The 72,089-nt window shown below is 39.6% G+C and overlaps 1 protein-coding gene across 6 annotated transcripts; it reads right to left on the bottom strand.

Annotated features, from left to right (window-relative positions):
- Positions 1 to 16,153: 16,153 nt before the first annotated feature.
- Positions 16,154 to 55,472, bottom strand: ZMAT3 (zinc finger matrin-type 3). Of its 6 annotated transcripts, none has more exons than XM_004003136.5 (6): positions 55,259 to 55,472; positions 50,540 to 50,866; positions 29,855 to 29,974; positions 26,323 to 26,489; positions 26,101 to 26,201; positions 16,154 to 23,595 (listed from the first exon to the last, which is right to left on the bottom strand). In XM_004003136.5, exons 2-6 carry the CDS (start codon positions 50,807 to 50,809, stop codon positions 23,384 to 23,386), a joined length of 870 nt encoding a protein of 289 aa, XP_004003185.1. In that variant the 5' UTR covers positions 50,810 to 50,866; positions 55,259 to 55,472; the 3' UTR covers positions 16,154 to 23,383. The 6 variants fall into 6 exon arrangements, with proteins under 6 accessions (XP_004003185.1, XP_011954141.1, XP_042090158.1 ...); XM_012098751.4 differs by having other exon boundaries at positions 16,154 to 23,592; XM_042234224.2 differs by lacking the exon at positions 55,259 to 55,472 and adding an exon at positions 54,994 to 55,256.
- Between the last annotated feature and the right edge of the window lie 16,617 nt (positions 55,473 to 72,089).

Raw genomic sequence — 72,089 nt, 5'->3', positions numbered from 1 at the left:
TGAAGCAATGCTATATTATACAACAATTAAAAGTGGTGCTTTTCAGGGGCTTATAGCCTAAAGAGGATCCTGATAATAAAATGTGAAAGTGAAATCACTCAGTTGTCTCTTTGCGACCCCATGGACTGTAGCCTACCAGGCTCCTCCGTCCATGGGATTTTCCAGGCAAGAGTACTGGAGTGGGGTGCCATTGCCTTCTCCAGGGGATCATCCCAACCCAGGGATCGAACCTGGGTCTCCCTCATTGTAGCCAGATGCTTTTACCATCTGAGCCACCAGGGAAGCCCATAATAAAATATAAATAGAAAGAGTAGCTATAGTTCACATTAGTTTTGTGGAGATGTATTTTTAAAGTTCTGGACTTCTGCTCCTAGGAAGAGGGAGATATACTTTTCTCTATTCCTCTTGCTAAGTAATACGTTATATGTAAAACATATGAATAATCAGAAAGGTGAAGAAAAGAAGGCAGAATGGCTAGGGGCCTCCAGATCCAAGGAATGATATGGTCAAGAGTACCCTGGGCTTTCTGTTTGCCTCATATATCCCAGACTTACAGCTAAGGAAGCCAGCTATTCAGTAAACAAGTGAAGATTTTTTAAAAGCTCTAACAAAAGTCTGCTGTGTCTAGCCAAAAGACTACAAAAGGGGGAGCCAAGCATGATAGTCAACTTTTAGGCAAAAACAGCTAGACCCTCGCCAAACACCACAGAAAAACCTGTGGTTCCCAACCCACCCATGCTAGCAAAGGCTGAGTGGAAGCTAGACTTCCACCCTCACCAGCTGTCCCAACACCCCTGCCAGGGCTGTATCTGAGAAGGCTGAGTAGAGAGCCTGGTCTTGAATTCCCATCAGCCAGTAATGTGGACCTCACTCCAGCAGTGTCAGCGGAGATCACATAGGAGCCTAGACTTCCAACTCCACCTAGTGCACCCTGACATTCCCCTGGTGAGAATCAGAGGAAGCCTGCTGATGAATCAGGATTCCCCCACTGCCCAGCAGTGATGGGGCCAGTCTCCCCTCAGGGTGTCAGTTAAGCTAACTGGAGAGCAGTAGCAAGGCACTCCAAACCCTCCTGGCCAGGTGTCCCTGGAGGCCCCATCGGACTCAGAATTCCCATCCCTGAAAAGCAGTACTAAAGAGCCCCCTCCTGAATGTCAGTTGATGCCAAGTGAGAAACCTGAACTTCCAGTGTCAGCAGTCACAAGGCTCTGCCCCTCCTCCTCCTTCAGGAAGTCAGTTAATACAGAAGGTTTCATTAAGATCCACGGTCTCATATCAGAATACAATCTAAATAATCAGATTTTGATAGAATATCATCTGTCATACTAAAACAGAAAAATCTCAAGTGAAATAAAGACAATTAATAGATGCCATCATTGAGATGACAGAATTATCTGACAAATATTTTAAATTATCTATCACACAATAGCTCAATGGGCAATAATTTGTTGTTGCTGTTCAGCTGCTTAGTCATGTCCGACTCTTTGCAAACCCATGGACTGCAGCACACCAGGTTTCTCTGTCCTTCAGCATCTCCCAGAGTTTCCTCAAATTCATGTCCTTTGAGTCAGTGATGCCATCCAACCATCTCATCCTCTGTGGTCCCCTTCTTTTCCTGTCTTCAATCTTTCCCAGCACCAGGGTCTTTTCCAGTGAGTCAACTGTTTGCATCAGGTGGCCAAAGTATTAGAGATTCAGCTTCAGCATCAGTCCTTCCAATGAATATTTAGGACTGATTTCCTTTAGGATTGACTGGTTTGATCTTCTTGAACTCCGAGGGACTCTCAAGAGTCTTCTCCAACACTACAGTTCAAAAGCATCAATTCCTTTGGCATTCAGACTTCTTTATGGTCCAACTCTCACATTCACACATTACTACTAGAAAAACTATAGCTTTAACTATACAGATCTTTGTCAGCCAAGTAATGTCTCTGCTTTTTAATATGCTGTCTAGGTTTGTCATAACTTTCTTCCAAGGAGCAAGCATCTTTTAATTTCATGGCTGCAGGCACCATCTGCAGTGACTTTGGAGCCCAAGAAAATAAATTTTGTCACTGTTTCCACTGTTTCCCCATCTATTTGCCATGAATTGATGGGACCAGATGCCATGATCTTAGCTTTTTGAATGTTAACTTTTAAGCCAGCTTTTTCACTCTCTTCTTTCACTTTCATCAAGAGGCTCTTTAGTTCCTCTTCACTTTCTGCCACAAGGATGGTATCATCTGCATATCTGAGGTTATTGATATTTCTCCCTGCAATCTTGATTCCAGCTTGTGATTCATCCAGCCTGGCATTTCACATGATGTACTCTGCACAGAAGTTAAATAAGCCGGGTGACAATATACAGCCTTGACATACTCCTTTCCCAATTTGGAACCAGTTCACTGTTCCATGTTCTGGTTCTAACTGTTACTTCACGACCTGCATACAGATTTCTCAGGAGGCAGGTAAGGTGGTCTGGTATTCCAATCTCTTGAAGAATTTTCCACAGTTTGTTGTGATCCACACAGTCAAATACTTTAGCATAGTCAATGAAGGAGAAGTAGATGCTTATCTGGAATTCTCTTGCTTTTTCTATGAACCAACGGATGTTGGCAATAATTAACAGAATTGAAACAAATGAAAAAAATTGAGAGCCTCAACAAAGAATTAGAAGATATAAAGAGGAGTGAAATAAAAATCTTAGAAATGAAAAATACAATAAGCAAAATAAAAAACTCAATGAATGGGCTCAAGAGCAGAATGAAAGGAACAGGGAAAAGAATCAGTGAATAGAAGATAGAACAATAGAAACTATGAAACCTGAACAACCAGAAAGAAATAAATATTTTTTAAGAAATGAACATGGCCTCAGGGATATTGTGGGATGATAACAGTAGAAAACAATAGATTGAACATTTATGTCATCAGAATTCTAAAACAAGAGGAGAGACAGGGAGGGACTGAAACATGACTCAAAGAATTAATGGTGAAAACTTTTCAAATTTGGCAGAAAACATAAACCCACAGATTCAGTTTGGGAGAAAATTCCAAATAAGATTATCCAAAGAAATCCATGTCAAAACATATTAAACTTCTGAAAATGAAAGCACTAAGAGAGAAATGACATCATATCTACAGGAACAAGCTATTCAAAGGAAAGTGTATTGCTCATTAGAAACCATAGATGCCAGAAGGAAGTGGCACTTAATTTTTCAAGTGCTGAAAGAAACAACTGTCAACTCAGAATCCTACATCAAGCAAAAATAACCTTTAGGAAGGAAGAGAAAACCAATGTATTCCCAGATGAAAAAAAAAACTCTGAGAATCTGTCACCAACATACCTACTCTAAAAGAATAGCTAAAGAAACTTCTCTAAACAAAAAGGAAGTGATAAAAGTAAGAACCTTGGAAACACAAGAACCAAAATATGCATAAATATAATAGACTTTCCTTCTGCTCTTCAGTATTCTAAATTATGCTAGTGAGCTGAAGCAAAAACAGACTGTCTGACATGATTCTAAATGTATGTGAAGGAGATAGTTAAGACAGAGTTCGTGCTAAGTTGCCTCAGCTGTATCCAACTCTTGGCCTCCCCATGGACTGTGGCCCGCCAGGCTCGTCTGTCCATGGGATTCTCCAGCATGAACACTGGAGTGGGCTGCCACGCTCTCCTCCAGGTGATCTTCCTGACCTAGGGATTGAACTCAAGTCTCCTGTGTCTCCTGCACTGCAGGAGGATCCTTTACTGCTGAGCGACTGGGGAAGCCCCTGGAGCAGTAAAAACATTACTAAACTGTGGTTAGATATGCATAACATTTAGAATGTTAAACAAAGATACCGCCCAAACTATAATTATATCAAAATGAAGTCTAAATAATGTTCAAGTAACTCACAGGAGGGCAGGAAAAAGAAAGCAGAAACAAAAAGCAGAGAGAAAAGAAAATAAAAGATAAAATGGCAGATTTAAATCCTAACATTTCAATAATTAAACGGAAATGGTTTAAATACAATGATTAAAAGGCACAGGTTGGCAGAGTGGATTAAAAATCATGACCAATGGTGATTGCAGCCATGAAATTAAAAGACGCTTACTCCTTGGAAGAAAAGTTATGACCAACCTAGATAGCATATTCAAAAGCAGAGACATTATTTTGCCAACTAAGGTCCGTCTAGTCAAGGCTATGGTTGTTCCTGTGGTCATGCATGGATGTGAGAGTTGGACTGTGAAGAAGGCTGAGCGCCAAAGAATTGATGCTTTTGAACTGTGGTGTTGGAGAAGACTCTTGAGAGTCCCTTGGACTGCAAGGAGATCCAACCAATCCATTCTGAAGGAGATCAACCCTGGGATTTCTTTGGAAGGAATGATGCTAAAGCTGAAACTCCAGTACTTTGGCTACCTCATGAGAAGAGTTGACTCACTGGACAAGACTCTGATGCTGGGAGGGATTGGGGGCAGGAGGAGAAGGGGATGACAGAGGAGGAGATGGCTGGATGGCATCACTGACTCGATGGACGTGAGTCTGAGTGAACTCCGGGAGTTGGTGATGGACAGGGAGGCCTGGCGTGCCGCAATTCATGGGGTTGCAGAGAGTCGGACCTGACTGAGCGACTGAACTGAACTGAACTGAACTAATGTGCTGTCTACGAGAAACTCATATAGCAAAATGTAAACATGTTGAAAGTAAAAGGTCAGATAAAAACATGCTATGAAAACATTAAAAAACAATAGTGCCTATATGAGTATCAGATAAAGAAGTGTTTAGAGCAAAGAAAATAACTAGACAGAAAGACACATTATATAATAATAAAAGGGTCAATCCACCAAGCAGTTATAGCAGTCCTAAATATAGAAACTCAAAATATGTAGAGCAAAAACTGATGAAACTGAAAGGAGAAATAGACAAATTCACAATTACAGTTGGAGACTTCCACACGCTTTTCTCAACAATTACTAGAAGAGCTAGATAGAAAATCAGCAAGGATACAGAACTCAAACACTTCAATTGAACTTCCCTGGTAGTGCAGTCATTGAGAGTTTGCCTGCCACAGCGGGGGACACTGGTTTAATCCCTGGTCTAGGAAGATTCCACAAGCCACTGGGCAACTAAGCCTGTGTGCCTCAACTATTAAGACCTTGCTCCACAACAAGAGAAGCCAAAGCAATGAGAAGCCCACATACTGCAATGAAGAGTAACCACAGCTTGCTACAACTAAGGAAAATCCCGCACACAGCAACAAGGGCTCAGCACAGCCAACAATCAAACAAACAAACAAAAAATCCGCCTAACAAAAAATAAAACTTATTGATCAACATGATCTACTCATTCATAGAACTTTCCATGCAACAGTAGAATACATTTTTTTTCAAGTTCCCCAAAATATATTCCAAAATAGACCATTTTCTGGACTATAAAACAAACCTCACCAAGTTTAAAAGAATTTAAATCACGCAGCATTCTTTGACCACAGTGGAATCAACTAGAAATCAAAAAATAGAAGTATAGGAAAATTTCCAAATACATGTAAGCTAAGCAACACATTCCTCTTAAATAATCCATGAGTCAGAAAGGAAGTCTTAGGTGAAATATTTTTAAATATATTAAACTGAACAAAAGTGGGAACACAACATCTTAGCACTAGATGAGAGTGCTGAGAGTGAAATTTATAGCACTAAATGCATACGTTAGATACAAGAAAAAATCTCAAATTGATAATCCAAGCTCCGGCCTCAGCCATCTAGGAAAAGAAAAACAAAACCAAAGTTTACTTTGGGTTCAGGAAGGAAATAATAAAGAGAAGAGAAGAAATCAATGAAGCTGGAAACAAAAAATCGATAGGGAAAAATCAAACACAGAACTAGTTTTCTGAAAAGATCAATAAGATCATTGAGCCTCTAGCAAGACTGTCAAAGATTAAAAAGAGAGAAGACACAATTACAGGTAAAATAGACCTAGAACTACAGATTCTGCAGCCAACAAAAGGATAATAAAGGGACGCTATCTATTAGGAATGATGCTGGGAAAGATTGAAGGTGAAAGGAGAAGAGGGAGACAGAGAATGAGATGGTTGGATGGCATCACCGATTCAATGGAACTTAACTTGGACAAACTCCAGGAGAGAGTGAGGGACAGGGAGGCCTGATGTGCTTGCAGTCCATGGTGTCACAGAGTCGGACAGGACTTAGCGACTGAACAACATGTATTAGGAATAGTACATAAGAAACCTTGATAATTTAGACAAACTCATCCAAGGTATCGAGATTTTGCCAGGTTACTCATCTTAATAATCCCAGCAATAATAATAATCCCAGTTAACTAAAGCTTTAAAATGATATCTTCTGTTCATTTTCTTAGGCTTTAAAACAAAAACCTTCCCTCTAAAACACTGTGGGCATCACAAACATCCCCGTCAGCTTCATCTTAGGTACATGTTTAAAAATGCAGATTTCTGGACTCAAGCCCAGGTTAACCTACTCCAGACCCCTGAAGGGAGTCCACTGGACACTACTCATCTCACAAAGCTTTAAGGCTAAAAGAGCCTGTTTTCAGAATGTTACTTTTTATTCTTCATTCTTGTTCTAACTTTCACTGCCATCCTATGAGTGAAAGACAATTGCCACAACTAAAGGGCTTTTAGCCTTAGTCCATAAGGCAAAGAGGATGATGCAAACATGATTTTCACAAAACTAAATATGGGAAAACCCAGCCTCAGTGGAAAAAATGCAAATTCCCTTTCTGACATTTTTTTCCCATTATCTTCCCCATATGTGCATCCACACGTTTGGCTGTTTTGTTTGTTTACTTCGATTTAGGCTCCTGACTAAATTTGTTAATGTAGTAAGGTAAGTGCTACATTCCTGAATGAGGCACACTCCATCACTTCATTCAGCTATATTCCTTCTCATGTTGTGACGAATTGGTTGTGTATGTCCCCACGGGGTGGTTTATGAGATAAAAGACTCCCATAGACATCAAGCATATAATATTTCTTTAATGTCAGGACGTGAAAACTTTGAAGATAGCTATATAAAGCAGACAGTAGCACAAATAGAAGCAAAACTTCCCAGGTCCCCCCACATTCTGCAGGGAGATGCACAGCTGTGGACAAACCCTTTAGGGGATGAGAATTTGCTGAGCTGGAGACATCCTTTCCATTCTCATGGAAACTGGTGCCCCTCTGTTCTGGAAACCACCCAGACTATGCCAAACTACAAAGTCTCCCAAATCCTTCCTAGGTGTTTATAGCAATGCTGTGGAAAACAAAGATCCTTTTTCCAGAAGCATAATCCCCATGTTCTGGACAATCTGAGGTCCATTCCTATTTCATTTTCAAAATATCTCAGTGTCTCAAGTACTGTGTTTTTTGGAAGTGCCACAGGGAAAACCAACCATTTGGCAAAAGTAGAAGCTTAGTTGCCAAGTCTAGACAATGTGCTAACAGGCAGGCATAGTGTTATTGATATTCTAGGAGCTTTTGAAAAACAAGACCAAGACCAATTTGCTCTTCCTTCTTTTTTTCACTTTCTAGTCAAAATCAAACAGGGTCACCACCTCTGATAATCACACTGGCTGTCTTTGTGTCCTGCCCCATTGAGAAGATTAAGGTCAACTAACACCACCCATCTCAGCTTTCTTTTCCATAAGTATGCTTTTCCTACATTACCTTCCCTTAAGAAACAATAGAGCTTCCCCGGTGGCGCTAGTGCTAACAGACCTGAGTTCGATCCCTGCGTTGGGATCCCCGGGAGAAGGGCATGGCAATCCACTCTAGTATTCTTGCCTGGAGAATCCCATGGACAAAGGAGCTTGGTGGGCTACAGTCCATTAGGTTGCAAAGAGTCAGACACAATTGAGGCAACTTAGCAAGGCAAACAGCAATAAGACATAATGGTCAAGAGCATGAACTCCGAAATTAGACTCCCTGGCAACCTGACTACATACCAGCTGAGTGATCTTGGGCAATTACTTAACCTTTCTGTGCCTCAATTTTCTAATCTGTAAAATGGGGGTCATAATAATACATACTTCACCGGATATAAGGATCCCTGTAAGGAAGAAAGGCTTGTGCTTGTTAAATATTTTGGAAACACTTAGAACATGCCTGGCACATGTTTGCTCGCATGACTCCTATCTCCAAGAATGAAGAGCACCTGCCTCTGCTCCCCCAATGCCCTTTCCATCATCTCCAACAAGAGTGGGCTCCATCAGTATCTTCTTCCTCTGTCTGCAATTTCTCCCCCTCTCCTAGCTCTCTCTCCTCAGGCTTTAAAGATGCTCGAGTATGGAGGAGTTAAGGAAGGGTCCACAGAGGCATCTAAACTGAAGCTGGCCTTCTTGCAGGCCAAGTAGGAATTTGCTGATGGAAGGAGGGCAGGGAAGCGGCATAGGGCTGCAGGAGTGAGGTTTCAAGCAAAGGAAACAGCACTACAGAGGGCTTTACTGCTGCGTGGCGTATCTGAGGACTTGCTCAGGATGGTCATGATGTAGAATACCTGCAAAGTGTTAGTCACTCAGTTGAGCCTGCCCCTTATGCAACCTCACGGATTGCGGCCCGCCAGGTGCCTCTGTCCATGGGATTTCCCAGGCAAGAATATTGGAGCAGGTTGCCATTTCCTTCTCCAAGGGATCTTCCCAACCCAGGGATCAAACCCAGGTTTCCTGCATTGCAGGAAGATTCTTTACCATATGAGCCACCAGGGAAGCCCAGAATACATGGAATGAGTCCCTAAAGATGAGTCTCTAAGGCAGCATCACAGTTGCAAAGGCCTGAAGAACCAGGAAGGGAAGCTGAATGAATCAAGAGGGCTGGCTGGTTAAAAAATCAGGGATGGAGGAGGTCTTAGCCTTGGTGCCCACCTAAAAGGCAGAGCCTGTGACAGGGGTTTAAGCACAAGCAGTTTATTTTAAGATGTTTCCAAGGAATGAGAGTGAGGAACTGGAAAAAAGTAAAAACGAGAGTGGGGAAAGCCAATCCAAGGTACAGAAGGATCTGGATCCTGTGGTGGAAAACTGCAGTTCTATTCCACTGGGGCCTCTCCAGGAGCTAGAGAGAATTACTATATAGAATTCAACTTGGGGACTTCCCTGGTGGTCCAGTGGCTAAGACTCTGCATGCCCAGCGCAGGAGGCCTGGGGTTTGATCCCTGCTCAGGGAACTAGATCCCACATGCCACAAGTAAAGATCCAATGTGCCACAACTAAAGCCAAATAAATGAATAAATATTAGAATTCAACTTGGAATTATCCCCTCCGAGACATAGAAACAGGGGGTATTTATCAACTGGCTCTTGATCCTCACTATTAATGGACTGCCGCATAGAGTATTAACACCTTGACACTCACAGGTTTGCACCTGTAACAGAAAGGTTAGAGAATTCCTTCCTGCACCAGCAGAGGAGCTGGGAGCCAGAAAGCAGGCTTATGGAACCAGAACCCCAGAGTCGTCCCATACCGTGGGGTTGGGGCTGGGGATAGGTGGTTGTTGCAAAGTGGAGAGCTCAAGCTCCATCCAGTGGCTCAGCTGGTAAAGCATCCGCCTGCAATGTGGGAGACCTGGGTTCAACCCCTGGGTTGGGAAGATCCCCTGGAGACAGGAAAGGCTACCCCCTCCAGTATTCTGGCATGGAGAATTCCATGGACTGTATAGTCCATGGGGTTGCAAACAGTCAGACACGATTGAGTGACTTTCACATCACATGCTCTACCCGAAAAGGATAGCCACAATTCACAAAACATCATCTGATTTCTACAGAAATGCTGACCAAGATAGCCAGAAATCCAGCTTTCCTGTGGCTCAGACAGTAAAGAATCCATCTGCAATGCAGGAGAGGCGGGTTCAATCCCTGGATCAGGAAGATCCTCTGGAGAAGAAAATGGCAACCCACTCCAGTACTCTTGCCTGGAGAATTAGATGGAGAGAAGAGCCTGGTGGGCTACAGTCCACGGGGTCGCAAAAAGAGTTGGACATGACTAAGAGACTAACCAACAACAAAATGTCCAGAAATCCAAAATTTTATGTTAAATCTCTTGATCTTGGTCTCTTGAGAACTAATTCTAATTTTTCTAAAATACTGTGGGGCCAGACAAAACGTATCTGCAAGACAAATTCCATCATAGGCTGCTGGTTTGTGAAATCTGCTTTAAGGCTTTGATTTAATTCTATGATAGTAGAACTTAAATTTTAGGCATTGGGGAACCAGTGGAAGTTTTAAAGGAAAAGAATATCATGGCCAGGTTTTACTTAGGCCCCATCCTCAGATGTTTCACTTTTACTCTTCAGCACACCAATCCATGATTCCAAAAGTGGCAACCATTTGTGATAGGGCAATTATAAAGTAACATATAAATCTCTCTTGAAATCTAGCACAGGCCACAGTTTTCCGTAACTAGCAGTGACTTTGCAGAATCCTTAAGCCCAAAGATGAATTCCCGTTTTCCTCACCAGCTACCAAGTGATAAATGATGATCATGTGCGAAGAAACACGAAGCTGCTCCTTCTCTTTCCTCGGTCCACTAAGATGGACTTGGCAGAGGAACATGTGGATGAGATATGGAACGGCATCAGGCAACAGCCATTCTGAGAGCTCCCACCTTCAGCACACAATGAGCATTTCGTAAGGCCCCTGACGATGAACCCACTGGCTAGATACTGTCCTTCTAGCAATCAAAGAGAATTCCTATAAAACAAAATTCATCCTCCTTCTGCACAAGTGGAGGAAGGGAACAGAGAAGTAGGGCATCACAATCAGCAAATGAAAATCCCCCAAGCTATTGACTGCGACCCACTGCACTAGACAAAAGGAAAAGGGAGACCTCATGAGAAAGTAGAGGCACATTTCTCACCCCCAGGAAAGGCTTTGCCTCATAGTTTTATCATCCTAAACAAGACACATATAACTAAAGGATCACTGCTTGCCTTTTAAAATACAGTTCTGCTACAGCAGTGAACTCTTCAACCTCTTCAACCTCGGTACTTCGTTTTCATTCCCTAAAATATATTTTTAAGCTGGAGTGAATGAATTCATATCTAGTGAAACACCTGAGAGAATTTAGCAAATCTGGAACAGAGACAAGAATACGTAAATAAGAAGCACTATAATACCGAAAGTAAAGGACTTAAAAAATGTCTCCAGCAACACATAAAAGCTACATATTTAGAGACACAGAGAAATCGGTTTGGAAGAATACACAGTATGTTAGCAGTACCAGTTACCTCTGGGAAGGAAAAAGTGGGGTGCGGAAATAGGGATTTTAAAGAGCATTTTCCCTTCCAACAGGGCTGGAATATTTGACAGTGAAAATGTGTGTTATGTCTACTTGTGTGATAAGTCAGGTGAAAAACCACCTAACCATCCGTCGACAGAAGGATGAATTCAGACAGTGGGACACTGTATACTATTTAACATGAATAAATTATAGCTACAAGTATTATCATTGATTGATGCTTTTGAACGGTGGTGGAGAAGACTCTTGAGAGTCCCTTGGACTGCAAGGAGATCCAACCAGTCCATTCTGAAGATCAACCCTGGGATTTCTTTGGAAGGAATGATGCTAAAGCTGAAGCTCCAGTACTTTGGCCACCTCATGCGAAGAGTTGACTCATTGGAAAAGAGGGAGGGATTGGGGGCAGGAGGAGAAGGGGACGACTGAGGATGAGATGGCTGGATGGCATCACGGACTCGATGGACGTGAGTCTGAGTGAACTCCAAGAGATGGTGATGGACAGGGAGGCCTGGTGTGCTGCGATTCATGGGGTTGCAAAGAGTTGGACACGACTGAGTGACTGAACTGAAGTGAACTGTATTATCATTCCCTGGTACCTCAGCTGGTAAAGAATCCACAATGTGGGAGACCTGGGTTTGATCCCTGGGTTGAGAAGATCCCCTAGAGAATGGAACAGCTACCCACTCCAATATTCTGGCCTGGAGAATTGCATGGACTCTATAGTCCATGGGGTCACAAAGAATCGGACATGACTGAGGGACTTTCTCATGTATCATCATAGATAAACCTCAAAAATAGTGATGAGAAAAAAAGAAAATGACAGAGATATCTTTCTATTATGATGCCATTTATATTGATTTTGAAATCATAAACAATGCTATATATTATTTATGAATACATATGGTATTAATATAATTACGTACATGAAATAGTAAATTCAAGATGTGGATTTGTCTGGGGAGGCATGAAACTAAAATTGGGAAAAGGTACAGTGGGTTTCAGCTGAATCTTTACTTTAAAATATCAGAATAAAATGTAGCAAAATGCTAGGATTTGATAGTGCTGGTGAACTGGTTGATGAGTATATGTATGTCTGTTTGGTAATCTGCTATACTTTGTATATGTGAAATAATTTTTAAAATTTTTAATTTTTGTACAGTCATGTTCATAGCAGCATTATTCACAATAGCCAAGAGTTAGAAACAGCCCAATGTCCATCAATAGATAAATGACAAGCAAAATGTAGTATACACATACAATGAAATACTATTCAGCCTATAAAGGAAAGAAATTCTGACATACACTACAACATAGATAAACATTGAGGACATTATGCTAAATGAAATAAGACAGTCATTAGGAAACAAATACTCTATGACTTTGCCTACATGTGGAACCTAGTCAAATTCACAAAGTAGAATGGTGGTTGTCATGCTCAGAGGGAAGAGCATATTTTTAATGAGCTAAGGAATTTCAGTTTGGGAAGATGAAAACTGTTCTGGAGTTGGGGTGATGATAATTGCACAAGAATATGAATGTACTTAATGATGCCACTGAATTGTAGACTTTAAAATGGTTAAAATGATATACTTTGTTATGCATATTTTACTACAATTTTAAAGTTCTTTTAATTTAAACAAATCACAATTATATATATATATATATATCTTCATCAACAAGTGAAAAGTCAAAGTGTTAGTTGCTCAGTCATGTCCAACTCTTTGCAACCCCATGGACTATAGCCTCCAAGCTCCACTGTCAATGGGATTCTCTAGGCAAGAATACTTGAGTGGGTTGCCATTCCCTTCTCCAGGTCTTCTGCACCGTAGAAGTATTCTTTACCGTCTGAGCTACCAGGAATGTCCATCAATGGAAGACCAAACAAAAAACAAGAAACTCTGGAAATTATACAAGGGAATAGTACATAGTCAAAAAGAATGAGATCCACACGTGCTGGTCTAGAATGACTGCCAAGGCAAACGGGCCACTGGAAAAAGTGTATGGAATGCCACCATTCATACTACATAGCATATCTCTAGGAAAAAATATCTAAGAAATTGGTTAACTGTGATCACCTCTGGGGAAGAAACAGGGGAGCATGAGTTTAGGGGTGAGATAAGGACTTACCTATTCAAAAACTCAACTGGTTTTCCTTTTTTTAAAACCGGTTTTTCAATGATCAATTCTCTAAATTATCCATATGACCAAGAGGGATGAAACTAAATAACTGGAATTCACACCTAATACCCCAACTCTGAGTAGCTAAATTTTAGAGAGGTTAGGTAGTATGCCCAAGAGCACACACGTGACAGAACTGGCTAGTTATCTTAGCATGCACTTATTCTAAGGATGCAAAATATTTGATAAAAGACTTTAAAGTATGTCTCTGTACTGCTAGTTTATTGAGGCAGAAAACAATATGTTCTCCAAAGCAAATTACATTTGCTTAGTACCATGTAGTTTAGTTTGTATACTGTCAGCATGATTTACGCATCTGGTAACATTTGCCCCTGTACCTAATTTTTTAAATGTTTCAACAATCGTCTTTAATGAGAGGTTTTTCTAGTCCTTTCCTTCTAGACTTTTGTTGACTATCATTTTAACAGTTTCCATGTTTGTTTTTCACAAACCCAAAAATGTGTGAATGATGGATTCTTTAAAGCAAAATAGACGTTTTTAAAAACATCATAAATTCATACACATATATGCATACAGGGGCTTCCCTGGTGGTTCAGATGGTAAAGAATCTGCCTGCAATGCAGGGGACCCAGCTTCAGTCCCTGGGTTGGGAAGATTCCCTGGAGGAGATATGGCAAATCACTCCAGCATTCTTGCCTAGAGAATCCCATGGACAGAGGAGCCTGGCAGGCTCCATGGGGTCACAAAGAGTCAGACACAACTAAGTTACTAACACTTTCACTTTTCACATATGCAAATACATACAAACATATATATCCTGAATGCAGATCTGCCACCTTCCTCACTCTGCACTTTGGCAGCTAAAGCTGTAAAAGAACACACTCAGTATCTCCCAAAGACATACCTGCCTTTACTTTATGTACAGATAAAAACTCCTTCCCACCACTAGGTGGTTTTTAAGCAAAAGATCCTTCTTCAAAGATAGTGTACCAACCACATTCAAACGGCTCACTGTAAGATTTAGAGAGTCCACAGGGTGGCACTAGATACCTTTGGTCAAAGTCCATACCCTAGTAAGCTATTTCTAGAAAACAGGGATAGAAAAGAGCCTCCGGCATCAGCAAAGATTAAAAACTGAAGCTAATATGAAAGACATCTTGTTCCTGTCTGGAGGGATGGCTGCCAGCCAAAACACATTTGAAACTCTAATTATGTACTTAAAGACTTATCCAAAATGCCAAGCAGAAGTTATAGACTGCCCGTGGAGGAGCATATTTCTTCCAGTGGCAAATTTCCATCTGTTCCTTTGGACATACTTCATTACAAGTATTTGATCACCTTAAAACATATTTCCATCTACTCCTCCTTAATACACAACTCTCTCTTTCTCTCACACACACACACACAATAGAGTGTATTTTTAGGTAAATTTTTTCCTTGTAGAGGGGAAGAACTCATAATCATATCTCTATTAAATAGTATTTATATTTCAAAATAGTTACTTGCCTTTATCTTTTTTGCAGTTCCCAATTTTCAACAGCTTATGAATATCTCACAAGAGGAACAAAACTCAGTGGGTTCATCCTCACCTCAGATGATAAAAATCTTAAAACTTATCATAAAAGATCTATTTCTGATCTTAACACTTATATCGATTCATAATAGACTGGGAACGTTTAGTGTCAGTCTTTTCCATACAGGCAATTTGAAAAGGTAACACCCAGTGCTTGACCTTGAATAGATTTTCAGCAAACAAATAAGCCTTAGACATGCCTGAAGAAAGAAAATCTAACAAGCTCAAGTGGTTTAAAACTATTTTTATGTTCATTATCATGACTTTAAGCTAAAAATCTCTTGGAGATGATTTCATAAAATGTGCTGATGCCTTGAGTATTTTATAACACAGATAGATTCAATGATATCTGTTCTCTTCATTCAGAAACATTTTTTTGTGCAGACACAAGAATTTTTCCCACGACAGCAAGTGTATGTGTCTTGCATCCCGATTAAACAAAGCCCAGCAGCATCTCCCAGGGCTCTAACCTTTTTAAAATGAGTATTTAAACTGAAAAGCACATTGCATCCTGTCAACCAGAGTGCTTCAAAGACCATACCCCTATAATACATTGTTTATATAAGCTGATTATATTTGCAAAAGTATTTTATATATGAACACCCAAAAGATTATTGGGCATATTTGCCTCTTACTATGTGTTTACTTCCAGAAGCAACGGTTACAGTCCTGCTAAGCAACTTTTCTCAGAATTTGAAGGAAAGATTAAACTTAAATCTAAAAATTAAATCTATCAATAAAATTGAGAACTTGCTCCAATTGAGCGAGGTGAACTCCAGCAACGGGAGAATGGGGTAGCGTAGGCAGCAGGGTTAACTCTACTGCACACCCAAGTAGGTGACAATATACTCTGAGTTCAAGGAAAGAGCTGTGGACTGTGGCTAGGTCATGTCTGCTGACTCTTTGCGACCCCATAGACTGTCGCCCGCCAGACTCCTCTGTCCATGGGATTTCCCAGGCAAGAATACTGGAGTGGATTGACACTTCCTTCTCCAGGGAATCTTCCCAACCCAGGGATCAAAGAGCATCTCCTGCCAAGTCTCTTGCACTGGAGGCATACCCTTTACCACAGAGCCTCTGCGGAAGCCCCATGAGTTCTAGAAGCAGGTGGCAAATTACATGCAGATGGATAAAAGGTGAATCCTCAGCCATCAACCATCTGCATCAAAAATAACACCTCAGCACCTCAGTGCTGACAATGCACCTTCTGTCTTTGATCCTCCTCACAACCAAACGATTTGCAGACAAGACTCAGAAACTCTTTTATTAAATTGAACACAAAATGACTGCTATAATAACGTCAAGCCTTTATCAGAAATCAGTACATAAATGAGGATACACAGCCAAAATGAGCCATCAACAGAAGCAGTATAAATTTTAAATAACTTTCAGGATTCTCTATTCAATATGCTTAAGAAAATAAAACCAAAAGAGCAATTTCAGTTTCACAGTTCACAGTTGATTGGCTTCAATCCCAAGACATTTTTGTCATTTATGTAGCCTCAGAACACAGATTTCCAAAGTGATGACTGGCACAAAGCCCCAACAGCATACACAGATGTTAAATCCCTGTATGACATTTAGGGGAAACTGTAGGAAACAAACGCAATTTCATACAGTTCTGGCAGGCATTTTTTAGCTATATCCTTTATCAGAAACATCGTTCTAGGGAAACAGTAAAAGCAATTTTTAAAGTTTGCCATGCCATTAAATGAAGGGTTGTAAAGTTTCCCTTGGCTCCATGATTTTATTCTCTAATTTAAAACAATGAGCTAAAATGCAACATTAACAGTGAAAGCAAAATCAGTTTTGCTTCTGGATCTAGAGCATACATCCAAGAGAGGCAACTTATTGTCTTAGCAGACACACGGAATGCTTTAGAGTAGAGTCTGCCACACACTAGTAAGGCATTTCAAAGCAGACACCCCATACCCAGACTAAATTATTACAGTCAGCTGAGGATATCACAAGGTGGACACCAAGTAACACAGAATCAACATGAAATTCTTACAAAATGACACACATTTACAAAACCACAGGAAGATGCTCAAGTACCAAAAGAAGGTAAAACAATAACCAGCCACTCTAAAAGTTTTGTTCCTGTAAATGCCAGATTTTCAGAATAGAACAAACCGCTTTATATGTGCTTTGCACTAGGATAATATTGTTCACCCGGACATGTGGGGTTTCTTTTCCTTAAAAAAATATATCATGTAGAGAATATACATATAATCAGTGATATAGAACATTTATTTTCACTAGTGAGGGGGTCACTTAAGCACTTACACAGAAAGAGTTATGAGTGAATCATGAAGGTTATGTAAATATGAAAGGAAATCTGATAAAACCTGTGTTATTAGTATTTAACAGCAAAGTGAGATTTTTAGCAGTTGCATTGACTTAATGAGAAACTATGACCATGGAAAAATCTTTCAAGTTCAAAGAATTGTAAAATGTCCAAAAAACTGAAAGTCTAATTAGTAAAAATACATAGTTTCATTTTAAGTGCCCTAAAGGGAGTGTTTATTTTGAAAGCCATGAATTTTATCAAAGAGCACAAGAATATGAATCCAGGATATCAAAATTTCAGTTCTGACTTACCCACTGAATCTTCATAATCTGCAACAAGTCACTTAAATTCTTCTGATTTTGTCCACAAAATAATTGGCATAAAAATAAAGGCATATGTCAATAACTTTTTCCTAAACAGTACTAGAGTAAAGCTAAAGATGGTTACTAAGGCTTACAATTTCAACAACTCATTGTACAGTACAATCATTTTTAATCCTGCTAATTATGGCTAAGAGAAAGCATGGGCAGTTACAATTCTCAGGGAATTCAAAGGCTTTAGATAAACTAATGGTTTCAACTTTCTAAACGACTCCATCTGTTCTTCTAGAGTTGTTTTAAGCAGCTAATCGTCTGTGGGATTGACCCTTTATGCCTCTCGATTCTCTGGTAGAACAGGTGAAAGCAGTAAAGGGAGAAATGATACCATGGAGAAAAAAGCAGCAGTAGATTGAAATGAGGTATAAGCTGATTTGATAAACCCCAATCAGTAATTTACAGTTTTCTAAAGAAGCTGCATAGTTGAGCAAACATACGTCAAAAGAGAGGGATAAAGAAAAAATTCTTATCATGAAGCTTTAAAATGTATGACAATTAAGCATTAAAATGACCAACACCAAAAAACTTCAGTTTAAAAAGGAGTTGTCTTCCCTCACTCTAAGCATATACAAAAACAGAAACAAGAAGGCTAAAGTCCACAGGAGAAAAAGACATATGTTAACTGGCTCAGGTTATCAACTTCATACACTGCTTGTTAAAAGTTGTTAATATGTAAACAGATATTAAACTATAATTAATTATGCCTATGCTGAATTGTTCAGGGAAGTATCTGAAATTTACACTAGAATGTATATATTTTTTTAATTCCATTGTTCAACGGATAAACAGAGGGACAGACAAATATATGGTAATATAAAGACAAATATATGGTAATATAAGTACTGGAAAATGTTAATAGTAGAATCTAGTGCTAATATACTGTAAAATTCATCAACTTTAAGGTACATTTAAAATTTCTAATAAACTGTCAAGAAAAATGTTAGCATTTCTGCAGTAAAATTAATTTAGCAGTGCATTTAGAGACTCAAAGAGTACAGGCAATTTAGAATTTTTAATTCATTATAGTAAGGAAAATTTTACTTGAAAACATCTTGAACCTGATTTGTAAAGGTACCTGTTTTAAATGTAGAGATGAATCATAACAGCACAATGAATAAGCATTATGCATGACAGTCTTCACACACTTCATGTGCAAATACATAATTCTATCCTCTCTACAGTATTAGATAAGACAGTATTTGAAAATGACACTGGAATAAAGTTTTTCCAAACATCAATATCAAGCTCTTCCCAATCCACCACACTATCGATCACTAAATATAAACGCAATGCAGATCAAAGTGGAAAAAAAAATCAATGACCATTGCCAGCCTTGTACAACTGGATTCATTTTCAGGATGTATGGTTCCTGATCAATTATCATATAGTTTTACTCAATATCAAATTGCGATTGCATGAATTAAAAAAAAAAGATGTAGAACATAGAATTCACACAAAGCTTTGTTACTCCAAGCTCCTATTTTATGCATTGTGACTAATGGCAATAATTATATCATCTCTTCTTTCTGTGAAATGCTAAAACTTGCTAAAGGCACTCATAATCTGGGCTTAACAAAGACAGGGTCACATGGGACCATAAGCCAGTATTTTTTTGGTAGCTACCCAGAAGAGGAGTTGATAAATGATCCTCCCATTCATAGTGGGAAGACAAAGTCAAACAGCTATCAGTAGAAATGTCATATGAGAAGCTATTTACACAGCTATTTGTCCCTTCAGTAAGACTGATAGTGATAGCTCACAATGACAGGGGTCCACCACCAAAAAAATTAAAGCAACAAGACATTCTTTATGATGCATGAAACTTCTAAATGGTGATCTGGCTGGTTGAAAAAAGAAAAGCCAGCAAGATAGAATCTTTTTAAAGTATCTGTTCAAAAGCTTGCATTAAACTTTTACCTATACTGACAAAACATTTCTCTACTTCTAAAGCAGCTCTGTTGTCTTTCATATATGCCCCACCAAGTTTTTAAAAGGTCCTTCCAGCCTGTGTTCTGACACTGAGGAAACAAAACAGGTTAGGTTCCAAATCCATCACTCCTAGGCCTCTCTGTAGAGGGTATTATGCAGAACAGTTACATGTCTCCCCTGACACAAGCGAGACTCGTTTTACACGGGTCACTGAACAGTCCTCCAACTGTCGTCGTTCATAGTCTCCGCTGATTCAGGAGTGAGGGAATCATTAAAACCACCATTAATCCCTCGAGTCTATCTACAAATGAAGATTTAATCAGATATATAATATATATGTATATACACATACATGTGTATATATATATATCTTTAATCCTAGTTCAAAGTGTAGATACAAGCAAGCACACCAGTATTGGAGAACAGCTCTATAAAATAAGGTGGAAGATCTCATGCTTTCCTTTCAGCTGTTTAAGTTAGAGGGACATGGAGATGATCTCAGACAGCCATGATTTTTCATTCAATCTCAGGGTTTCAAAAAATTCTAAATGGTTTTCTAAGTTTATCAACTAAGGAAGAGGGGCAACAGTGAGGAAGAGTTGGAGGAAGTTTTTGCAAATGGTATAGGACAATTATTCGCCTTGCAGATTTCAGTGCAATAAGAGACAAATAGACACACGTCATAAACAACATGCACATATTTACAAGTTGTGATACAGGACATACAAAGACAAAACCAACAAAACATTTCCTGTTCAATGTGGATTTGAAAGGATTACATGGCACACTCAGCTCTATAGCTGAGTATTTTTGAAAAAACACTTCCAAGACATAAGCAATCTAATCTTTTAATTGGAACACCAAAATTTTTCCTTTACATCTTCTTGCCCTCAATATTTTAGAAGAGTTTCTAATTGTTATCTTCAACATTGATTTCTGAATGACAACTTACATGAAGATATTCACAGAGAAGAGACTTTGATGCTCTGCGTTCTTCTTGCCGATCTACTTATTTGACTAAAGGTTTTCCATTGGTTAGGTCCCTGTCCATCCTTGTATACAGTACATAAAAAGGTATTAATGTGATTCCTGGGGAGCACAGGTGCATATTCTAAGGTATATTACAGAGCAGGACCTGATTTTACTAAATGAAACTGACAGAGATCACATATCACTGAGTGCAGTACTAACAACAGCCTTCTTTGACAGGAAAAAAACAACACTGTCCGTAAGGAACGCATGAGTATGAGAAACTGTACCATGCAGAGGTGGATTCACCCAGGCATTTCCTTTCTGACACCTCTCTCACCGTTTGTTTCACCTATGGAACACAGGAGAATATTGCAAGGTAACAGGCCAAAAACACAACCCACTGTCATAGAGATTTGTGATTTGTTTTTGGATGTGTATGTAACCTTTATAATCATGGAAGTTATTTATCAACTGCCTAGAGTTTGGAAAGTAAGGAGCAAACCCAGCTATTGTAGGCAATATGGTTTCTAAGGTGTCATATAAAGCAAACATCAGTCTTTTTTAGTGCAAAGAAATAGAACAAGTAAGAAACAACACTATAAATCTAACTTTTTTCTTTAAAAGAAAATGCGTTTATGCATTCATAACATCTGTTAAGGGCACTGAGAGACTAGAAACCTGAATATGCAAGGCCAGGAAAAACACCAAGGCCTTAAGTCCACTGCTATTACATATATAAAATGAAACTCTTAAGTGGGCAGAGTAGAGAAGATCCTTCCATTAATTTTATCTGCAAAGGAAAAGCTGAAAGTGGATGAATGCCACTTGTATAAAATGTAAATTCTTATCCATAATCTTTTACTGATATCTAAGGATCCAATGAAATCTTCTCTATGGTATCACATAAAACTATATATACATAGGTTTATATATGTGTGTGTGTATATAACTACATATATATATACATATACATGTGTACACATATATGTAGTCACATACAGAGAGGGGAAAAAAGAATTTTTAAATAATTGTAGAACCACGTGGCCAGCACTGTCATATTAAAATCTACCAAAAAGTTACACTTAGCAGCAAAATGAGTAACCTACTAATCAATAAGAGAAGCTCTAAATTGCCCTAAAATAATCAATTATACTTTATAGCTTACTGCAAAAAGTGTTATTATACTGATTCACAGGTCTAGATAGAACTTCAACAGAACATTATTTCATGCTTCTGTTTCTGGGATAAAATAAAATTACTAAGTAATTCTACTTTTCAAAAAACCATGACTTCAACAGAAGGGTAACTTGAGAGTGTACCAGAGAATGTACCAGTGTACCAGTATCACAAAACTTAATTTTAAATATGGGTCTAGATAATTCAAAAATTGTTCAGAAGTACAAGGAATGGAATGATGATTATAATTTTCCTTCTCCTTATCTTTTTGCCTACAGAATTTTTAAGGAAAAATAGGAGTTTTATTTTTAATTAGTAATATAAGCAATCAAAAGTGAATTTACCATAGTGCAAAGATATTGCTCAATATAAACTTCTATGAACATGGCCTTTCAAAAGGAGTATGGATGAGCACCCATCTTATCCATGTAAATATAGCAAATAAGTAAAATACAGTTAGTGAAAGTTCATAGAATCCTCCATTGGTTAATCTAGACAAAACACTAGAGCTTCTCATTTTAAAAACAAAAAGCAAAAATAATAATACTGTTATAACTATCAGATATGACAGTAATCTATATTTTTATTAATCTATATCCTCAAGGAAGCTGAATTATAAAGAATAATGCCAAAGTTCGGGTATTTTTCTATTGGAAATGATACTAAAATTTGATTAACTGTTTTAAAAAAATTCTTTTCTTTCTTGGAAATAGTAAAGTAGTGGTATTTTTCAGGACAGTCTATAAATTAGCAAGACAAAGAAGAATGTAAGTAAAATGTAAGGATCCATTTATCTAAAAAGTCTATCAGAAAAAAACATCAACGGTTCTGAACTTACGGTTGAGACCATCACATAAGTGCATGTTATTATCACGAAGTAACTCTAAGCTGAAAAATCAAACACATTTCATTTCCCAACACCAGCTGAAAAAAATACATTAAAAAAAAATCACATCTATCCTAAACTTATTGAATATTCAAATATGGGGCTTGGAAAACCTACACCACCATTCTGGGGCATGAAAATGAGCTAACTGGATAAGCTAATTCAACTGGAGGAGAAAAAAAGAGGGGGAAAAGAAGGTGAATTTAAATGTGCGAAATTCACAACTGAAAATCAAGTTTCACTATCTGAAGTACACAAACACATTAGAAGTGTCTGACTGTGCAAGAAAACCTGCATTTCAATAAGGAAGGGACATGATAAACAGAAAACACTGTTCTAGGCAAGATTCTAATGCAGTTTACACAGTATATCCTACTGAAAATTCATTGAGTTGAGAAGGTAATTCCAAAGAAACCTTGGGAAACTAAAATCTTTGCTTACCTGCTTTTACTATGATCTGAAGCAAAAACTCAATGAAATTATTTAACAATACATAACACTAACACTGTAAAAGAATATGAAGTTTTTAAATAGTTAAAGCTCTAAGTGGTCAGGCTACTAGTTGACCAGAACTTGGTCAAGATGAAAAGGTATGTCTCATGGGGTAGGTACGTCACAGGCTTTAAGCAGCTCAACACAACTGACCTGAAAAAGCATCAAGACTTAAGCATATTCTCTTCCTTCCCCAATTCTGATACCTTATGGTACCACTGCAGGTTACGTGTATTAACATTAAGCAGAGGAATGTACTCATATCAAAAGAACCACAAAGCAGGGCATGTTGACAGAAGGCGAGCAACAGGCAGGACAAGCTGCTCTATCTGAATATGACAATCACTATACGTAGCCCAGATTCTCCATCTCATTCCTGTATCGTTGTTCAGACACCTTGCTTTTATGTTGCTTGCTCTCTAAATGCTGCCGGAATTCCACCTCTTCGCCAGCCCCGACATTACACATGGAGCAGTAAAACTGGCCGCTTGGAGTAACACACATGGCCAGATCACGGGGGATTCTCTGCCGAGAGCGGGGACCGAAGTAAGGACCTGCTGAAACAGAGACAAGAGCAACATATTCACTTCAAGATACCCACTAAGCGAATGACGGTCTGACCAATTATCACTGTCATCTGTAATTCTAACCTCGAAGTATAAAATTCACAGATTCCTAGTTTGAAAAAAATGGGAAGTTAACGGGTTTTTTTATTTACAATTTTATACACGTTCAGTCTAAAAAGCTAAAATGACTCCTCCAACTATTGCCAGAAACGTTACTGTAGAGCCAAACCCAAACTCTAAATGGCAATGTCTCTAAAAAGTGAATATAATTTTAGAAACACTTTCATTTCTAAGCATTATGTCAAAAGTTATATCATTATGCTAATATTTTCATCCAAAAATTCTACTTCTAAGAATTTCACTAAGAAAATGTTGATAATTTTTGCATAGAGATTTATCAATGAGGACATTTATTTAACTAGAGTTTATAAAAGTTTTTTTGGGAGGGTAAGGATAAAGGAAAGATCCAAACATACAACTCAAAAAAAATCATAGCAATGAATGTAATGAAAGACTAAATAGTCACTAAAACAATGCTATAGAAAACTCTGTAATTACAATATTTGATTATAATATGCCATTACACTGAATAAGAATATCACAAAATATGATCACATTTCCATTTTACAGAAGTAATACACACAAAAATGTTGGTGGAATTATTGATAATTTTATTTTCTTTTTTTATATAACTGACTTAAGTTGGACCATTAGCTCAATACTTTTCTGCTTTCCTACTATAATAATAAACATTTAAGGCTGAGAGTTGGACTGTGAAGAAACGGAGAGTCGAAGAATTGGTGCTTTTGCACTGTGGTGTTAGAGAAGACTCTTGAGAGTCCCTTGGACTGCAAGGAGATCCAACCAGGCCATCCTAAAGATCAGCCCTGGGTGTTCTTTGGAAGGAATGATGCTAAAGCTGAAACTCCAGTACTTTGGCCACCTCATGCGAAGAGCTGACTCATTGGAAAAGACTCTGATACTGGGAGGGATTGGGGGCAGGAGGAAAAGGGGACAGAGGATGAGATGCTGGATGTCATCACCGACTCAATGGGTTTGAGTTTGAGTGAACTCCGGGAGTTGGTGATGGACAGGGAGGCCTGGAGTGCTGAGATTCATGGGGTCACAAAGAGTCTACTGAATTGAACTGAAGGCTTTTCTCAAAATGTTACTTTGACTACATGCTACAAATTTTGATACATTTTTATTATAATGTGATTCTAAGAATGTTCAATCACCAGTATGATTTTTTCTTTGGCGAGAGAGTTACTTCAGTTCAGTTCAGTTCAGTCGCTCAGTCATGTCCGACTCTGCAACCCCATGAATCGCAGTACTAGAAATGTTTAAAAACTTCCAAACACATACAAATTCTGCATTTTTAATATTATTGACATCTCATTTACTTGTACTCTGATCCAAGAACATAAATCTAAATGGCCTTCTGTCCTAAAGGTTTTCGTTGTTTTTTTTTTTAATCTATGCTAAGACAGCTATCTTAGCTTCCTTCATTTCAACTGAATATTTTCTATTAATCTTACAATTTTCTTTTCACTGGGACTTTAAGTTTACATTTATTGCAACAATGATAAGTGTTTCAGACTTTCATGAGACTTATTACATTGTGTTCTATATGTCCCTTTTTCTAGGCTTCTTTTGCCTTTCCAATCTGTTGTTGTTTGTTTTACTGTTCACATGGGTGACCTCTGCTCATATGTGCGTGCACTGGAGGCTGGGGTAGGGAAAGGAGGAAGGACTACTCTCCCTACTGAAAATGATCAGAAAATGAAGAAAATATTCCTAGCAACTAGTAATTCTGAACTAAAAGTATGTATCAATCACCGAGGAAGCATTTGCAACACACATACATGTCTGAGTCCCACTCTAAATTTACTGATTGAAAATCTCTAAGTCATGGTTCAACTATGTGTATTTTATAAAAATTCCCCAGATAATCTGAGTCACTCCCCTGGTTAAACACCACTGCTATCATTTTTATTTTCCCTAATAACTGAGGATTTAATATGGTGCAGCTTGAAACCAAATATTTCATTTTTATACTACATTTAAATGTCTCAGCTGGCAAATACCATAAGTAACATAAAGGCACTAAGATAAGACACTTTAAAACATAGACTCGGTTATGTGCAATTCTTGTAAATCAAATATACTTCAACGTTTTTAAAAGTTGCATTTTGGGTCTTAGAACCCAAGGATGTATCTATCACCTTTCCATTTAACTCATTTCTTATTCTTGGTCCTTTGAAATAAAGTCATATTCTTGATGTAAAAAAAATTAAATTAAATCAAAATAAATAATATTAAATAGGAAATAAATAAATAAGACCTGAAATAAACACCAACTTGAAAAGCCACTAGACCAATTCCACAAAACGAAACCTAATCCCAAATTCTCAGGGCTATTACCATTAAAGGAAATAAAAATAATGGACACCATTTGCAAAACATAGCCAAGGCATGCGAAAAGCCACAGAATACCTGAATTATTCTGTACTGCATACATATTTCTCCTATTAGGCATCATCTTATATTCATTCCCTTCTTTCCGGGTCCGCCGTTGACCGACCTCTGAGGAGTCTCTGGAGAAGAGACATTTTAAAAGAGTGAGACTTCTAAACAAGGCTCCCTTTCAACTGTTTTTCTCTGGAGACAGTGAGTCTCACATAACACTCTGGCCTAAGAGAAAACGGCAATACCTACGAGAATGAGTTACTCTGAGCTTCCGCCAGCCGCAGCCTCTTGGCATGATTCTTGCCTTGATAGTGAGCCTGGGCCACAGCCGGAGAGCTGAAGGAGGCGTCGCAGAGCTTACAGTAATCGTTTTCGGTGGCCAGGATCACTCTGCCTCCTGGCTTAAAGGAGCCCACCTGGCAGCAAAGACACAACAAACAAGGCTTTAGAGTGTGGGCTCTGTTCTCTTCTTCTCAAAGTTCCTTCCTTCTGGGAGCTGAAAAATAACCCGTTATGGCATGACCATGAGCACAGCTTTATAAGGACAGGAAATTGTTCGTTTCAGAAAGAAAGAGGGAAAAAAGGCTGAGAGACACTTAATTGTAGTTTTGCATTACAATCACCTGTGTATTGAGCTGATGAATACCTCATTGCCATTTTCATTGAAGAAATTTCAGAAAAGAAGTTTAAAAACCCAGCAAGGAAGATTTAGGGCAGCACAGGTAAGGTCTAAACTCACATTACCAGAGAGAAAAAGTCTTCCCAGAATCCATTAACAAGCACGTACTAAATGCCTACTATTTATAGGGCTTGCAACCTAATGCAAAAGTGACACACAGATATGTATTAAAAACTAAACCTCTATCCTCAGAGTCTATAAATTAGCTACAGATAAAGTATGTGTAGGAGCAGGAACTAGCAACTCACTCCAGTATTCTTGCCTGGAGAATTTTATGGACAGAGGAGCCTGGCGGGCCATGGGGTTGCAAATAGTCAGACACGACTGAGCAGCTAACACGTGTGTGTGTGTTGCCCAGTTGTGTGTTTGTGTGTGTGTGTGTGCGTGTGTGTTGCTCAGTTGTGTCCAATTCTTTGGGATTCCATGGACTGTAGTTTGCCAGGCTCCTCTGTTGATGGAATTCTCCAGGGGATCTTCCTGGCCCGGGGATCAAGCCCTGGTCTCCTGCATTGCAGGCAGATTCTTTACCATCTGAGTCATCAGGGAAACCACAGATACAGTATAATTCGGGGGAAATAACCAGCAGGTGCAGACAACTGTATTCAGGTTGGGAAACAGTGTGTTAAGGGAAACCTAACACAGTCCCTGGAAAATAGTAAACACTCAGTTAACTACTGCTTGGTTAACAAAACACACCAAACTAGATTTTGGCTAAAGAATTAAATATACAATAAAGAATCTGGAAAGTGTATCATATCAGGACCAGCTGAAGCAAACAGCATTGTTTCACCTGGAAAAGAAGATTTTCTGGGGACAGGATAACTGTGTTCAAATATCATAAAGCTTTGTGCTATGAAAGAAGCCCACGATTGTTTGCCCAGGAGGGTGGAACCAGCTGAAAACAGTCTCTAACAGGAAGGAGCCATCCAATTCTAGAGCAGCCTTCAAGAACTGGCACTGGGAAAACTCCTCAGCCTGAAGATCTCTCTGCGTATTCTGCTGTCCTCTGATTCTGTTTTTAACATATCTCATTTACCCCACAAATTCGGGAGGATAGAAGAACAGTGGATACTGCTATCCACGTCATAAGGACTGACAATCAGAAAAGTAAAATTATACCATGGTGTTTAGGAGTAGAGGTGCAAGGTCAAGAAAAATCATTGCCCCACTTTACAAAATTTGTAACATCACAGACAAGTTATTTGGCTTGCTGCTGCTGCTGCTGCTGCTAAGTCACTTCAGTCGTGTCCGACTCTGTGCGACCCCATAGACAGCAGCCCATCAGGCTCCCCCATCCCTGGGATTCTCCAGGCAAGAACACTGGAATGGGTTGCCATTTCCCTCTCCAATGCAGGAAAGTGAAAAGGGAAAGTGAAGTCGCTCAGTCATATCCGACTCAGCGACCCCATGGACCGCAGCCTACCAGGATCCTCCATCCACGGGATTTTCCAGGCAAGAGTACTGGAATGGGGTGCCATTGCCTTCTCCAAGTTATTTGGCTTACCTGGGCTTATAGTAAACTTCCAAGTGAGACCGATGCTACTGGCCCATGGATTACACTTTGAGAAAAAAGTCAATACCTCTTGAGTTGTTGCAAGCATTAAATGAAGTTAGGACCCAGGCCAAGAAAGAGGCAAGGAAGGAGCCATGGGCACCCAATATAAAGAAGCATCAAACTTAGCAATCAGGATGAAAAAATACTTAGTGGAATATTTTCACAAATCAAAAAAAAACTGCCACACAGCCAAAAAAAATCAATGAGAAACAAAATATCAAAATTTTAAATAAAGACAGGATCAGCAACAGTGTCATGCCAAACCATATTGCAGCCTAAGGCAAAAGGAAAATCAATAACACTTATCCTATCTTTAAGTTTTTGCCATTTTGTTCACCACTGACTTTTTCACATTAAATTGTGCATTTTAAAAATATCACATTATTTATCTTGATCACTGAGTATTTTAGCTCCCTCTTAAATTCTGTGCCTAAGTAAAGTACATCCCTCATCTCACCCTCGTCCCAGGGCTGAATGAAGTAATGTCTGAAAAGTGCTTAGCAGAGTACCTGGCATAGTAAGAGATCAATGTGATTATTAGTTATTATTATTTATGACCTAAGGGGCTTCCCTGATGGCTCAGTGGTAAAGACCCTGCCTGCCAATCCAGGAGATATGGGTTCAATCCCTGGGTTGGGAAGATCCCCTGGAGAAGGAAATGGCAACCCACTCCAGTACTACTCTTGCCTGGAAAATGCCATAGACAGAGGGGCCTGGCGGGCTATAATCCATGCGGTCTCAAAGAGTCAGACACAACTGAGAGACTGATCACTGAGCACAAACATTTATGACCTATTAAAAAAATAATACTTCAAAGACAGATTAGAATCCACATTGCAGAAAGTACTAATGTGCAGGAATATCTTGCCTCAAACACCTATGGAACTTGGCTCTCAAGTGTGGGTCATGATACCAAAGTCCAGAAAGAGTATATACAGGCTCTCTGTACAGAAGTAAGAAAGGGGCAGCTTCAAGAAACTGATCTTGCGGGAAGGCAATATATAAAGTCAATGGGGGAACTTTTCTGGTGGTCCAGCGGTTAATAGGAAGCACAGGCTTGATCCCTGGTTGGGAAGCTAACATCCCATATGCCTCATAGCCAAAAAAATTCATAGAACAGAAGCAATATTGCAACAAGTTCAATAAAGACTTTAAAAAATGGTCCACATCAAAAAAAAAAAAATCTTAAAAAAAATAAAGTCAGTAGGATTGATCACAATCGAGATAAATGTTTAAAAATCTTTCTTTTCATTCAGGGCTTTAGGTAGACATTCAGGACCATTTAACCCAGAATTTTCAACTATGCATACAGAAAGCCTCATGAAATAATTTTGTTTCATCATTTCATGAACCATAACAAAATCCGATGAGAAGTCTTCAGATTCATGAATTTTTACATTAAATCCAGTTATCAATGTGCTAAAAGCACCAAGAAGGACGTTTTAGGGGTACTGACTCAGCTGTACCTTGATGGACACACAGATGACAAACATCATCCATGACCACCTGTGCACAGGACAGCTCCCACCCTGACACTCCAGTCTTACCTGCGGAGGGACTGAAACAGCTGGAGCAGCCACAGGTTCCACTGCATTGCTCATTCTGGCAGGAGGAGGACAGCTATTTGCTGCATAGTAATTTCGAAGTTTCTTACCATGATTTTTACCCTAGAAGTAAAATGAAATGAGTAATTACTGTGAGGAAGATGTATCAGATTGATTTAACATATTTAATAAAAAAGAAATAAATACATGTTATTCTTTCAGAGATGTGCAACAGTGGGGTAAATAGTAGGTAGACTTGATTATTACATCTTAAAGTAGCAGACTACTCTTTGACTCTGAGAGAATGATTAAATTCATCTGGGAGAGATAAGCGAACAAAGTCAAAAGACATTAATTTCCTATATATTTCTGGAAAACAACCATTTTCTAGTGATCTGTGTCCTCTCCCAACTTGTTGCCATCATATGCCACTGCCTAAATATGAATTTTATGACACTCTGATCTAATCTACTTTAGAAGTCAGTAATGAAATGGATAATCCAATTACTTTTACAAAAATAGCACTTACAGAGTATCTTTTTACTTACAAAGAACTCTCCTGGGCATTAGCTCATTTGCCACTCATAAAAATCCTGAAAGAGGAATTTGTTAATGTTACCCATATATGACAGCTGAGACACTGCAATCCAGGCAGCATAGAGAACTTGCCTCCGAAACCTTCATGAGGCCTAGCAGTGGGGTCGCAGCTTGAGGCAAGCCTTCTAAATCCAAAGCAAGGCCCTTTTTCATACAGCATGATGGCTTCAGGATACACTGTGAACCTCTATTAAAATGGATTTGCCTCTCTCATCATGTTTCCTTTATCATTCTCAAGTTTATGGCTGAGCTGATAAAAACTGGTGGGAAGGGGAGTCCAAAAGCGTCCTAAATGAGGGTTAAACTGTATATTCTTCTTTAAACTACATGGTAAAAACCAAACATGTAGGCAAATATTTATATACCAATTACCATATATGTTAAACCCTAGAAATAAAAAGGACTAGCTAGCATATGGTCTAGAGGAGGAGACAAATATGTAAGTAGTTAAAGGAAATGAGTGAAATTCCACCTTATGGCCCCTGAAATGCCATAAGGGTGCTCTTACCATTATCACAGTGACTTCCAGGGAGTCAAATCTAGTGATCTCATCTGTGCCTTTATTATACTGTAACTCTAAGAAGCACGATACTATTGATACTCCTTCCTTCTGTCATGTTCTATGACTCCCTCTTACCTCCCAGCCTCTCATTCTCTAAAAGCTGCAGTGTCCAATGCACTACCCTCAGCCCTCCATACACAAACCCTAGGTTATTTTGCTCAGTCTCATAGCTTTAAAATACAATCGGTAAGTTGCTGATTCCCGAAATTACCTATCACTATCCCTGTTATGGACTGATTGCTTATGTCCCTCCAAAATTCCTATTTTGAAATCACATCCCAATGGGATGGTAGTTGGAGATGGGACCTTTGCGAGGTAATGAGGTCATAAGGGTAGAGTCTAATTACTGCCTTTAAAAGAAGATATCAAAGAGCTCCCTTGTCCGCTTTCCACCAAGTAAGGATTTAGGAGAAACTGGCTGTCTGCAGTCTGGAAGAGCACCTCAGAATCCACCCATGCTAGATCCCTGATCTCAGACTTCCAGCCTCTGCAACTGTGAGAAAGAGATGTTTGTTGTTTGAGCGTAAGACAGACTAAGACAATCCCTGACCTTCAGAGCCATAGAGCCAACTGCTTCCTTGCTGTCCACACATTGCAGCCTGAAGAGGCGCGCGCACGTGCGTGCGTGCGTGCGTGCGTGCGTGCGTGCGTGTGTGTGTGTGTGCTGTGCTGACCTGTGTCTGACTCTGTGACCCCATGGACTGTAGCCCACCAGGCTCTTCTGTCCATGGGATTTTCCAGGCAATAATACTGGAATGGGTTGCCATTTCCTCCTCCAGGGGATCTTCCTGACCCATGGATTGAACCCACATCTCTTGTATTTCCTGCACTGCCAGGCAGATTCTTTACCACTGTGCCACACGGAAAAGCCCCTTAAGAGACATATCCAACTTAAAACATCTAAATCATAAATTTTAATTCCCTCCCCACCACAGAACGATCTCATCACTGCCACCACCACCATTCATCCACATGCCAGTAAATGACATTACTCTCCACCTAGTTACTCAAGAAAAGCCCAGGAGTCCTTTCCTTGATTCCACCCCTCCTCAAAGCCAACACATTCAATCCATCAGCAAGTCCTGTCAGCCTACCTCTAAAATATATTCTAAGTCATTCCACTTCTTTCCATGGACACTGAAATACCACAGTATTCCAAGCTACCAACTCTTCTCACTTGTGGTAGGCAACAACTCCTAACGGTCTCTGGTGTTCCCCTCATCCTCCTAGTATTCTCCTCATATCAGCCAAACTGATAAGTCACTGTCTCACTTAAAATTTTCCAGTGGCCTCCTACTACACTTAAGCTATAATCAGCGAATCTTTCCTGCAAGCCCTTTTTGATCTGGCCCTGTCTACTTCTCAGATTTTATTTCACACAGCCCCCCGTCCCCCTCCTCATTATGTTCCTGCCTGACAACCAAACACATGCACCTAAAACATGCCAAACACATCGACTCTAAGGCCACTGCACTTGCTATTCTTTCTGCTTAAAATGTTCTTCTTTCCGGTCTCTACATGGCTGGCTCCTTCTTACCTTTCAAGTCTCAATTCAAACAACATCAAACAGCATCTTACTCAATCTGAGGTGTCACCCCTATCGACCAACACTTCCCCCACGCAACGCACACACACTGAATCACATTACCACACTGTCTGGTTTTATTTCATCATAGTACCACTTATAACTAACTGAAATAATGTTTGTTTGCTCATTTTTTTCTCTTTCCTACCCTCTGGAATGTAGACTCCTTGAAAATAAGGCCCCTGTCCATCTTGTGCACTGCTCTAGCCCCAATTTCTAGAACAATTTCTAACACATAGCAGGCAATCACTACATATTTGTTGGCTGAACAAATCACTATTAGAGTGGAAATAAGGAACAAACTGCTAAGAGAACAAAGAGAAGGGAAGGCTTACTTCTGCCTGAGAGTACCAGGGAAAGCTTCCCTGAAAGGGGACATTAGGAGTTATCTTCTAAAATGAGCATGTTTACTAGGCAGGTAAGACCTACCTCTTGAGAAACCTGTATGCAGCTCAGGAAGCAACAGTTAGAACTGGACATGGAACAACAGACTGGTTCCAAATAGGAAAAGGAGTACGTCAAGGCTGTATATTGTCACCCTGCTTATTTAACTTATATGCAGAGTACATCATGAGAAACGCTGGGCTGGAGGAAGCACAAGCTGGAATCAAGATTGCCAGGAGAAATATCAATAACCTCAGATATGCAGATGACACCACCCTTATGGAAGAAAGTGAAGAGGAACTAAAAAGCCTCTTGATGAAAGTGAAAGAGGAGAGTGAAACCGTTGGCTTAAAGCTCATCATTCAGAAAACTAAGATCATGGCATCTGGTCCCATCACTTCATGGCAAATAGATGGGGAAACAATGGAAACAGCGTCAGACTTTATTTTGGGGGGCTCCAAAATCACTGAAGATGGTGATTGCAGTGATGAAATTAAAAGACACTCACTCCTTGGAAGGAAAGTTATGACCAACCTAGATAGCATATTCAAAAGCAGAGACATTACTTGGTCAACAAAGGTCCGTCTAGTCAAGGCTATGGTTTTTCCTGGGGTCATGTATGGATGTGAGTTGGACTGTGAAGAAAGCTGAGCACTGAAGAACTGCTTTTGAACTGTGGTGTTGGAGAAGACTCTTGAGAGTCCCTTGGACTGCAAGGAGATCCAACTAGTCCATCCTAAAGGAGATCAGTCCTGGGTGTTCACTGGAAGGACTGATGCTGAAGCTGAAACTCCAATACTTTGGCCACCTCATGGGAACAGTTGACTCATTGGAAAAGACCCTGATGCTGGGAGGGACTGGGGGCAGTAGGAGAAGGGGATGACAGAGGATGAGATGCTGGATGGCATCACCGAATCGATGGACATGAGTCTGAGTAAACGCCGGGAGTTGGTGATGGACAGGGAGGCCTGGCATGCTGCAATTTACAGGGTTACAAAGAGTCAGACACGACTGAGCGACTGAACTGAACTGAACTGAACTGAACTGAAGGAATGAGGGGAAAGAAACTGTTAACAGATGAACAGTGTAAGGAAAGGGCCGTCTGCTTGAGATGGTCTCCAGGATCCTTTGGAAAAGAGGTAGGAGCTGATACACATGGGGAGCTAATTGTGTATGGTTTTGTCAATGATATAGACCTTGGACTTTAGAGGCAGCAGGGGGCTCTGAAGGGCTTTAAGCATAGCAGTTACATGACTGAATTGCATTTAATAAAGATCAAAAGAAATGGGAAGATAGAAAAAAGAGCCTAGGGAATGAGGGTCTGGAAAAAAGAGATTGAGAATGTCTGGTTAATGAATTAAAATGGAAACCAGACAACTGTGGCATTATGGAAGTCTATAACAAGGTGTTTCAAAAAAAGAGTCTAATTAGATACATTATAACCCAGGATATTTACTTTCAGGTATTCCAAACAAAAGCATACATATGAGGAGCTACCTATAAGAACAAAAGAATGGGAAAGACTAGAGATCTCTTCAACAAAACATACATATAAGGATCTACCTATGACAACAATAGAATGGGAAAGAGTAGAGATCTCTTCAAGAAAATTAGAGATACCAAGAGAACATTTCATGCAAAGATGGGCACAATAAAGGATAGAAATGGTATGGAGCTAACAAAAGCAGAAGATATTAAGAAGAAGTGGCAAGAATATGCAAAAGATCTATACTAAAAAAATATCTGAATGACCCAGATAACCACGATGGTGTGATCGCTCACCTAGAGCCAGACATCCTGGAATGTGAAGTCAAGTGGGCCTTAGGAAGCATCACTATGAACAAAGCTAGTGGAGGTGATGGAATCTCAGTTGAGCTATTTCAAATCCTAAAAGATGATGCTGTGAAAATGCTGCACTCAATATGCCAGCAAATTTGGAAAATTCAGCAGTGACCACAAGACTGGAAAAGGTCAGTTTTCATTCCAGTCACAAAGAAAGGCAATGCCAAAGAATGTTCAAACTACCACACAGTTGCATTCATCTCACATGCTAGTAAAGTAATCCTCAAAATTCTCCAAGCTAGGTTTCAACAGTATGTGAATCGAGAACTTCCAGATGTTCTAGCAGGATTTAGAAAAGGCAGAAGAACTAGGGATAAAATTGCCAACATCTGCTAGATCACAGAAAAAACAAGAGAATTTCAGAAAAACATCTACTTCTGCTTCATTGACTATACTAAAGCCTTTGACTGTGTGGATCACAACAAAGTGTGGAAAATTCTTCAAGAGGTACAAATACCAGACCACCTTACCTGCCTCCTGCGAAATCTGTATGCAAGTCAAGAAGCAATAGTTAGAACTGGACATGGAATAACGGACTGGTTCCAAATTGAGAAAGGAGTACATCGAGGCTGTATATGGCCACCTTCATTATTTAACTTATATGAGAAGTACATCATGTGAAATGCCAGGCTGGATGAAGCACAAGCTGAAATCAAGACTGCAAGGAGAAATATCAATAACCTGTCACCAGTGGTACCATATGACACCAGTCATATGGCAGAAAGCGATGAAGAACTAAAGAGCCCCTTGACGAAAGTGAAAGAGGAGAGTGAAAAAGTTGGCTTAAAACTCAACATTCAAAAAACAAAGGTCATGGCATCCAGTCCCATCACGTAATGGCAAATAGATGGGGAAACGATGGAAACTGTGACAGAATTTATTTTCTAGGGCTCCAAAATCACTGCAGATGGTGCCTGCAGCCATGAAATTAAAAGATGCTTGCTCCTTAGAAGAAAACCTATGACCAACCTAGACAGCTTATTAAAAAGTAGAGACATTACTTTACTGACAAAGGTCCATCTATTCAAAGCTATGGTTTTTCCAGTAGTTATGTATGGATGTGAAAGTTGGACCATAAAGAAAGCTGAGTGCTAAAGAATTGATGCTTTTGAAGTGTGGTGTTGGAGAAGACTCTTGAGAGTCCATTGGACTGCAAGGAGATCAAACCAGTCAATCCTAAAGGAAATCAGTCCTGAATATTCATTGGAAGGACTGATGCTGAAGCTGAAGCTCCAATACTTTGGCCACCTGATGGGAAGACTGACTCATTGGAAAAGACACTGATACTGGGCAAGACTGATGGCAGGAGTAGAAAGAGGATGAGACAGAGGATGAAATGATTCAGCAGCATCACAGACTCGATGGACATGAGTTTGAGCAAGCTCCTGGAGTTGGTGATGAACAGGGAAGCCTGTCGTGCTGCAGTCCATGTGGTTGCCAAAAGTCGGAGAGGACTGTCTGACCAAACTGACTAACTGACCTATGAGAACTGTTCGCAGAAGGACTGTTTGTAACTACTGAAAAGTGGAAACAACTTAGGTGTCCAACTACAGGATAATGGATAAACTGTAGTCTGTTTATTCAATGTAACACTATACCATGATTAAAATACAAATACTAGGCCCTGTGTGACAACAAAAAAGATAACAAAATGCTGAATAAAAAGAACATATTGGAAAAGAAGATATGTAGGCATAATCACTTTAAAATGAGCATTAAAATATGAAACCACTACATTTTATGTAGGAAGATATATATGTAGCAAAAATACAAAAATGTGGTGGGAGGGGAGGTGGGGGACAAAAATACCAATTTAGTATAGTGGCTACATCTGGGAGCATAAAAGCAGCTCAGTTCAGTTCAGTTCAGTCAGTCAGTCGTGTCCAACTCTGCAACCCCATGGACTGCAGCACACCAGGCTTCTCTCCCCATCACCAACTTCCAGAGCTTGCTCAAACTCATGTACATCGAGCCAGTGATGCCATCCAACCAAGAGCCAGTAATGCCATCCAACCATCTCATCCTCTCTCATCCCCTTCTCCTCCTACCTTCAATCTTTTCCAGTATCAGGGTCTTTTCCAATGAGTCAGTTCTTCCCATCAGATGGCCAAAGTATTGGAGCTTCCGCTTCAGCATCAGTCCTTCCAATGAATATTCAGGACCAATTTCCTTTAGGACTGACTGGTTTGATCTCCTTGCTATCCATTCAAGGGACTCTCAAGAGTCTTCTCCAGCACCACAGTTCAAAAGCATTAATTTGTTGGCACTCAGCTCTCTTTATGGTCCAATCTTCACATCCATACATGACTACTAGAAAAACCATATCTTTGAGTATTCAGACTTTTGTCGGCAAAGTCATGTCTCCGCTTTTTAATATGCTGTCTAGGCTTGCCACAGCTTTTCTTCCAAGGAGCAAGTGTCTTTTAATTTCATAGCTGCAGTTACCATCTGCAGTAATTTTGGAGCCCAAGAAAAGAAACTTTGTCACTGTTTCCATTGTTTCCCCATCTACTTGCCATGAAGTGATGGGACCAGATGCTACGATTTATGCTTTTTGAATGTTGAATTTTAAGCCAGCTTTTTCACTCTTTTCTTTCACTTTCATCAAGAGGCTCTTTAGTTCCTCTTCTCTTTCTGTCATTAGAGTGGTATCATTTGTATATCTGAAATTGTTGATATTTCTCCCTGCAATCTTGATTCCAGCTTGTGATTGATCCAGCCCAGCCTTTCACATGATGTACTCCTCATACAAGTTAAATAAGCAGAGTAACAATATACAGCCTTGACATACTCCTTTCTCAATTTGGAACCAGTCCGTTGTTCCATGTCCAGTTCTAACTGTTGCTTCTTGACCTGTATACATATTTCCTAGGAGGCTGGTAAGGTGTCTGGTATCCCCATCTCTTGAAGAATTTTCCACAGCTTGTTGTGATCCACACAGTCAAAGGCTTTAGTATAGTCAATGAAGCAGAAGTAGATGTTTTTCTGAAATTCTCTTGGTTTTTCTGTGATCTAGAAGATGTTGGCAATTTGATCTCTGGTTCCTCTGCCTTTTCTAAATCCAGCTAGAACATCTGGAAGTTCTCTATTCACATACTGTTGAAGACTAGCTTGGAGAATTTTGAGCATTACTTTGCTAGCATGTGAGATGAGTGCAATTGTCTGATAGTTTGAACATTCTTTGGCATTGCCTTTCTTTGTGACTGGAATGAAAACTGACCTTTCAGATAGGAGCAGCTTAGTTGGGAAAGGCACAAGTTCAATTGAACTGAAGCTAGATGACTCTAGCTTTTCATTCTAGAAGCTACATGACAAACACACATTTCCATTATATTAGTTCAAATATTTTTTATGTCTGAGGGGCTTCAAAATGATTTTAAGACAGCAATAACAAAAAAAGGAGTGGTTCTGCCAGGTCAGGACAGAGAAGTAACACTGGATTTGAAAAGATACAGATATAACAGATATAAAGAATAACCTTGGTAAGAACCACTTCAGTAGAGTAGTGGGGTATTAAAAGACCACATGAAGGGAAAGAATGGGAGAGGTGAAAAGGGAGACAACCAATATAGGCAGCTATACGGACAAGTTCTACTACAACATGGAGCAGAGCAAAACAGTACAGAGTTAGAAGGGGAAATGAATCAGTAGGACAAAAATTTTAAGATGGCTTAGGCTTGTTTGCATGGCAACAGGAGGAAGTCAGTAAAACAAAAGAACAGATATGCAGGAACCACAGCACAGTTACAGAACCATAGTCCATAAAAAGGCAGAAGAAAATGAGGTACACAGGATTACAGGAGGGATCAACCTTAGATAGTGTCAGGCATTTAATTCCAGACCAGTATCTACAGCAGTATTTGAGCAAATATTACATCTATACATTAATGATAACAATGGCAACTAACAATTTTGAGCACTCACGTGACAGGTAAAAGTGTTCTAAACACTTTATCAATATTATCTCATTTAACCATTAAGAAATCTCTAACAAGTAGGTAAAATTATTGTCTCCATTTTACACATTAGGAAACTAAGTTCAATGAGTTAATCATTTACCCAAGAATTTTCAGATAGCTCCATAGAGGCTGCCTAGATTTGCATTTCTCCATACATCCCCCACAAACAACACAGAACAATAAGAAAAACAAAACACAAAATCCATGCCCTCCATACAACTAGAAGCCACAGAATGCCCAGACTCCAAAATAACAGTAAGCAAAAAAGAAAAGACATCAAATCCCAATGAGTAATCACTCATGCTCCTGCCACAAGCCTTCACAGTAAGCGAGAGCAGTCCAACAAAACCTGAAGGACACAGAGAAGGAGCTTGCAGCTAGATTATAAAGTTAAGATTACTTTATAACCACCACCAGAGAAAGTAAATCCCCCAGTTTTATAAATATTAAAGCATGATCCAGCCACTGACTGCTGGACAGGGACTTAAATGTACACATGATCTGAACTGGCTATCTTCAAAGTGGCTTTTAGAAGAGAAAAAGGCAAAAAGGAAGGGAAAGGCACCCTTTGGCAACAAGCAGGTGAAGAGGAAGAGAAGCAAAATGGGAAAAGTTAGCATCCTCAGGACAAGAAAGAACAAAGCAAAATTCAGAAGTCAGGACTTTCCAGGTGGTCCAGTGGCCAAGAATCTGCCTACCATTGTAGGAGTCACAGGTTCAATCCTTGGTCCAGGAAGATTCCACATGCCTCAGAGCAGCTAAGCCCATGTGCAACAACTACTAAGCCTGTACTCTGGAGCCCACAAGCCACAACTACCAAAGCCCACACATTCTAGGTTGTGCGTGCCACAGCTAGAGAGTAGCCTCTGCTCACCACAACTAGAGAAAGCCCTTGCATAGCAACAATGACCCAGTGCAGTCAAAAGTGAATTTTCTTAAAAAAATCAGAGGACATACAAACACTCTCCTGACCACCATAAAAAAAAAAAAAATTATTAAAGAACTGGACTTTGCTACAGTGATAGAAGAGGTTGCCACTGAATTATGAATCTCATAAACTACCCAAAACCCACATAATGAATACACAAAAAGAAATCAATTATACACAAAGTTACAAAAAAATACATCTCAGCAAATGAATTACACCTCCAAAACAAACAAAAAGAAACAAAAGAAAACAATACTCCAAACGGAATTAAATATATATTCAAACAAAACTTTGAGGATATTTTTTTAAAAATCACCTTGAAACAGGAATTCAAAATGTACAAAGAAAAATTAGGCAAAATATAATGAGAAATGAAGTGACGTGAAGTTGCTCAGTCATGTCCGACTCTTTGTGACCCCATGGACTGTAGTCTACCAGGCTCCTTCCTCCATGGGATTCTCCAGGCAAGAATACTGGAGTGGGTTGCCATTTCCTTCTCAAGGGGATCTTCCCGACCCAGGGATCGAACCTGGTCTCCAGCATTCCAGGCAGATGCTTTAACCTCTGAGCCACCAAAATGAAAAGGATAATTAAATTCTACAAAGTAAAAGGTACTTACAGCCAAAATGGGAGTAAACCCAACTGTCAAAGAAGAATAGACTCAAATGAAAATGTAGTAAGAGGTATTGAAGAAAGACAGAAAAGTAGTCAAGAAAATAAAAATGATAAAAATTTAAAGGGTCAAGAGAGGAAGCAATAGAAGTGGAAGACAAGTAAAAAAAGAATGACTTATATAAAACTGGAGTCCCCAGAGAAGAAAAGCAAAAGCAAACAATCAAACAGAACTAACATTTGAAACTGTAATTGTTCAAAAGTGTCTAAAATTGTCCAAAAGTAAATGAAGATCTGAATCTACATATTGAAAAGGCATGCCAGGTATCTGGGAAAGTTAATCCAGAACAATCAAATCTGCAGTCGATCTTTTAAACTGTATGAGACTTCAAAGAAAAGAAAAAAAAGTCCTCTTAAACTCTCAAGGCAAAAAGATCAAATAACTTGCAAAGGCAAAGGAATTAGAATGGCGTCGACAATACACAAAGCAAGGCAATAAAGGAACAGCCTTTTTTTAAAAAATAAAGGTGTGAACCAAGGATTTTATGCCCAGCCAACTATTCCTGTATCAAATGTAAAGACTATAAAAAATATTTCTATACACAAGACCTTAGGAGTTCAGTACTTAAAAGTCACTCTTGAAAAATCTATTAACACTTCATTCACCCAAGAAATGACTGGGGAAACCAGCAAAAGGACTGATGTTAAGTATTTTCAGGTGTTTAAATTATCAATGCTGGGAAAGACTGAAGGCAACGGCAGGAAGAGAAAAGGACGACAGAGGATGAGATGGTTGGACAGCATCACCAACTCAATGGACATGAGTTTGAGCAAGTTCCGTGAGTTGGTGATGGACAGGAAAGCCTGGCATGTTGCAGTCCATGGGGTCATAAAGAGTTGGACAAGACTAAGAGACTGAACTGAACTGTATGAAACACTAAAAAGGTGAAGATGACAGTGAAAGATTAATGTTTAAATATACATTATGACACAAAGGAAATAATGCAACAAAAATGGGAAAAGGAAAGTAGAATAAGCTCATTGATTCTGTAATAGGCAACAGCTGGGATACCATTAAAAACTGACAAATCAGGTAGTAAAACAGTGAATAACTGAACAGGATGGTAAAATCACATAAAATAGTGTAAATAAGAAAAAAATGAAAAAGGAGCACATGAGATGATATAGTGTGACACCTTTCTAAATATACCTTTTGCCCAGGTATAGAGAACAAACACATGGACACCAGGTGGGGAGCAGGGGTGTGGGATGAATTGAGAGATTAGGATTGAAATACATACACTATTGATACTAAGCATAAAAGAGATAACTAATGAGAACGCATTGTATAGCTCAGGAAACTCTGTTAGTGCTCTGTGGTGACCTGGAAGGGAAGGAAATCCAAAAAAGAGGGATATATGTATACATATAGCTGATTAACTTTGCTGTACAGTGGAAACTAACACAACATTATAAAGCAACTATACTCCAATAAAAATGAATTAAAACTCTAAGTAAATATACCTTTTTGTATGATTCTGACTTTTAGAACTATATTAACGTTCTACAGGCTTAGAAAAAGAATCAAAGTCAACAAGAATTGGGGAAGACCCAAAGTGAAATAACTACAAACAAAAATAAGCCTAACTGTATGAAAAAATAACATGACCACACCAAAGGAGGAGGGAAGGAAAAAACTATTCACATAGTCAGTCTGAAAGTATCTCTCCCATAATACTAACTAAGCACAAAAAGAAAAATAACTTTACAGAGGACAACACTAGCAGAGAGCATCTTTGTAACCTAAGTAACTTTGTAAAATAGTATTTTGACTACACACTATAATGCTAGACACCAAAAGAACAAGACATAAATATTATCCTCTCATTAGTATGCTTTTTTCCAAAAGGACATAGATTATCAATCCCAGAATTATTTATGTGTACTGTGAGTGTGTACATGTTTGTGTGTGTGAATGTGTGTACTGTGTATAATGATACATATATAACTAGCTCTGTCATAAGAAGATCTAGAAGCAATGACACTCGAGTACCAAAAGGCACACCCAACACTCAGATTTTGGTCTCTAAATACCATTCTCCAATTAAAAAAACAACAACTGGCTCCTTGAAGAAATGGTTGACATGGGGAAGGTACCAAAAAATCTTGGAATACTTTGTATTGTCAGAAAGTAAGGAACTACACAAAAAATAATGGGGAAATGTCAAATGAACATAAGCACCAGCCTGAAGGGAAACACACTGGTCAAATGTGAGGCAGTTAATACATCAAAATAAATTATAGTAAGCGTTTATATCCCTGAATTAATATAAGAATCTACAATCCACAGTGATACTAATTATTTGGGAAAGTTCTTCATTAAAGTAAAATTCTAACTATAAATATAGAAAGAATGATTGAAGCAGAAAAATCACCACTTGGCAAACACCACGGTAATAATTACTGCAGGGAAAAATCATTAATAGATGCTATTATCACTATTATGTACATCACTATGTAAAAATAGAATGAGAAATATTCACATAATCTCAAGGTATCTCCCGATATGATACTTATTAAACATAAGAAGAAAAACAGTAATTTTACAAAGGAGAGCCCCAGCAGGCACCACCTTCATCAGTGATCAAAAGTTAACAGCAGCAGTGATGGAAATATTCACATCAAGTCCTTTCCAATATGAAAAAATGGGAAAGGCACAACATCAGTTCTGTGGTATTCCTGTCCAAAAAAAAAACCACATAACCTGAATTCAATCATGAGAAAACAACGAACAAACCCAAATTGGATCTTTCTACAAAACAACTTCTCAAAAATTGCAAGACAGTAAAAAGCATAGAAAAATTTAACCCATTCACATTAAAGAACACATAACACCACATGAAAAAATTTATTTAGGACTGAATCCCTGAACCAGAGAAAGGACATTAGTAAACAATTGATGAAATGTAACAGGTCTGTATAGCCAAAACTATGGTTTTTCCAGTAGTCACGTACGGATGTGAGAGGTGGACCATAAAGAAGGCTGAGCACTGGAAAATTGATGCTTTTGAATTATGGCGCTGGCGAACTCTTGATACTACCCTGGAATGGAAGGAGATCAAACCAGTCAATCCTAAAGGAAATCAACCCTGAATATTTATTGGAAGGACCAATGCTGAAGCTAAAGCTCTAATGCTCTGGCTCCCTGATGCAAAGAGCCAACTCACTGGAAAAGACCCTGATGCTGGGAAAGATTGAAGGCAGGAGGAGAACAGGACAACAAAGGATGAGATGGTTGGATGGCATCACCAACTCAATGGACATGAGTTTGAGCAAACTCCAAGAGGTGGTGAAGGACAGGGAAGCCTGATGTGCTACAGTCCGTGGGGTCCCAAAGGGTCAAACATGACTTAGCAACTGAACAACAACAAAACAGTCTGTAGAGCAGATAATATTGTTGTTATCAGTATTGAGTTGCTGATTTTGATAACTATACTATAGGTATATAAAATATTAATATTGTGGGAATCTGATGAGGTGCATGCAGAAATTTTTAAGTGTTTTATACAATAAAAGTATTCACATTTAAAAGTTGATAAAATAAAGTAAAAGTTGCCCAAAGCCACAAGTAAATGCCAGAAATGAGAACAGTCTTGTCCCAGAGTCCATACCACCCTGCTCCACTGCACCTTAGGACAACTAAACACAATCAAGGACTCGCTCAAGTACTAGGAGCTGTCCTAAATGTTTTATACCTACTAACTTGCAGGTATGATAAGTATCATCATTATCATCATCATCTTCATGAGGCACAGAGAAATTAGGGTATATTTCCAATACCATACATCCAGTAAGGATTTCATACTAGAACTTGAACACTAGTCTGACCCCAGGATATGTCAGCTAATATCCTATAAGACACATGCTAGAAAAGAAAATAATGAGAAATCAATGTACCCCTAAAAATTAAAGATATGATAATCAAAATTAAAAAAAATTCAACACAGCATTAGAATTCAAGAATACCTCTCAGAAATTCAATAAAAGGGAGAAATAAGAAATATGAAGAATCAATCCAGCTAACCCAAGATAGTGCTAATACAATCACCAGGAGAAAAAAGAGAAATATATAGAAGAATATTATCAAGGAAATCATATCACAGAAAACTCCCCAGAGCTCAAGAGAAATGAGAGTATGCAAACTGAAAGGATCCGCTAAGGCTGACAGGGACAAATGAATGAAGACCCAGACCAAGACACACCCATCAATGGGAAACTTCAGATACCAAGGATAAAAAAAGAAAGCCCAAAAACTTCCAGAAAAAAAAGCCCAAAATTAAAGTGGGTCACCCACAAGAGAATACGAATCTGAATGAGATTTCTCTTCAGCAACACTAGGAAGACAAAAACAAAATGAAACACACGGGTATACATGCATATATAATGCAGTATAGCTTTCAACCTTTTTAGGAAAATAATAGTCAACCTGGATCTGAACTGTCAAGTGTGAAGTTATAATACAGACATTTTTAGACACATAAAGGTATCTCAGAAAAATATTATTTCCCATTCATTACTACTTCACTTTAAAGAGAGAGAAATGTACTGTAATATACACTTATATTTATCCTTTCTTCCTTCACGTAATGTGAAGATGTACTCCAACAAAACAAGATTAAAAAAAAGAACACAAGCATATTTAGAAAATGGCAACCTAAGCCATAGAGCAATGAAGAGAAATTCAAAACTAACAGCTGTGCAGCAAACTCAGAAGGCAACCAGCTGAGAATGGAGCAAGAAGACAGAAGGATCTGGGGGCAAAAAGGGGATTCCACACAACATATAGAGTGATCAAGAGTTTGGAGGGGAAAATGAGGATATGATATAGATATATCATGTAAGAAAAAGAAGGGGGAAAATGAAAGCAATGAAAAACTACTGGAAACAAAAAAAGATACACAATGAAGTCATGATCCAAATGTAAAGTATCTGGTTCAAATTAGAACAAGAAATCAGTGGGTTTCATGAAGATAAGTGAAATGGATTATAAACAATAAAAAGAAAGATTAAGAAGCTAGTAGATTTTTTTACAGAGAAGGCAATGGCACCCCACTCCAGTACTCTTGCCTGGAAAATCCCATGGACAGAGGAGCCTGGTAGGCTGCAGTCCATGAGGTCGCTAAGAGTCAGACATGACTGAGCAACTTCACTTTCACTTTTCACTCTCATGCACTGGAGAAGGAAATGGCAACCCACTCCAGTGTTCTTGCCTGGAGAATCCCAGGGATGGGAGAGCCTGGTAGGAGGCCGACTGTAGGGTCACACAGAGTCGGACACGACTGAAGCGACGCAGCAGCAGCAGCAGCAGCAGCAGCAGATTTTTTTAAGGCCTAAGAATCTCCTATTTTTTTTAAGAAAGTGTGAGAAACTCAAGGAAAAACAAAAAGCTATTTCAAAGTTATAATACACATCTGAAGGAAACTAAAAGGGAACGATTTTGAGGAACTGGTGACTTTCAAGAAAGAGCCATCCATTTGAACATCTCTTTAAGTGTTATGGAACCACGACATTGGAAACAGAAAGAAAGAAATAGCTTTGCACTGAACAACACTTCCCTACTAATAATACAAAAGCTAAATATCAATTTTTAACAATTCGAGTCAACTTGCAAGTATCAAGCATAGGAAAGTTAATCTGATTACAGAATAAACAAAAATGTTATAAAACTTGATGTTGTCAAAATAAAACTAGAGCCAACCCAAGATGGGAGGCAGAAAGAAGAATAGAGAAAAGGTAGGGCATACCTGCGGAAGTGAGAACAGGTGATTACTGCTTTTCATTATAAATCTTTTATTCTATAGGCATTATTTTGAGAAAAATATCTTCAAATGTTTTAAGGGGTAAGCTGTTACCAGTGCCAATGCCACAAAGAGGCTACGTGAGAAGGAGCTAGATTTCACCTCTAATGTCACAGATAGCCTTGAAAAGGACCATTTCACTAGAATACAGGAATGGAAACCAGAGTATGGTGGGTCAGGAAATGAAAACTTACAAGTGTATCCAGCAGAACTCTAAGGACAGAAGAAAAGAAAGATTGCTAACAGAGGAATTAAAAGGAAAGGGAAGGTGGTTGTTGCTATTTTTATTGACATGGGGGAAAAAACCTGAGCATGTTTTTAATCTGATTGAGGTGAAGAGGGGATGATAGGTGATGAAATCCAGAGTAGAGGGTGAGGAATCAGCCTTGTAGAGAAGAAAGGATATCTATTGTGAAATGCAAAGAAACCAGGTAGGGAGGGGGCTTCCCTGGAGGCTCAGCAGTCAAGAATCTGCCTGCCCTTTGTCACAAAGAGTCAGACATGACTGAGTGACTAAGCCTGCAAGAGGCAGGCAGGATGAGACAGGGAAGCAGAAAGGTGGTGAGATCCAGCTAACAGGGTCACAGAGAGCTTCTGTCTACCAACAAAGTTTATTTTGACCACTCTCAGTACACTGCAAGTTCAACTGGAAAACAATCAAATGGGAAACTTGGCGGGGGGGGAACATAAAAATTAGCTGACATTAGAGATTATGCCATCCAAAGCTGGCATCATCCAAAGCTGGGTGATCAACATAAAAATGTATGTGCCAAAATCAGTACTTTAAATTTGGGGATAACATCAGCTGTATCCTCTGAAGTATGAATTAAGGTCACTATCTTCTGTATTTCAATTCTAGAACTACTTTTTTCCCCTGTGTTCTGTGTTTTTCAAATTAATCTACTTACTATGGTAGGTTGTTGTTTGACTACTAAATATTGCAAATAGAAATCTATGTTGTTGACAGATTTTTAAAATGTACCTTGAATAACCAGTTCTTTTTCAAACGAGTTACATGAATTAACAGGGAAAAACGGTTGACGTTATTTCAAAATGTAGAGGCCTTAGCAAAATTTATCCAGTGCTTTCTGCTTTTTAAATTTCTATTAATGACCTTCTATCCTAAAGTGATTCTTCCTCTGGGCAATCATGCTGCTGAAACAGTATTATGTTACTCCATGTCTGGCTTACCCTAAGTAACCTGAAGCCTACAGACAGATTTTAATAAAATGAATACATATTTTTCCTCCAAAGGTTTGACTTTAAATTATAACCACAAAAATATGTACCATCATTAAAAATGAAACCATAGCAAAGGGTATTTCGAAGCAAGCTGACTGGGTTAAAAAGTCCTGGGAATAGAACTAAATCTGTGATGACCACTGGATATGCAAGGGTCATCACTAAGGCAGCCCCAGCTTAGGAACACGGGGATGGCAGGGGAAAATCTCAGTGAGCTTAAAGGGAAGTACTTGTTGAGCAGTTTCCATTGTGTGTCCTGGATTCCTGGAGCATGATATGGGCGGTCTCTACCGAAACACCACGCAAACCAGACTGAAGGCTGTTTACAATACCCTGGGCAACCTGAATCTTTGAGATTTCAACAATGCCATCAACTGACTAAAACGTTCTGAGTAATGTCATCAACTGTGATTTATGACCTCACATGAATGTGTTTCTAGCTTATAAATAGGCTACCACTGATCCCTTTTATCTCACACATAATCAAAATAATGAATCTGTGGTCTTGGTATTAGTCAGTATTAAAAAATTACAAAGCACGTTTTAGAGTTGAAATAAAACTTTATTTCCATCATCTCATCAGCCACCTTGCTATATCAGTCTACAATCATTGCCATTCTGCCTATCTCTGGTCCTCAGTAAGCCTTACTCATTAGTCTTACCCTTGTCTCTAGAAGACTTCCTAAATTACAGCCTATTCGTGTACCCTTGGTATAGTCTTCGATGTATCTTTCAGGATAACATTGCTATCCTTTTTTTCTATGTTAGTGCACCCACATATGTTGTGTTCACACTCTGAGTATTTATTATTCTGATCTACTCTTTGATCCACACTCTCGCATGCTGACATTTCTCTCAGGTTGAAATCCAGATTTCACTTCTGGATTAGCTTTCTTCTAAGCTATCCTAATGAAACTGCTCTATACTTTTAAACATGAACTGCTTGCTTTGTTTCTTAGAGGAAGAAAACTTCTTCCCCTAAGAATTACTAGTAACACTGGTTTCATTCAAATCTTTGCTTCTGAGCTCTTAAGAACTGGCTTTTATTACACTCTAACTTTTAGTTTTCTATTAGGTTCCACTCTCTAGATACCAGTTTGCTTCTTCCCTACTCTACTTTTCCTCAGTTCTTGGCTGCTTAAATTGTTTCTAGAACAGGCTGTCCTTCTCCAACTTTTCCACTTAAAAATTCTGATTATCTAAAATTTAATTCCATTTTCTTATATTTTCTAATTCATATATGCACTGTATCACTGAAGAAGCTGAAATTAAGTATATTTTACTCATCAGCTAAAAAGTTCAGCACACACATATACACAAGTACAGAAGAAAAGAAAAAACCTAAATAAATTCTGGTTCTCTTTCTTATCTAGTTTAAGCATTATAATCCAATGACTCTGCTCAAATTGAACTCTATGAATAACCAGAAGCATCCATCACTGTCACAAAGAGATATTAGGAAGGAAAAAGGCAGGAAGTGTATGTACAATCCATGCAGATATATTTAAATTACATATTGCCCAAGAGTTTTCCCTCATAAAAGTAAACAACTTTTCTGTAAATGGTACTTACATGTGTATATGACACACAATTAACTTGCTCCCAAGTTAATGGTTTAAACAGCTAAAAATCAAAACTTTAGAAACCAGGCTTGATTTTCATGAGTCATAGGCCATAAAACCAAACATTCCACAGAAACAAATGAAGACAAAAGCTTATTGATAGCACTGTGTGTTGAATTTGACATGGATCATCCTAACAGACCACAACCGAAAAGTACAACAGGCAAAAGAAGAACCCGTGTCAAACCATTGTCATGGGGAGTGATACACAGAGGGAATGACAGTAGGGGATGGGGACAAAGAAAGAAACGTGAAAGAAATCCAGAAGAGGCTTTTACGAACCAATAATGATCAAAGAGTCGGACACGACAGAGCGACTAACACACTGGTCAACGACCAACAGCCACACTTGCCAAGATCTGGATGATATAATTAACTCTTTGCGTTGGAGGGCAAAATAAAGCCAAACAACAGGAACTCCATAAAAGTAACATGTCTTCCCCTAAATCCCGAAGAAAGCAATTCACCGTTAAAAAGTCTCTGATGTACAATCACAAAGTGACGGAATTAGCCACCTTGAAGATCAACCCTAAACAAAACAGCAAAGACTTACACCCAGAGTAAGTGAAAACTTGAAGGAAGTCACAGAGGCACAGCAGGAGAAACATCTTCCTAACAGTCAGCCTTCTACCATACTGTCCTATTGTTTCAGATATTCATGCAGAGAATAAAGAGTCAAATCAATGCTGACCCAGAAAACATATTTTCATTCAATGGAATTTGGCCTCAATGGCTTCTTGGATCTCTTTTCTCAAAAAAAGAGGATATAATTTTACATACAGAAAACAATCAAGAAACATACCTGTGTTTTCCTTAGCAATGACAGAGGTCAAAAGGAAAAGCTTAAGATTCATAGACAAAGAATATTCTGAACTGATACAAACTGCATTAGCTGGAAGAGAATATTTATAAAACTAATTCTTTCAGACAACTTTGACACTGAATTGAGTATGGTACACGATACTTCAAACCCCTGATCTCCTTAGGACCACAGGTTCAAACATGCATAGGTGATTTTATTTGCCTAAAACAACAGATGGCTTCCCAGGTGGCACCAGTGGTAAAGAACCTGTCTGCCAATGCAGGAAATGTGAAAGATGTGGGTTCCATCCCTGGGTTAGAAAGATGCCCTGGAGAAAGGAATGGCTATTCACTCTGGTATTCTTGACTGGAAAATCCCCTGGACAGAGGAGCCCGGAGGGCTACAGTCCACAGGGTCACAAAGAGTCAGACGTGACTGAAGCAGCTGAGCACACACGCACACAAAACCCCAGATAAACTGATGCCACACAGCTAAGTGTAGGAAGTTGAAAGAAATCTCATTCCAAGAAAAGTGATGTTTTCTTTTAAAGCAGCAACACTGTGCTTTTAGCCAAACAAATACTTAGCCATCTTATTATTCCAGGCACAAATGGTCATTTCAGAGACACCTGTGAATTGAGCAGAGCCCTGAAATGTTCTCCCACCAGATGCTTGATTTTTCTTTTCTTCCCTTACCTGATAATGAGCCTGGGCTTGCTGCGCTGAGTTCAAGGTGACATTGCAGAGCTTGCAGTACAGGGGCTTACATAGCTCCTCCAGGGCAGTGTCTTGTTCCCCTCCCTTAGGTGGCTCTTCTTCCCCAGCCAAAGGCAAGGAAGCCTCCTGCCCAAAAGGCTTCTGCGGTGGAAGCTGCAAGGCTCCTGTAGACCTGGCGGCCACTGACATAGGAGGAGAGGGTGAGGGCCGCTTAGGCGGAGGAAGCCCGGCGTGTTGCAAGAGGATCATTGGGTAGAAAAGCCTTGGGCATCATCCAAAGGATGAGGAGAAGTCGGGTCTTCAAACCTGAATCAACAGCAAATATTGAAAAAAAAAACTTAAAAACGTGTCATCAGCAATATGACATGTAAATGACCACATCATAGGTTCCTTCCTCTACTTCTCAAAACCATCTTTGAGACTCCCTTTCTTTTCCCTCATCCGGCACATTTACCCCATCTGTTAATCCACATTGACACAATGCTCTTCCACTGAGAAGAGCTTTATGGATTTGGCTTGATTTTGCCTGGCACAGCTCCAACTGCAGTCCCTCTGGCCCATGAACATTAATAGCATTGCATCCATGGCTAATTAAATCTAAAAGTCACATGACTGACATGAACATCAAAGGTCACCCAGTCCAGACCCCTTCCCTCAGGCACACTTAAAACACTCTTGATGATAATCATACATAGTCAAAAAAAAAAAAAAACACACCAGCACAGAACCTTAGCAAATATCCCCTTTTCATGCAAACTAGTATTTCCACCCAAACAATATCAAAAACAGTGAAATCAAGAGTGTCACTGCTCAAACCACTGCAAACATGTCTATAACTAGCTTAACTATCCAAGAACTCTATATATCTAATACCTAATATTAGACATATACTCTGATATCTTGGAAAAACTGTTGAGTCACTAAATGTGACAAAAATAAATAAACATGTACCTTCTGATCAACTAGTGAAAAGTGAAAGTAAAGTCGCTCAGTCGTGTCTGACTCTTTGCGACCCTGTGGACTGTAAACTACCAGGCTCCTCCGTCCATGGGATTCTCCAGGCAAGAATACTGGAGTGGGTGGCCATTTCCTTCTCCAGGGATTCTTCCCAATCCAGGGATTTAATCCGGGTCTCCCGCCTTGCAGGCAGATGCTTTAACCTCTGAGCCACCAGGGAAGCCAACTGCTGCTGCTGTTGCTGCTAAGTAGCTTCAGTCATGTTCAACTCTTTGCGACCCCACAGACAGCAGCCCACCAGTTTCCCCTGTCCCTGGGATTCTCCAGGCAAGAACACTGGAGTGGGTTGCCATTTCCTTCTCCAATGCATGAAAGTGAAAAGTGAAAGTGAAGTCACTCAGTCGTGTCCGACCCTCAGAGACCCCATGGACTGCAGCCTACCAGGCTCCTCTGTCCATGGGATTTTCCAGGCAAGAGTACTGGAGTGGGTTGCCATTGCCTTCTCCAGGGAAGCCAACTAGTAACACCGAAATAATTGATCCAATGAATCTTCAAAGTGGAGGTTGCAAACAAACAACCTGAAGGCCACATGCAGCCACAGATGTGCTCTGTTTGGAATATACAGTGTTTCATTTTGCTTTCATTTTTAAATTGAATTGGTTGTCAACATTTCAAAATCAAAACATTTGTGGCTCCTCTTGATAAAAGGGGGATCTGACAACACTTGGACCATAGTCCTACCTGGGCAACAATAGCTAATTAGTATTGAGAGGCACTGTCCTGAGTACCCAAGCTTGTCTTCTCTAGGCCACCTCAAGTGCCCACTCAGCCTGCTGCTTCTATTCATATTATGTGCCTGTGCCCCACAGACTCAAATCGAAGACCCCACCTCATGTAGCCTTAGATTGTATTCATTAGTCTTCTATAAAATCAGAGTATTTTCTTTCTCTCTCTAGAGGTAAATTTTGAGATAAGGATTTTACTTTGGGTTAATTGGAATCGTGGAAACTCAAAGCACATAGTGTGGTTCATTTTGAGATACTCAAGATTAGAAGTTGCCATCTGGGTCAGAGGCAGGAGAAACGGGTAAAACTGAAGTGGGACTGGAACATATTGGGTCTTTTCTGAGGGAAACAATAGAGACTATAAGGGAAAGCAAATAGTTGAAAAGACTGAGGAACTACAATTATACTGGGGCCCTGGCAGTATGATCCAGTACCCCACTGGACGCTTACTTCACGCACTGTTTGATGCAGGTAATTCTCCAGGCCAGAATACTGGAGTGAGTAGCCTTTCCCTTCTCCAGGGACTCTTCCCAACCCAGGAATCAAACCCAGGTCTCCTGCACTGCAGGCGGATTCTTTACCACAAGTGAAGCCACAAGGGAAGCCCAAGAATACTGGAGTGGGTACCTATGCCTTCTCCAGCGGATCTTCCTGATCCAGGAATCGAAATGCGGTCTTCTGAATTGCAGGTGATTTCTTTACCACTGAGCTACGAGGGAAGCCCCTAGCCCTGAGTATCTCAAAATGAGCCACACTATGTGCTTTGAGTTCCCACGATTCTAATGAACCCAAATTAAAATCCTTATCTCAAAATCCTCTATTCCTTCCACTTTCAATACTATTAAAACCTCTTTTAGGTCAATAAAATTTAGCTATTTTAAGTGCCAAAATTTTCCATCTACAATAGAAAAGTATATGTTTTTTTACGATAATAGATTTACTAAAATCAACCAAGAAGAATTTTGAAAAGTTAAGTCTCTTTTACCACATTTAGTAAGTATCTACACCTGTAAATTGCAACCAAATAACAGTTTTTGTACTAAATTCAGGCTCTTAGAGCAGGAGAGGTTATCAGTGCAATGGGAAAACAATGTACTAAATAGCAAAGTACATACATCATCGATTAGTCATAGTATTCAACAATATTTCTCATTAAGCATAATATTTAGAAAAACAATGTTATTTTACTCTCAAGCAGAAGTATGTTGTCCATACCTCTGAGAATATTTTATAAAAAGCAGTACAGATTTAGAACATTTAAAAAGTCAGGTTCTCTATAATCACATTATTCCTCTCAATTAAACCAAGTGAAGACATTCAGAAAGCAAAGGCAAATACGGATATTTTTAAAAAGAAAACTATGGGGACAAAGACCACTTTTTAAAAAGTTTAACTAATCATGACAATTAGTAATATTAAAAGACTACATATACCACCTGTACAGAAACAAAAGGATACCAAAGTGCCAATGACAAGCTGCCAGGTCAGAAATGGTGAAGAGGGATGTTAGAACATCTGGATAAAGGAAATAAGCAATATAAAGAGAAAATCAAATGTTACCCATGGCCTAGACATGTCTGGACTTGTTTTATAAAAGTTCACTCCCACTTGAGGAAATACCAGCATGTGTCTCCCCCAGCTACAGGCTTCCATCAAAATAAAGGCCTGATAAAATCACTTGAATTGAAGAAAAAATTCTCATACAGTACAGACTTACCCATTATCACATTTTACCTTTTAATGTTTAAAGAATAGCTAGATAGTCCAAAATTCTTTCTTGTAATATTTAACAATCAAAATTTCAACTCCCCCAAAAGTATCTATGCAAGACAATTACATCAGGTATTACTATACTTGCAAAAAAAAAAAAAACTAGCATAAAATAAAAATCTAAAAACGAAGCCTTCAGTGAAAGCAGATATGGTGGAATATAAAGAGGTTCAAAGCATATAGGACTCAAGTCTGTTCAACTATTGCATTAGATTAAAAGAAACTAACTTGATGCCTGATGTAAATAAAATATTCCTCAGATCATAAAAGCCATTCAATTTGATGCTTGAAGTAGCATAAATGAAGGATTTATGGTGGTTAATGTCCTGGTATGGAAGGGGTGGAGGGGACAATGAAAAAAAATCAAAGCTTCTCAGTCTACCCTGTTTAAAAGAAAAGGAATGATCATGTAGCATAGTTTTCATGATCGAACTGGGGCCTACTCTTCACATACTGCATTAAAGACAACCACTTTCTCATTTGGAGAAATCTTCGGGGGAAAGAAAACACAATAAGGGAACAGGTTTTACTAGCACCTCAGGAAACTAGGGAAGTCTGTAACTGGGGATTCCGAAAATGAGGGAAAGACGGTGAGCATTATTCAAAGGTCATCAGAACACAGCAAGAAGGAATGAGAGAGGAAATAGAATAATCAGTTGTAAGGTATATCACAGAAGGAAGACCCAAAAGAACGCAAGAACCTGGGAAGAAGAGGCCTTGGTGAACTGGTGAATGTTCTCCAGTCTCAGTTATGACGGGTCCGAATCCTAGGAAACCTTTCACGTATTTGAATCACAGCTACATATACTTCAGCATCGCCCACATATATCTTAAATTTCTAAAACGTGCGTGCATACATAACAGAGCGCACTCACATACCCACACATACACACACACATACACAAACACGCACGCACGCACCTCAATCCCGTGAGGATGCCATCACGAAAGATGGAATCCCGGGTCTCCCACGGGGCGGGGGCAAGCGCTAGGGCCAAGGCAGCCGCACGCCTAGAGGATCCAAACAGTACACGTGAAATGCTTTAAAAACAAACAAATAAATAAAAGCACCCCAAGCTGGTCACGTGGAGGGCAGGTGGAAAGACCGCACCGGAAAGGAACTGCTAGCCTGGTCGCTCCGGTGCTCGTCCTAAATGCCCCGAGGCTCGCGATCGCCGGCACTTACCGGAACCCCCGGGACGCGCCGGGAGTCTGGGCGCCGCGCCTGCCCCGGACGCCAGCCGCCGTCCGTCCTCCACGCCCGGCTCGGCCCGATTCTACTCCGCCTCCCTCCGTGCAACTTTCTCGGCTGGCCCGGCAGAGCCCCCTCCACAGCTGAAGGCTGACTGTCAAAAGTCAGTCCAAACGGACCCACAGGGAAACAGCTGCAGGAAGTGACTGCGGAATCGGGAGGCGGCGGAGGAGGAGACTGAAGGCGCCGGCCCGGCGTCGCCAGTGCGCATGTGCCTGGTGGAGCAGGGCCCGCGGCAGCGGCGGAGGCTCCAGCACGCTGCGAGGGTGGGGTGCGCACCCGGCAGGTGCGGGGACTGTGAGCGCGGCGGCTCTGAGCAGGCGTGGGGAACAAAGGCACGAGTCACAGGGAGGACGCACCACTGCCAGTCTTAAGAGTTTGTTCATCCTATAACCTGGAAAGTTGATCCAGAGCAGAAAGCTGGGCAGGGTTTTCGCAACTTTCATCTCCTGTCACTGAGATCCAAACCCTTTTTCATTCCAGCCCTGCCCTCGTCCGCTGATTGCCTGCTAAGAGTGGCAGAGGGGAGCTGCCAGAATGTCCAGGATCGTCCCACCTGCTGCGACAGAACCTTTAAACTGCTCCTTTCTCCAGGATGAAGGAAAAATAGCGCGCGGCCGCCAGCTCAGGTCTCCAATCACTCAAGAAAACATACACGCAGACTTGCCCTCTACGCAACAGCAGAATTGGCGAGATAGAGATCCTCTCTGGCGCACCACCACTCCCCACCCCACCCTCAACCTCACCTGCATGACAGGAAAGACTAGGAAGAGATTGGCTAAGGCTATCAGGTCACATCCTCTCATAGTCAACCTCAGCACATTCAGGGTTGACATTGAGAGATGGCTGAGCCAAGTATTAATATTAAAATTCCGTTAACTTGTAAATTTTTCCATAGGACCATTTGGGGGTAAAATATTCGTAAAATAAATTTTGACCATTTTTAAGTGTTTAGTTCAGTGATATTAAGTACATTCACAACATTATGTGCTTACTTTTTAAGCATTACAGTAAGTCCCCTATATATGAGCCTTCCAGTTGAGAGCTTTCAAAGATGCCAACATGGGTTCCATGAACCTCAGGTTTGGGTGAAATTGTACCTTGTGCTCCATTTCCTATTGCTGAGGATCTTTCAGCTCTTCCGTCTCCCACCTCGTCTCCCTCCTCTAGTCAGTAGCTCTTCTTGTCTGTTCACTGGGTGCCAGGCCCTGTATGGCTGCTATTATAGTGTACTACCTTACTTTTCAAGGTACTGTACTGTAAGATTTCAAATGTTTTCTTTATTCTTTGTGTTTGTTTATTTTTATGTATTATTAGAAAAGTATTATAAACCTATTACAGTACACTACGATATAGCTGACCGTGTTCTTTGGGTACCTAGGCTAACTTTGTTGGACTTACAAACTTGCTGTCAGAATGGAACTTGTTCATATGTAGGAGACTTACTCTAATTAAAATATCAAGGAGACCTATTTATAGCAAGATGTACCCTCAGTTCAGTTCACTCGCTCAGTCGTGTCCGACTCTTTGCAACCCCATGAATTGCAGCATGCCAGACCTCCCTGTCCATCACCAACTCCCAGAGTTCACTCAAACTCACATCCATTGAGTCAATGATGCCATCCAGCCATCTCATCCTCTGTTGTCCCCTTCTCCTCCTGCCTCCAATCCCTCCCAGCATCAGAGTTTTTTCCAATGAGTCCACTCTTCGCATGAGGTGGCCAAAGTACTGGAGTTTCAGCTTTAGCATCATTCCTTCCAAAGAGCACCCAGGACTGATCTCCTTTAGAATGGACTGGTTGGATCTCCTTGCAGTCCAAGGGACTCTCAAGAGTCTTCTCCAACACCACAGTTCAAACGCATCAGTTCTTCGGTGCTCAGCTTTCTTCACAGTCCAACTCTCACATCCATACATGACCATTGGAAAAACCATAGCCTTGACCAGACGGACCTCTGTTGGCAAAGTAATGTCTCTGCTTTTCAATATGCTGTCTAGGTTGGTCATAACTTTCCTTCCAAGGAGTAAGCATCTTTTAACTTCATGGCTGCAATCACCATCTGCAGTGATTTTGGAGCCCCCAAAAATAAAGTCTAACACTGTTTCTACTGTTTCCCCATCTATTTGCCATGAAGTGATGGGACCAGATGCCATGATCTTAGTTTTCTGAATGTTGAGCTTTAAGCCAACTTTTTCACCCTCCTCTTTCACTTTCATCAAGAGGCTTTTTAGTTCCTCTTCACTTTCTGCCATAAGGGTGGTTTCATCTGCATATCTAAGGTTATTGATATTTCTCCGGCAATCTTGATTCCAGCTTGTGCTTCTTCCAGCCCAGCGTTTCTCATGATGTACTCTGCATAGAAGTTAAGTAAGCAGGGTGACAATATACAGCCTTGACGTACTCGTTTTCCTGTTTGGAACCAGTCTGTTGTTCCATGTCCAGTTCTAACTGTTGCTTGATGTACCCCAGTAGCAGGCAAATACTGCAGGAAATTAAGGCAGTTTCTTTGGCTGAAACACACCATCCAGTACTACCAAGGACAAACCAAATTGACTATTTTCTAGAAATGACTTAATAAATACAGTGGTTGCTTAGCAATCACCCAAAGCTAGTGTATGCAGGCCCTTTGAGGAGAATAACTCATCATGCCTAGGTAGACAACTAACAGTTTTTCTGAATTAATTTTCTGTTTATGCGTACATACTTTGAGCTTCTCCAGTGGCTCAGCAGTGAAGAATCTGTCTGCAGTGCAGGAGACCTGGGTTTGATCCCCGAGTAGGGAAGATCCCCTGGGCATGGCAACCCACTCCAGTATTCTCGCCTGGTGAATCTCATGATAAAGATTGCATTAAATCTGTAGATTGCATGGGGTAGTGTTGTCATTTTAACTATTAATTCTTTCAGTCCATGGACACAGTATATCTTTCCATCTGTTTGTGTTGTCTTCAATTTCTTCCACTCAGTTTTCTGAGTACAAACAAGTCTTTTACTTCATTAGGTAGGTTTATGCCTAAGCATTTTATAGTTTTTTTTTCAGTAAAAACATTCACAAGTGATCATTTTTACCATCCTGTTAAATATACTAAGCAAAAAGGCAATTTTTTTAGGTGAAATGCTTTCAATAAATGCTGCAGCATTAACTAACAAATTCAGAAAAATAAGCACCTTCCAACTTCACATGTGATAGATTTCACCACATTTATTAATCTTTTCAGTTGCTATTCTGTTCACTAAAAACTCATCATCTTGTTGAAAATATTTTTGTTTGTACTTTGCAGATAAACATGAATTCACAAACATTGTAAACAAAAATCAATGAGATGTTAGATCAATGTTTGTCTTCAACATGTTTGAGTACAAGTTTTGAGCATATAAAAAGGTGTCCTTCAACAGTTTATTTTTAAAAGTTCAATTGTTTCAGCTTGGATACCAATTTTTGAAGCAAAACATATTTTAGCAGAATCTATAGTACCAGATCATCATCAAACTTTCTCCTATTCCATAGCATCATTGTCCATAAGAATTGTGAAATTAGTTCCAAGGTAGCTTTAATTATTTCATCTTTGTTTACAATTTTTAGTGATTTTTCTTTACAATTTGTGTGGGGTGTTTTTTTTTTCTAAAACCCACTAAAAGATGGTTATTTTGTGTAGTTACTCTAACTTTATCCCCCTAAGTCACACTAAGGTTCAAACTGTTTTGCACCTTCCTAAAAATAACACTTATGCTTGAAGAAGAAGCAGTACAAGATCCTATACTGCTCACCAAATAAGCATGTGCTACTCCACATTTCCTTAGACACGCAGTTAAATGAGCCCTTGCGACTGACCTTGGGCTGGAAAAGAAAATAATGTGTGTCATTTCTAACTCAAAGTTTTTAAGAGCCAGTATGTGATCCTCCAATATAGAAGCCAGGTTTTGAGAGAACAGTCACAATACAGAAGTAATCTAGATTCTTGAGTCCCTGTTTGGGACAGAGCTACCCTGGAAAGTCAGTGGACCCACAATTGACTGATCAAGTGAAAAACAGCCACAGTACTGTTAAGCCACTAAGATTTTGAGGTTAATTTGCTACCATGCATAACCTAGCATCTGAGTACATTCTACAATTTTTGATTACTGCTGACTCTTACTACTATGATTACAGTAATGTTCTTATTTTCTGCCAATGAGGTGGTCTTCAGGGATAATGCTACTTACTCATAAGCTTTGATCAGTGCAGTTATTTTCTTTATTTGAGTGAGAATAATTTACGTATTCATAAGTTTTAAGCTTATACATCAAATTTTCTTTTGCCAGTTTCAATGGGTGGCCCTAATTAAAAATACTATTTTAAAGGTATAATATTACATTTTTATCAAGAAAAAGAGTGGCACTAGAGTAATTTTTAAAGCATAATGTCAGGTATATTTATATTACAAGGGAACTCACTGCCATGGAAAGTAAAACTAAGTAAAGTTTCATATTTATAAACAAAAGATTTAATTATGGGAAATTACATTAGGAAGTTGAGCTGATTTGTGAGAAATTTTTTTCTATAATTAAATGTACATTAATAAGTACACAAACAAATGCATGCAGGGGTTTGAAAAGAGGCCAGCTTTTCAAAATAGTATATGTATGAACATCTTCAGGCTGACTGAGAAATCACATGGTCTAGATTTAGGGGGCAGGGTATGGATGATGGAGAGGAATTGGGTTTACAGAAAAAATGTACACAATTAGGAGGGAGCAAATAGACAAGGTTTCCTTAATGATACAAAAGTCCAAATTTTCCAACAATTACCAGTATATAAAAATATTAAAACATAAAAAATTAAACCTATGTAAAGCATAAAACTGGTAAAAGGCATAAAACACAACACAAAATAACTATTGATTTTTCTTGTGGACTTCTGTGATAAAACATTTCAATAAAAAATATTCACAATTTCCCTCCGAAATCTTCACATGAATTTAATGCTTAAGAAAGATGGGACATGTTAATTCTTTGGTTTTAAGTATCCATAGTTCACTGATATATATATATGTGTGTGTGTGTGTGTGTATATATATATATATATACTCAGAAATAGAATTACCTCAATTTGAGAAGCATCACTCCAATTTCCCTGAGATTATCCTTGTATTATGCTGGTACATCTGCTGCTCCTGCTGCTGCTGCTAAGTCACTTCAGTCGTGTCCAACTCTGTGCGACCTCAGAGACGGCAGCCCAGCAGGCTCCTGTCCCTGGGATTCTCCAGGCAAAAACACTGGAGTGGGTTGCCATTTCCTTCTCCAATGCATGAAAGTGAAAAGTGAAAGTGAAGTTGCTCAGTCGTGTAGGACTCTTCGCGACCCCACAGACTGCAGCCCACCAGGCTCCTCCGTCCATGGGATTTTCCAGGCAAGAGTACTGGAGTAGGGTGCCATTGCCTTCTCCGCTGGTACATCTGAACAGTTTCAGTTTTGATGGATTGTGTAGATTTCTCATGTCAGTGCTTTCACTTACTGATATTTTGGTTTTTAGCCATCAGTTTACATTAAGGGGTACCAAACAGTCCAGGTTGCTATAATAAAATATCATAGCCTGGATAGATTAAACAACAGTCCTCTCTCACCTCCCCTCTTAAATCACTCACACTGAGAAATCCAGCTGCCATGTTGTAAGGACACCCAGGCAGCCCTGTGGAGAGACATGATGAAAAGTTAATACCATCTACCAACATTCAGAGTTCATCATGAGAAACACTGGGCTGGAAGAAGCACAAGCTGGAATCAAGATTGCCAGGAGAAATATCAATAACCTCAGATACGCAGATGACACCACCCTTATGGAAGAAAGTGAAGAGGAACTAAAACGCCTCATGATGAAAGTGAAAGAGGAGGGTGAAAAAGTTGGCTTAAAGCTCATCATTCAGAAAATGAAGATCATGGCATCTGGTCCCATCACTTCATGGCAAATAGATGGGGAAACAGTGGAAACAGTATCAGACTTTATTTTGGGGGGCTCCAAAATCACTGCAGATGGTGACTGCAGCCATAAAATTAAAAGACGCTCACTCCTTGGAAGAAAAGTTATGACCAACCTAGATAGTATATTCAAAAGCAGAGACACTACTTTGCCAACAGAGGTCCATCTAGTCAAGGCTATGGCTTTTCCAGTAGTCATGTATGGATGTGAGAGTTGGACTGTGAAGAAGGCTAAGCACTGAAGAATTGATGCTTTTGAACTGTGGTGTTGGAGAAGACTCTTGAGAGTTTCTTGGACTGCAGGGAGATCCAACCAGTCCATTCTGAAGGAGATCAACCCTGGGATTTCTTTGGATGGAATGATGCTAAAGCTGAAACTCCAGTACTTTGGCCACCTCATGTGAAGAGTTGACTCATTGGAAAAGACTCTAATGCTGGGAGGGATTGGAGGCAGGAGGAGAAGGGGACAACAGAGGATGAGATGGCTGGATGGCATCACGGACTCGATGGACGTGAGTCTGAGTGAACTCCGGGAGTTGGTGATGGACAGGGAGGCCTGGCGTGCTGCAATTCATGGGGTTGCAAAGAGTCGGACACGACTGAGCAACTGAACTGAACTGAGCTGAACCGACATTCAGGAACCAAGACCATCAGCCTTAGCCAACAGCCACCTGATAAGCTATCTTGGAAATGGATCTTGCAGTCCCCATCAAGCCCCCCTTCAAACAAGTGCAGCCCCAGCCGATATCTTAATTTAGCCTTATGAGAGATCCTGAGCCAAAACCACCCAGCTACACTCCTCCTAGTTTCCTGACCCTCAGAGATAATAAATTCCTGGTATTTTAAGCAACTAAGTTTTGAGGTAATTTGTTAATACAGAATAGATCATCTATTTATCTGCCTCCCTCTTTCTTTTGACTGTAGGAATCCTAGATTCAAATATGAGGCTCACCTCCAAAATTTACATAGGACTTTCAGCACTTTTGTGTTCTAATATTATTTTCTTATTTTCATTTTTCTCTTCTCTCAATTTCCTCTTCTTTTTATTTAAGTTTATTACAATCTATGCTAAAACCACCTCAAGTAGCTTTTATGAGAATGAAATAAAGTATTTTTTATGACAAAATGAAGAAAAATTATCAAAAGAAGATAACAAAATGTAAGCAAAAAAGTTAACATTCCATGTTACACCTCAGTTGGAAGCTTTCTTCAACATGGAAGAAGCAAAGTTATTATCTAGACTTTCTTAAAGGATTTGAATGTAAGTTCTAAGTAGGAAAAAATAAAAATATGGAACAAAAGTATAAGCTATATGAAATGAACTTTCTATTTTATCCTCTGAGTAGTGATTACAAATCGCTAGTCTGTAAAGACAATTTCAACAATCTGCAAGAAAATAAGAAAAATGAGAGCAACACAGTCAATTTTCCATTAAATTAATTTAACTTAAATTTGACTGTATTGAGATTATGTTCCTTCTGTGCTGTGCTGTGCTGTGCTTAGTCTCTCAGTCATGTCCAGCTCTTTGCAACTCACGGATTATAGCCTGCCAGGCTCCTCTGACCGTGGGATTCTCCAGGCAAGACTACCAGAGTGGGTTGCCACACCCTCAGCCAGGGTGTTCCTTCTTACCTTGATGTATTTTCTTTTAGGATACAATAGTGATACTGTATTGTGGTTTTTTTAAATGTTCTTAATCACATGACTTCCCCATTTCTCCCAACATGTATGTGTTTTTGTTTGGTTATGTCTTATTAAATGTTCCCTGTGCATGAAACAACTATATGCAGAAACCACTGCTCCTAGAGAAGTACTGAGGGATGGTGGGAGAGATGGCAGGGCAATGTATGAGGGGGAAGAACATTCATATTTTCAATATACTCTTTGTTTTTATAACATGAACTCCAGAAGATAAAGATCAAGCAACATGTATCTCAGGCCCTCTCTCAACCCCAGTCTGGGTGAGTTTCAATGTTCCAAAGCAGGAGACAGTTTCCTACCTTTGCCCGTCTGGCCTGGGAAGAGAGTATAAAAAATTATGCAACCCTTTTCTCCACTTAACTTTATCTTTAGTCGGAAGAATGTCTTCAGAAAATATATGTACTGTTTCAATTACCTAGAACTGGTAGGCATAATGAAACAAGTTCTATTTAAAATGGGGCTTCTTGGTGGCTCAGTGGTAAAGAATCTGCCTGTCAATGCAGGAGACATGGGTTTGTCTCCTGATCCAGGAAGGTCCCACATGCTGTGGAACAACTAAGCCCATTGCCACAACTATTGAGCCTGTGTACTCTAGAGCCCATGAGCCACAATAAAGCCCGTGCGCCTAGAGCTGGCACTCTGCAGCAAGAGAAGCCACAACAATGAGAAGACTGCACACCACAACTAGAGAGTAGCCCCTTTCACTGCGACTAAAGAAAGTCCGTGCAGCAGTGAAGACCCAGCACAGCTAAAAACAAATAAATAAATAAATACTTTAAGAATTCCGTTAAAAATGGTCTAAATTCATGGCAAGATTTTATACATGTGTCATCTTCTAATTACTGGATACAAAAATATAATTTCTATGAGATGGGCATCATAAATTTTTTTTATGTTTTTAACAAAGGTCCCTTGCAATACTGGGGAACTGGTGCTGGATGATTGTTTTTGGATAGGTTAGAGTGGCTTGAAAGCAGAAAATAGAAAAGAAAGAATGAAGTGCTTGGATCTTCTTTCCCATAATTCAAGCTTCTGGGAAAGATTCTTAACGGTGATAGACTCATTCTGACACATAATATTTTATTTTCTTCATAAGGTTAAGAGGTTCCTTGCTGCTATCCCCAAATGAAATAAAATTGCCACACTTTTGAAGGTGAAATTCTTCCATTTTTAGATTATCTGAAGAATGTGTTTATTAAATCTTATATCTTATTTATTAGATAATATAAATTTATTCATTTTAAATTATTAATTTAATTTATTAAATTAATAAATTTATGAGATAATTTCTGACTAACAATAATAAGACTAATTTCTGTAAACCATTCTAGAAAATCAGCTCTTTTTTCATAAAAAAAGAGCTCCTGTGTGCACAAGTAATATAAGTAGATGTAAGTAAATGCAACTACAGCCTGCAATTTGTCATACAGGAGTCAAGCTATTCTGTATCTCTTGTGTGTTTTGAATATTTAAACATGCCTCCAGTACTTACTGTACTATCCATTTCACTTTTACCTCCCCCAGCTTTAGGTTTCTTTATGACCCACTCCAGTATTCTTGCCTGGAGAATCCCAGGGGCAGAGGAGCCTAGTGGGCTCCTGTCTATGGGGTCGCACAGAGTCGGACACGACTGAAGCGGCTTAGCAGCAGCAGCAGCAGTATAACAAACTGTATATTGTGAACACATATTCTTCCTAATACCAGATATTGAATCCTTTTAATAATAGAAACATGTGTTCAGATTTAATCTAGCAGGTCTTTTTTTTAATTGTGAGAGGATGGGGTTATGTCTGTAACAATTCTGCTACCTTTTAGCAGATAGACTTAAAAGAAGAATGGCAACCAGCTAACTTTATTTCTCCAAAAATTCTTTCACTATAATCTCCCGCCCTTCAGGAATTGTTTTCTAGTCAAGGTTTTCATTCCCCTCAAGTCTGGAGACTAAACAAAGCTCAGCAAAGTAAATAGCAAAACAAATTACTGCATCTTAAAGATTGAAAGGCCAAAAAAAAAAAAAAATCTAAACTCAAGGCTGGAATTTATAAAAGAAGAAAGTAAGGCCCTTGTGTCTTGATTAACGTCACACAACCACTTCCAAAAGAAGCCAGAATTAGAATCCAGGTATCCTGGCACCAGCTTAGAGTTTCTTCTTTACAGGAATTCATGGTGTTGATGGTACAATTGCGTAGAGAACTGGGGAGAGGGAGAGCGATAATATATTCTAATAAATCATTCCCATTCTAATTCGGTACCTCTCAGAGGAAACTCTCAGGGGCTCTAAGCCTGGAAGGGCAGGAAGTCCTCCTTCCGGAGTCTCTTCCATCACAGCAAGCGCTGGCTTCAAAAACAACTTAATTTTACATTTGGCTTGAAAATCTAAAAATGATGTCATGACTGACCTACCCAGCCAACTTTTCCTTCAGGGCCATAAGTTTTCTAAAAGTGAAATAAAAACCAAAGCAGTATTTTCCTTTGCACAGAAACAAAAAGAAAGAGGAGGGGGATGGAGGGAGAGAGAAAAAGAAAGGGGAGGGGGTGGAGGGAGAGAGAATGACACTATGATAGGCATATGACAAAGCCAATGAATAAAGTAAATGGCTTTTTCTGACCTTAATTTACTTAGTCTTATTTTAAATATCAAGGAATAAGGCCTATATCATTTTAAACCTTAAAAATCATCATTAGGAAAGCATTAATGAATTTTAAGCAGCTAGAGTACTTGAACCCAGGAGAGAGCAACATGGGACAGAGAGTATTCCAATTTGCACCACATTCTATTGCACTACCTTACAGTGTTCTGAAGTTTTAAAATTATGTAACCTTTTATACCCAAATTCCTTGAATTTTGTATCAGGTTCTTTCACTGATTTAGCTTTAACCCCACTGTTGGTGGGATTGTACACTGGGACAGCCACTACACCAAACAGTATGGAGGACCTTCAAAAAATTAAAAATAGAACCACTGTATGATCCAGCAATTCCACTTCTGGGAATACGTCCAAAGAAAACAAAAACACTAACTCAAAAAGGTATCTGCAACCCCACCTTCATAGCAGCATCATTAACAATAGCCAATACATGGAAACAACCTAAATGTCCACTGACAGATGAATGGATGTTTTACATATATACACTATGGAATATTATCCAGCCATAAGGGTGGGGGTGGGGGGATAATTGTCCAATTTGTGACAAAATGGATGGACCATGAAGGTGTTATACTAAGTAAAATAAGTCAGACAAAGACAAATACTGTATAATCTTCCTTATATGTGGTACCTTCAAAAAAAAAATAAAAACCCAAACTCCTAGAAAAAGAGATCAGACTTTAATAACCATAGGTGGAGGTTAATGGGGAAGGGAAATTGGAAGAAGGTGGTCAAAATGTACAAACTTCTAGTTACAAATAAGTACCAAGTATGTAATATATTATACAACAGGATGATTTTAGCTAACATTGCTGTTCAATATATGACAGCTGTTTAGATAGTAAATCCTAAGAGTTCTCATCACAAGCAGACTTTGTTTCCTGTTTTCTTTTCTTCTTTCTTTCCTTTTTTTGATTCTGTACGAGAAGATGATTCACTGAACCTATTGCGATAATTATTTTACAATATATATAGGTTAAACCATCATGCTGTACACCTTAAACTTACACACTGATGTATGTCAATTATTTTTTCAATAATTTGGGGGAAAGAAACATTACAACTTCAACTTTATTACACTAGGTGGCAGCAAATAATTAGAAGGGCCAAATAAAAAACATTTGAGTATCACACAGACACTGAAGCACCAGAATGAGTGGAGACATAATGGTAATATTTGAGAAAGAAAAACGAAACCTGGCTGACTCATAAGCGTTTTTCAAGATTTATCATTTACTTATTCCTTCACTCAAAAAACATTAACAAATTATTAAACAAATACTTATACTATAAGAAAGTACTGTGGGAGTCCTTCCTCTCTGCTGATTTTATAACTCTTAGAAACCAGAGGATTTACTTTGTTGCTCTTGCACGAAGAGCTATGTTTTTGGTGTTTGAAGACTCCCTGTGTACTACAGCTTTGATACCTAGTGTGTTCTCAGATTCTACTTCAGTTACTTGCTAGTTCCCAATCACAGCGTGCGCTCCCGTGTGGCTGTAGTCTTTCACGTGTTCTCTGCATCTGGAATTATGCCCAACTCCCCACCACACATGCACACACACACCGCTTTGAAGTGTTTCCTCTTCTCCTAACCTTCAGTGACCATAGAGTTCACTCTTCTAAGTCCCCCAGCACTCTGAGAATGTCTACAATAGTGGGGAGTTCTGTGTTACGCTTGACTGTCTCCACCACTAGACTGAGCAGTGTGTCATAGTTTACACAGTCTCTCATTATCCAGCACAACTTCTCTCAGACGTCTGTAAAATTTTATTGAGTGATTTAGCTGTGTTACAGGGAATCAAACTTCTGTGTTAGAGGTCTGCTTATGACTTACAAATGTAGATCCAATATCTTATAATTCAGTGTGGTAGCATATGGATGGAGAAGACGATGGCACCCTACTCCAGGACTCTTACCTGGAAACTCCCATGGACGGAGGAGCCTGGTGGGCTGCAGTCCATGGGGTCGTGAAGAGTTGGACGTGACTGAATGACTCCACTTTCACTTTTCATTTTCGTGCATTGGAGAAGGAAATGGCAACACACTCCAGTGTTCTTGCCTGGAGAATCCCAGGGACAGGGGAGCCTGGTGGGCTGCCATCTATGGGGTTGCACAGACAGCAGCATATGGATAAGACTTTGTAAAAGCGGTCTATACATCAGAATTCTCTCCAAAATAGATTCAAGGTTCATGATGATACATTGTTATATAATCCTAATACAGGCACATGTCTGAGATATTGTGGCTTCAGTTCTAGACCAGTGCAATAAACCAAGTATCACAATAAAATAAGTCACCCGAAATTTTTAGTTTTCCAGTATGTGTGAAATTTAGTTTACACATAATGCAATATTATGAGGGGAGAAGGCAATGGTACCCCACTCCAGTACTCTTGCCTGGAAAATCCCATGGATGGAGGAGCCTGGTGGGCTGCAGTCCGTGGGGTCGCTGAGGGTCAGACACAACTGAGCGACTTCACTTTCACTTTTCACTTTCATGCATTGGAAAAGGAAATGGCAACCCACTCCAGTGTTCTTGCCTGGAGAATCACAGGGACGGAGGAGCCTGGTGGGCTGCCGCCTATGGGGTCGCACAGAGTTGGACACAACTGAAGTGACTTAGCAGTAGTAGCAGTAGCAATACTATGAGGGCAATAGCATTATGCCTAAAAAAGCAATATGCATATCTTGTGACCTCTCTGGTGGTCTAGTGGCTAAGACTCCACACTCTCAGTGGAGGAGGCCCAGGTTCAATCCCTGATCAGGGGACTAGATCCCACATGCTGCAATTAAGAGTTCGCATGTCACAACTAAATGTTCCACATAAAGATTCCACATGCTGCAATAAAAATATCCCTCGTGTTGCAACTGAAGATCCTGCATGCCTCGCCAAAGATAGAAGATCCCACAATTACCTGATGCAGCCAAATATATAAGAAAATCTTTAAGTAATTTTCATAACTTAAAGTTATTTATTCCTAAAAATTGCTAGCCATCATCCGATCCTTCAATGAGTGGTAATCTTTTTGCTGGTGGAGGGTCTTGCCCTGATTTTTTTTTTTTTTTTAATTTATGGCTGTGCTGGGTCTTCATTGCTGTGCATGGGCTTTCCCTAGTTGCGGCGTGCAGGGCTACTCTCTAGCTACAGTGCACAGCCTTCTTGTAGCAGTGGCTTCTCTTGTTGAGGAGCACAGGCTCTAGGGCACTTGGGCTTCAGTATTTGTGGTCCACGGGCTCAGTAGTGGCATTTTCCACTACTAGTCTCTAAAGCATAGGCTCAATATTTGTGGTGCAGGGGCTTAGTTGCTCTGTGGCATGTGGAAGCTTCTCAGACCGGGGATCGAACCTGTGTCTCTGACACTGGCAGGGGGATTCTCTACCACTGAGCCACCAGGGTAGCCCTTGTCCTGATGTTTTGATGGCTGCTGACTGATCAGGGTGGTGATAGCTGAAAGTTTCTGTGGTTGTGGCAGTTTCTTAAAATAAGACAGTAATGAAGTTTGCCACATCTATTGACGCTTCCTTTCACAAATAATTTCTCTGCAGTAGACAATGCTATTTGTCAGCATTTTTCCCACAGTAGAACTTCTTTAAAAATTGGACAATCCTTTCAAACCCTGCCACCTCTTTATCAACTAAAGTTATGCAATATCCTAAATCTTTTGTTGTTATTTAAACAATCTTCACAGCATTTTCACTAGGGAGTAGACTCCATCTTAAGAAGCCACTTTCTTTGCTTATCCATAAAAGGCAGCTCCTCATCCTTGAAGTTTTATCATGACATTGTAGCAATGCAGTCACATGTTTAGGCTCTACCTCCAATTCAGTTCTCTTGCTAGTTTCATCACATCTGTAATTAATTCCTCCTCTGAGGTCCAGGGTTCCTCCTGGGCCCCTCAAAGTCATCCATAAGAGTCGGAATCAAATTTTTCCAAACTCCTACTAACGTTGATATTTTGATCTCTTCTGATGAATCACAAATGTTCTTAATGACATCTGGAATGATGGATCTTTCCCAGAAGATTTTCCACCTATTTTGTTCAGATCCATCAGAGGAATCACTATCTATGGCAACTATAGCCTTTAAAAAATATATTCCTTAAATAAAGGGATTTAAAAGCTGAAATTACTCCTTGATCCAAGAGCTGCAGAACAGATGTTGTGTTAACAGGCATGGAAACACTACTCTGTTGTACATCTCTGCTGGAGTGCTTGGGTGATCAGGTGCATTGCCAATGAGCGGCAATATTTTGAAAGAATTTTTTTTCTGAACAGCATGTCTAAGAAGTAGGTTTAAAATATTCAGCAAACCGCATCATAAACAGATCTGCAGTCATGCAGGCTTTGTTGTTCTACTTACAGAGCACAGGCAGAGTAGATTTAGCATAATTTTTAAGGGCCCTAGGATTTGGGGAATGGTAAATGAGCACTAGCTTCAGTTTAAAGTTATCAACTACATAGTCCCTAACAAGAGAGTTATCCTGTCATTTGACGCTTTGAAGCCCAGCACTGACTTCTCCTCTTATGCCTTGAAAGTCCTAGATGGCATCATCTTTCAATATAAGACTGTGTTATCTATGAACCAACCTCTTTTAAAGCCTTCAGACTTTTCTTCTGCAGCTTCCTCACCTCTCTCAGCCTTCATGGAATTGAAGAGAGTTAGGGCCTTGCTCTGGATTAACCTTGGGCTTAAGGGAATGTTGTGGCTGTTTTGATCTTCTGTCCATACTGCTCAAATTTTCCCCATATCAGCAATAAGACTGTTTTCCTTTCTAATTATTCATGTGTTCACTGGAGTAGCACTTTTAATTCCCTTCAAGAACCTTTCTGCAACTTGGCTAACTGGCCCAAGAGGCCTAGCTTTTGACCTGTCTTGGCTGTCAACATGTCTCTTTCACTGAGCTTAATCATTTCTAGCTTTTGATTTAGCATGAGAGACGTGCAACTCTTCCTTTCATTTGAACACTTAGAGACCTTGGTAGGGTTATTAATTGGCTTGATTTCAATATTATTGTGTCTCAGAGAATAGAGATGCCTAAGGAGAGAGAGAGTGACTAGAAAATGGTCAGTGCATGGGACAGTCAGAATACACACAATATTTATCCATTAAGTTTGCCACCTTATACAGGCATTTTGGTTTGTGGTCCTCCAAAGCAATTACAATAACATCAAAGATCACAGATTACAGATCACCGCAACAAATATAATAATAATAAAAATAAAATTTCAAATATTTTAAGGATTACCAAAATAACACAGAGACACAGAGTGGACCACTCCTGTTGGAAAAACAGTGTTAAAAGACTTGCTCAACACAGGGTGTCACAAACCTTCAATTTATAAAACAAACAAACAAAAATACATACTGTCTGAATAGTGCAATAAAATGAGATATGCCTGTAATAAAGAGAAATATAAACTAGAGAAAGAGAAACAGAGAGGGAAAAAAAAGAATGAGAATAAAGAGGAGAAGTAGGGGAAGCAGATGGAGAAGAGGATGAAAGACAGGGAGGAACTTCCCTTGGTGGTCCAGTGGTTAAGACTGCACTTTCAATGCAAAGCGGGCAGGTTTAATCCCTGGTCTGGGAGCTGAGATCCTGCATGCCTTGTGGCATGACCCGCTCCCCCCCGCCCCCCGCAAAAAAAAGGGAACACAGTGCCAGGCATTATTCTAAGCAATTTATCTCATTAAAGCTTTATAACAACCCCAAGTGGAAAGTGGTAGTCACACAGTCATGTCCGACTCTTTGTGACCCCATGGACTGAAGCCTGCCAGGTTCCTCTGTCCATGGGATTCTCCAGGCAAGAATACTAGAGTGGGTTGCCATTCTCTTCTCAAACAACTCCAGGGTAGGGTCTATTGCGTGTGTGTGTGTGCATGCTCAGTCGCTCATTCATGCCCAACTTTATGGACTGCTATGATCCTCTGTCCATGGAATTTTCCTGGCAAGAATACTGGAATGGGTTTTCATTTCCTCTTCCAGGGGATCTTCCTGACCCAGGGATTGAACTGGTGTCTCTTGTGTTCCCTGCATTGGCAGGGAGATTCTTTACTACAGGCATCATTTGGAAAGGCCAGAGTCTATTATTATTCCCATTTTACAAAAGAGCCTCTTACCACTTGAAAAGCATACTCAAAATGACAAACAGTAGACAAGGTATGGGGTCCACAATGATTCTATTGACCTTCAGCTTTGTCTGAAAACTACCTTCAGATAAAAGTTATACATATCTACTAGTTACACAAGCAACATGTAGGTGTCCTTAATACAGCTGTATAACACCCTGGTTTGTCTATCACGCAGCTTTAGGAACAGAAGAATTCAATTCAAGTGAAATAGTATAGAGGCACCATTGAGGACTTCTAACATACTATATTAGAAACCTTTGTGAAAGATGGTGTGGATTAAGGGACTTCAGTACTGATGATAATTGATGATATGATGAGCAAAACAAACTTCTCT

The sequence above is a fragment of the Ovis aries genome, chromosome 1, assembly GCF_016772045.2.
Source record: "Ovis aries strain OAR_USU_Benz2616 breed Rambouillet chromosome 1, ARS-UI_Ramb_v3.0, whole genome shotgun sequence".
Lineage (NCBI taxonomy): Eukaryota > Metazoa > Chordata > Mammalia > Artiodactyla > Bovidae > Ovis > Ovis aries.
This window is presented reverse-complemented; position numbering and strand designations above follow the sequence as displayed.

Excerpts from the sequence above, each read along its gene's own strand:
- ZMAT3 (XM_004003136.5), bottom strand. The coding sequence starts at position 50,809 with ATGATCCTCTTGCAACACGCCGGGCTTCCTCCGCCTAAGCGGCCCTCA. Across the intron at positions 29,975-50,539 it reads AAGCCCAGGCTCATTATCAG|GGTAAAAATCATGGTAAGAA; the intron begins GTAAGGGAAGAA and ends TTTTACTTCTAG. Across the intron at positions 26,202-26,322 it reads GCTCAGAGTAACTCATTCTC|AGACTCCTCAGAGGTCGGTC; the intron begins GTAGGTATTGCC and ends TCTCTTCTCCAG.